This window comes from Nicotiana tabacum, chromosome 18 (assembly GCF_000715075.1).
Source record: "Nicotiana tabacum cultivar K326 chromosome 18, ASM71507v2, whole genome shotgun sequence".
Lineage (NCBI taxonomy): Eukaryota > Viridiplantae > Streptophyta > Magnoliopsida > Solanales > Solanaceae > Nicotiana > Nicotiana tabacum.
The window spans coordinates 8,838,721-8,899,668 of NC_134097.1; the positions used below are offsets into that span (position 1 = coordinate 8,838,721).

The window sequence follows — 60,948 nt, forward strand, 5'->3', positions numbered from 1 at the left end:
CACCCGAAGAAGAAGAAGGAGAAGGAGAAAGAGGACTGAAGTTGTTTAAAAAGTGGGTATAAATTAAAACTTTTTTAAAAAGTGGGTATAGATTAAATGGAGGTGATCAAATAGGGCGCCCCGGGAAATTTTTACAGTTTGTCGAAGGCCATAAGATAAAACTTTTTCATTGAATTTGGTACCAATTAAGAATTCCTAGGAGAAGTTTTGAGTTGGAGGATGTTGACTAAAAACTTGTTGGCTATAATTTGTTGAGATTAAAGAAAAAATAACTTTAAGAATTTATTTTTTATCTTGTAATTTACTAGTCACAAGGAATTAATTTACTAGCATGCCGTGTGCATGACGAAAAAAATATGTAAATCACGGAGATTATAAATTTGCCACTTTAGTAAATCAAGGAGATTGTAATTTTTTTCTTTAAATTCCATTATCCTACTTCAAAAAGGCATATAATCGTTATTAATTTCTCATTTAAGGAAGATATAAAGGTAATTAAGTCAAATATTACTTTTATTAATGCTGGAGTATTAATTTTTTTAATAGGTGCACCAAAACCTTAAACGATAGATAAAAAGGATCGGACATAGTAACTTACCACGTTAGAATTGTTATACAAATAGCCGGTCGAATTCAGTATTTACTTTTTTAGCCGGTATACATAAATTATACATTGGGCGGCTATTTTTAGTTTAAAAAATTAAATGAATAGCTATTTGAATTAATTCTTCAAAGAGAGCAGTTTGAGAAGTTGATTGTTAACCGTGAGATGATGTTTGAACTATTTTTTGCCACCAAAACTTTCTAAGTTTGATTGTTATAACCACTAACTGAAAAATGTGTTATGTCAAGAAAGAGCCAAACCCAATAATATCACTAATTGAAAAAAAAAGTGATAAAATTAAGATAGAGTTAAATTTTATTTATTGACGGAATAAAAAGTATTTACACAATTAGGTGACACTTAAAATACTCATAATTACAGATAAAGCGTTGTGATAGACACTAATTGGTAAGTTGACCGTAACTAACATTTATTATAATAGATTAAACTATATTAACATTATTTAAAAAAATTATATTGTTAAATAAATTAATAATATAAATTTATTTATATTGTTAGTGTATCGAAGTTAAACTCGGGATTTGTTTTTTCCTGGCTAGCTTTTCTAACTTTTCTCTCTTGTATCTCGTAATTTCTTTCCTTTTTACTTCCGTAGTTCTAAAAAATGGGTAACTTCTTTTTAAAGGATCTATAATTTCAACATGTTATGCAGCTTTTACGAAAGTGATAGAAAATTAAAATACAACGCACAAAATTCCAGTAATTGCACCACACACATAAAAAAAAAAAGAAGCAAAGACGAACAGGAATAAACGTTGAATCAAGTACAACAACAACAACAACAACAGCCCAGTGAAATCTCATTAGTGGGGTGTGGGAAGGATAGTGTGTACGCAGACCTTACTCCTACCCCGAAGAGATAGAGAGGCTGTTTCCGAAAGACCCTCGGCTCAAGAGGACAAAAAAACAAAATAAGACAATATCATTATCACCATAGAAATCATAGGAAAAATAGGAACAACATGAAATCCAGAAGAAGATGCAAAGCAAAAACGAAAAAAGCAAAAACAAAAATGATAGCTAGTAAATAGGTCCGACACTGAAACGTAAAATAGTAAGACACGACATTGCCACTAGCTAGCTTAGACAAAAACTCTACCAGACTAGTCTCACAACGGTACGAAATAAGGCAAGACTCAACTACCTCCTAACCTACAACCCTAATACTCGACCTCTATATCTTCCTATCAAGTGCCATGTCCTCGAAAATCTGAAACCTCGTCATATCCTGCCTGATCACCTCTCCCCAATACTTCTTCGGCCGCCCTCTACCTCTTCTCGTGCCCTCCACAACCAGTCGCTCACACCTCCTTACCGGGGCATCTGGGCTCCTCCTCTGTACATGCCCGAACCATCTGACCCTCGCTTCCCACATCTTGTCATCAATGGGAGCCACGCGCACCTTCTCCCGAATATCAACATTCCTGATCTTATCCATCCTACTGTGCCCGCACATCCACCTCAACATCCTCATTTATGCTACTCTCATCTTCTGAATATGTGAGTTCTTAACAGCCCAACACTCAGCCCCGTACATCATGGCCGGTCTAACCACCGCTTTATAGAACTTACCTTTGAGTATCGGTGGTACTTTTTTGTCACACAGGACTCCAGATGCTAACCTCCACTTTATCCATCCTACCCTAATACGGTGTATGACATCCTCGTCGATCTCCCTCCCCTCTGGATAACCGACCCAAGGTACTTGAAGCTGCCTCTACTTGGGATGACCTGTGAGTCAAGCCTCACATCCACGCCTATTTTCTCCGGCTCAGCGCTGAACTTACACTCCATGTATTTCGTCTTCGTCCTGCTCATCTTGAAACCCTTATACTCAAGAGCCTGTCTCCAAACCTCCAATCTCTCGTTAACACTGGCTCGCATTTCATCAATCAAAACTATGTCATCGGCGAATAGCATGCACCATGGCACTTCCCCTTGAATATGGTGTGTTAACGCGTCCAACACAAGGGCGAATAGGAACGGACTGAGTGCAGAGCCTTGATGTAGCCCCATAATAACCGAAAAATGCTCAGAGTCGCCTCCTACTGTCCTTACCCATGTATTAGTCTCATCATACATGCCCTGAATCGCCATAATATAAGGAACACTCACACCTTTTTCCTCCAAGCATCTCCAGAGAACTTCTCTAGGAACCTTGTCATATGCTTTCTCTAGGTCAATAAAAACTATGTGCAGGTCCTTCTTCCTATCTCTGTACTGTTCCACCAACCGTATAACAAGGTGTATAGCTTCTGTAGTAGAACGACCCGGCATGAACCCGAACTGATTGTCAAAAACAGACACCGACATCCTCACCCCCGCTTCAATCACCCTATCCCACACTTTTATGGTATGACTTAGTAATTTGATACCACTATAATTGTTATAACTCTGGATATCACCTTTGTTCTTATACAATGGAACCACCGTACTCCACCTCCACTCATCCGGCATCCTCTTCGCCTTAAATATAACATTGAACAACCCAGTCACCCACTTCAAACCTCCTCTCCCCACACACTTCTAAAATTCCACCGGAATCTCATCAGGCCCTATCGCTCTGCCCCTACTCATCCTACTCATAGCTCCCACGACCTCCTCCACCTTGATGTGCATGAAGTACTCAAAGTCACGGTGACTCTTGGAATGCTCCAATTCACCTAGCACGATATCCCGATCCCCTTCTTCATTCAGAAATTTATGAAAGTAAGTCTGCCATCTCTTCTTAATCTGGGAATCTTCCATCAATACTCTACCATCATCGTACTTGATGCATCTCACTTGGTCCAAATCCCGAGCCTTCCTCTCTCTCAACTTGGCCAGTCGGAATAGCTTCTTCTCCCCACCTTTTTCCCCCAGTTCCTCGTACATACGACCATAAGCTGTAATCTTAGCCTTCGTGACCGCCAGCTTAGCTTCTTTCCTAGCTACCTTATACCTCTCCATGCACACACGCCTCTCATCATCACATATGCAACCCACTAACTTCAGGTACGCCGCTTTCTTCGCTTTTACTTTACCCTGGACCACTTCATTCCACCACCAGTCTCATTTGTGCCCACCAGAGACGCCCGTCGAGACCCCTAGCACCTCTCTCGCAGCCTCCCTAATACAGTCTGCTGTCGCTGACCACATAGTGCTCGCGTCACCATTGCTCCTCCAAGCTCCCATAGCCGACAACCGCCCCTCCAACTCTTGGGCTTTATCCTTAGTTAAGGCTCCCCACCTGATTCTCGGTCTTCCTCGAGCAGACCTTTTCCTCCTCTTCAACATAATACCAACGTCTATTACCAAGAGCACATGCTGCGTCGCGAGTATCTCACCTGGAATCACCTTGCAATCCTTGCACAACCCTCTGTCACACCTCCTGAGGAGGAGATAGTCAATCTGAGTCTTCGCCACCACATTTTGAAAAGTAACCAAATGCTCCTACCTCTTCGGAAAGGTAGAGTTCGCAAGCACCAACCCAAAAGCCTTAGCGAATTCTAACAACGAGGTACCTCCTCCGTTTCTCTCCCCAAAACAACTGAACAAGATTTACATTTATTTAGAAAGGGGAAAAAAAGGCAAACTCAAATATGCTAATTATTCTATGGACGAATTTAACTACGAAACATTTTCTTTCCAGGATATAGACTCTGGGGGGGGGGATAGAAGAGCAAAATGAAAAAAAAAAAAATCGAATCATATGAAAGGAGGGAGAAAACAAAAACTTTAAATCATATGAATGGGTAATGATTAACTTTTCTAAATTTATATTCTTCTCTTTCTTAAAATTGTTACTAATTATTTGTTGAATTTTTTTTAAATTGTTAACATCCTTAATTGAGTGTCGAGTAACCTTTTATTGCTACTTTTAACTAGTACAAGTATCGAGTAATTATGCCGATCAAAATTTAGGGATATAGAGAAGTAAAAGGGCAGCCCAATATAAGGCACTCAGCGTCCGGGGAAGAGCCGCACCCCAAGGGGTATGATGTACACAGCCTATGTTAGTCAATCTGTACTACTATAATAAATAACGAAACAGTAATCTGTTTGAAACAGAAAATAGAAAGTTAGCAGCAACAGAATGTCGAAATAATATCTGAAAAAATAATTTCGAAATAAATCGAGCCCACTGAATGCACAGTATGTCCTTTAGAAAATTATTTTTCTCAAGTACCCGAGGTGCTGGAATATTATCCTCCCAGGATAGAACGATTTAACTCACCGGTGTATTGGTACCAAAAATCACGGTGTCAACGAACCACTTAATGATAGTAAATCACACTGGAATAGATTTGTGCAGAAGAAGAAGAAGTCTTGAAGTTCAGAAAATTCGTAAGGAAAAATCTAAGGAATCAAATGAATTTATAGCCAATGGAAGTACTGTTTCTGAAAGTTCATAACCCTTAAGAACAGTCACTTAAAAACGGGAGGGAAATTTAAATAATAATTCGGGAAGAAATTCATGAATTGGGTCGCGCAGGGATCCGGTTCGAGTTGGGTATTTGGCTAATTTAATTAATATTTTATTAAATAATTAAAGAAATTATGTACAAAAAGATTAATCAATCAATCTTTGACCGAAATCGAGTGAGCGACGACAGTGACAGTGTGAGGCTTGCCTTCTTCTTAACTCTTTAAGAGCTAGAAGAAGAGCAATTGTATATATACACATCAAAAGTCTTTTCTTCCTCCAATATGTCCCTTTGTCAAGGAGGGAATTCAAATATTTTATTTTTCCTCTATTTCTCATTCACTCTTTATTTTGAGCTAACCAGCTTAAACCCAAAAATCCACCACATGAATGGGTAATAGCTATAAGACAAAGGAATGCACGGATAAGTGTGTGATTTACATGCAAGAATTAATTGCATCTGGATAAGTAGGTTTCTCTTTGAACTTTTCGTAGTGAGCTTATATCGGATATACTCGATCAATTGGTAGATTTGATATCTTTGAACCATCGAGTTTTGTTGTATACCTAGACAACATAAGTCACACAATCAACCCTTAACCATCTATGGTTCTCACGGTTGTGTTCGTTTCAGTCATGAACACCGCCTGGTTTTATGAGTGCTTAGAGAATAGGCCTTTACTTTCATTCCCCATAAAGCGGCTTACGCTTCACACTCACATAGGTGATTTCTAAACGTGTAATCCTATAGACACACTATCTGGTTATATCCATCCAGATTTCGCAAATCATTAAAAAGCTTTAAGCTTTATTGATTCATCAAAAAGCCATAATGCTTTACCTCGATTTCTAAACATTGTCTTCATCACGAGAATATGTTGAGTTATTTGACAATATTCAACCATCATTCATAACTTTGTTTGACCTCTTTGAGCCTAGCTCTTGGGATCTCCAGTCTGCTAGATAGAGTTACCGTCATGATGACTTGTCCTAGGCCTTAACCCCATTCCATTTGATGATCTTTCAACTGCCTCTCTAGATAGGCCTTTTGTAAGTGGATCCGATACATTATTTCTTGACTTTACATAGTCAATAAAGATAACACCACTAGAGAGTAGTTGTCTAACAGTATGTGTCTCTATCGTATGTGACGATATTTTCTATTATACATAACGCTCCCTGCCCTGCCTATTGCCGCTTGACTATCACAATGTATACATATAGGTGCCAAAGGTTTGGGCCAAAATGGAATATCTTCCAAGAAATTCTGAAGCCATTCAACTTCTTCACCGGCCTTATCTAAAGCTATGAATTCAGATTCCATTGTAGAATGGGCGATGCACGTTTGTTTGGATGATTTCCAAGACACTGCTCCATCCCTAATTGTGAAAACATATCTACTCGTGTATTTAACTTTAGATGATCCGCTGATCCAATTTGCAACACTATATCCCTCGATCACGGAAGGATATTTGTTATAATGCAGAGCATAATCTTGGGTATGTTTCAGATACCCCAAAACTCGTTTTATTGCCATCCAATGTATTTGATTGGGATTACTTGTAAACCGACTCAGTTTGCTAATAGCACAAGCTATATCTAGTCGCGTACAATTCATGATATACATCAAACTTCCCAATACTCTTGCATAGTCCAGTTGTGAGTCACTTTCACCTTCATTCTTTTGAAGTGCATAACTAACATCAATTGAAGTCTTGGAAATCTTGAAATCCAAATACTTGAACTTGTCAAGTACTTTTTCAATGTAGTGAGAGTGTGATAATGCTAGACCTTATGGAGTCTTGTGAATTCTGATTCCTAATATCACATCAGCAACTCCTGAATCTTTCATGTCGAATTTGCTAGCCAACATGTGCTTAGTAACATTTATATCTGCCATATTTTTTCTCATTATCAACATGTCATCAACATATAAACAAACAATGACTTCATGACCTGGAGTGTTTTTAATATAAACACATTTGTCACACTCGTTGATTTTAAACCCACTTGCCAATATTGTTTGGTCAAATTTGGCATGCCATTGTTTGGGTGCTTGTTTAAGTCCATAAAGCGACTTAACAAGTTTGCACACTTTCTTTTCTTTATCCGGAACCACAAAACCCTCAGGTTGTTCCATGTAAATTTCTTCCTCCAATTCTCCATTTAAGGACGCTGTTTTAACATCCATTTGATGGATTTCAAAACCATACACGGCCGCCAGTGCCACTAACACCCTAATAGATGTTATCCTCATTACTGGCGAGTAAGTGTCAAAGTAATCAAGGCCTTCCTTTTGGATATAACCTTTGACAATAAGACTTGCCTTATATTTGTCAATAGTGCCATCAGCTTTCATTTTCTATTTAACTATCCATTTCGAACCTAAATGCTTATTTCCTGGAGGAAGATCAACCAATTCCCATGTATAGTTATCCAAAATTGATTGAATCTCACTATTGACTGCCTCTTTTCAAAATGCTGAATCAGAAGATGACATAGCTGCTTTGAAAGCTTAAGGCTCATTTCAAGCCAGAATGTCACAAAATATGGTCCAAAGGAAGTAGATGTTCTTTGACGTTTACTACGCCTTGGATCTTGTTTACTTGGAGTATCTTCCTTTGTTTCTTCTCGTGGTCGTTTAGGTATTTCACTTAACGACTCGCATTCAGTTTTATGCGGATAGATGCTTTCAAAGAATTCAGCATTATCTCATTCAATTACCGTATTAACATGAATTTCAGGATTATCAGATTTATGAACCAAAAACCGGCATGCTTAACTGTTTGTAGCATATCCAATGAAAACGCAATCCACAATTTTTGGTCTGATTTTTACCCTTTTGGGTAAAGGTGCTTGTACCTTTGCTAAACACCCCCACACTTTAAAATATTTCAAGTTGGGTTTTCTTCCTTTCCACTTTTCATATGGAATAGATTGCGTTTTGTTGTGGGGGTACTCTATTGAGTATTTGGTTAGCTGTAAGGATAGCTTCCCCCCACAACTCTGCGGTAACCCGAAACTTATTAATAAAGAATTCATCATTTCCTTTAATGTTCAATTTTTCCTTTTCACAATTCCATTTGATTGAGGTGTGTATGGGGCAGTAGTTTGATGGATAATTCCATATTACAAACATATTTATGCAAACGGAGATTCATATTCTCCACCCTTATCACTTCTAATCATTTTGATCATTTTATTCAATTGATTATCCACTTCATTCTTGTATTGCTTAAATATTTCAATTGCTTCATCCTTACTATTAAGCAAATAAACATAATAATATCGAGTGCAATCGTCAATGAAAGTTATAAAATACTTTTTCCCACCTCGAGATGGTGTCGGCTTCATATCACAAATGTCAGTATAAATTAAGTCTAAAGGATTTGAATTCCTTTTAACAGACTTATAAGGATGTTTTACAAACATCGATTCAACACATATTTGGTATTTTAATTTATTACACTCAAATTTAGGCAATACTTCTAAATTAATTAACTTCTGCAAGGTTTTATAATTAACATGTCCTAAACGGATATGTCATAAATCATTTGACTCCAATAAATAAGAAGAAGCTGAAATTTTATTCATACTGTCAACAACCATTACATTGAGTTTGAAAAGGCCCTCTGTGAGGTAGCCCTTTCCAACATACATTTTATTCTTTCTTACAATAACTTTGTCAGATACAAATACACATTTGAATCCATTCTTAACAAGTAAAGAAGTAGAAACTAGATTCTTCCTAATAGTAGGAACATGAAGAACGTTGTTGAGCGTTAACACTGTGCCGAAAGTCATCTTCAGGAATATCTTCCCATAACCTTCAATCTTGGTTGTTGCAGTATTTTTCATGGAAAGATATTCTTCGGGTCCAGCAGTAGAGTAAGTCGCAAATGCTTCTTTGACAACACAAACATGTCGAGTAGCTCCAGAGTCAATGCACCACTCCTTCGAATTTTCATCTAAGTTGCATTCCGAAAGCATGGCACACAAATCATCAATGTCATCATTCTTCTCCACTATATTGGCATGTCCCTTCTTCTTATCCTTTTTCTAGAGACGACAATCAGGGGCTTTGTGACAAGCTATTCCGCAATTGTAGCAGTTGCCCTTGAATTGCTTTTTGTTCTACTCCTTAGTCTGTCCAGAAGATCTCTTCCTCTTATTACTTTTTGGAGCATTCTCTTTAACGATATTAGATCCCATAATCGTTGAATTTCCACGAGACTTCTTCTCGACTGTTTTGTTGTCTTCCTCAATATTGAGACGAATCACAAGATCTTCCAACTTCATTTCTTTGCGCTTGTGCTTAAGATAGTTTTCAGATAGTTTTTGAAATCTCTCCACGAATGAGATAATTTTTCAATCATTGTAGCCACTTGAAATGCTTCATTCACGACCATACCTTCAGCAATAAGGTCGTGAAAAATAAGTTGAAGTTCTTGAACTTGGGTTCCACGATTTTGTTGTCTATCATTTTATAGTCTAGAAACTTGGCAACCACAAACTTCTTCAAGCATGCATCTTCAGTCTTGTACTTCTTCTCAAGTGCGTCCCATAATTCTTTCGAAATTTTCATAGCACTGTAGACATTATACAAGTCATCTTCCAAAGCACTTAGGATATAGCCTTTGCAAAGAAAATCTGCCTGTTTCCACGCTTCAACAATCATAAACTTTTCGTTGTCCGGCATGTCCGTAGCAGGCACTGGAGGTTCTTCACTGGTGAATTTCTGCATACCAAGTATGGTAAGCCACAAGAATACCCTTTACTGCCATCCTTTAAAGTTGGCTTCAGAAAATTTTCCCGATTTTTCGGCCGGTGGAATAAGAGTTCGGCTTGTTGCCGCAACAGTCGCAGAAGGATTTCCATTATCAAATGCCATTTCTCACTGTCAACAACAGAAGAATTCAATTAATGGAAAAAAAACAGAACAGTAAACAATACTGTAATTAACGATAAACAGTACATTTAATAAATAAAAACTGAAGTTTTTATATACTATTTCACATAAAACGATAAAGTTTTTATGTTCTTCAAATTGTTTCTGAATTTTAATACTCCGATGAAGTTTTTATATCTTCAAATCAGAATAGAAAAATCTAGAATCGAGCCCACTGAATGCACAGTGTGTTCTTAAGGAAATTATTCCCCTCAAGTACCCGAGGTGGTGGAATATTGTCCTCCAAGGTTAGAATGATTTAACTCACCGGTGTACTGGTACTAAAAATCACGGTGTCAGCGAACCACTTAATGGTAGTAAATCACACTGGAATAGATTTGTGCAGAAGAAGAAGAAGAAGTTTTGAAGTTCAGAAAAATCGTAAGGAATCAAACGAATTTATAGCCAATGAAAGTATTGTTTCTGAAAGTTCACAACCCTTCAGAACAATCTCTTAAAAACGGGAGGGAAATTTAAATAAAAACTCTGGAAGAAATTCATGAATCGGACCGCACACGGATCCGGTTCGAGTTGGATATTTGGATAATTTAATTAATATTTTATTAATTAATTAAAGAAATTATGTACAAAAAGATTAATCAATCAATCTTTGATCGAAATCGAAGCAGAGCGAGCGGCGACGGCGCGAGGCTTGCCTTCTTCTTAACTCTTTAAGAGCTAGAAGAAGAGCAATTGTATATATACACATCAAAAGCTTTTTCTTCCTCCAATATGGGACAATATTCCTTTGTCAAGGAAGGAAATTCAAATATTTTATTTTTCCTATATTTCCCATTCACTCTTTATTTTAAGCTAACCAAGCTTAAACCCAGCAGCCTACCCTAATGTAAGCATTAGTAGTTATTTCCACGGCTCGAACCCATAACTTATACAGAGACAACTTTACTGTTACTCCAATGCTTCCAGTCTAAGGAGATAGATAAGTAATTTTTTCGATCTGTCATTGTCATTAAGAGCCCGTTTGGACATAAGAAATTTTTTTCTTTTTTCAAAAAAAAAAAATTACTTTTTTTCGAAATCAGCGTTTGTTTAAAATTTCCAATTTTCACTTGAAGATGCATTTTGGAAATTTTCGAAAATTTGAAAAACTCCAAAAAGGTATTTTTCAAAATTTTCACTCAAATCACTCACAAAACTTCAAAAACAACCCAAAATTATATTCATGTCCAAATACAACTCTAAATTTCAAATACCATTTTCACTTAGAAAATTTTTTCCCCCTATTTTGGAATTTTACTATGTCCAAACGCCACTTAATGCCACATCTCCAAATTTCATTGAGGTTAGCATCACTAATGTCACTTCAAAATATATTTATTTCCTAGATTAGATATGTTGTTTTTGTTGTTACTTAGTGTCATAACCTTTTTTTAATGATTCCTTTTTGATTAATTACATAAGGAGTACTACATTTGTCACCTTTTCAGAACAATGAAGAAACATAATATTCATGGTTAAGAGAATTATATATGTATTCTTTTCAGTAACCACCGACAATTTAGGACACAAATAATGTTTGTTAGTAATAAATATAAGGACAATAATATATATTGCTTTTATTGTGATTTGTGACTATAAAATTAAGAAAACAAAGAAAGACTTCTAGTCATACTCCGCAAGCTCATTTCTCAAGTTAATCCTAACTTTCACAGCGACTGCTAGTTTGTTTGTGTTGAAAAGAAAGGAACCTCTTTGCAATTCATAAAGAATAAAGATTTTAAGTCTGGTAATGATCATTGAATGAGCATTCTGAATAAGAGAGCTCGGATCGAATTGATATATTAATATCGATTCGATCCGAGCTCTTAGAATTGGAATAAATTCGATAGCGGATCGTGAAATCTTGATGATCTTGTCTATCTCGAATTAGGAGAGCGATCCTCCTGGTGAACTGGCCGTACCTCAAATTGACATAGGTAAACAAATAAAGTATAATAGGGCGATTAAGAGAACCATATCGAAGTAATTCCGCAAAATGACCTTGTAACTTTGAAAGAAGGGATGCTCTCCTACTTTTTTATTAGGCCAAAAATGAGCATAAGTGAGAAGTTAGATTATATAGAAAATACTTTTTTTTGAAAAAAAATATTTATTTGGAAAACATATTTTTGTGATTGGTTGGTGAGTAAAAATTATTTTTTTTTCTAGGTAAAATGGACACCAAAGATCAATAATAATATTAGTAGATGGAGAGTATTTTATATGAAACTTTTGGATATTAAAATACAGTCAAACCTCTCTATAACAACCTCGTTTATTTCGATTTTTTTACTTTTATAGTGAATGATTGTTATATATCGATAACATCATTTGACGTTTAATTGTTTTTTGCTGTTATAGATCAAATTTATCTAAAAATTAATTAATTTTTTTTATGTTACATATGAAAGATAAAAAATTATCCAAATTAAAATCTCAAAAGATATGCATATTTCACTAGGTAAATATTGACGAAAGCTAATACTCTCTCTGTTTCAATTTAAATGACACACTTTCCTTATTAGTTTGTTCTAAAAAGAATGACACATTCTATATTTGGAAATAATTTAACTTTAAATATTTTATTTCACTCACTTCACTGTGATGACTCAAAATGTCATCTTTAATTTAAACATATATTTTTGTGTCCTAAGACCTCAAAAAGAACTATTTATCATTCCTCGACTTGCGGGCACAGTCTGTAAATTTTTCCGAAAAGTTTTTATGTGAAAAATTGATTAAAATGTGAAATAGAGCTTCAAAACTCATTTGAGTTGACTTCGATCAACGTTTTGAGCAAACGGACCCGAATCAGTATTTTGACAGTTTCGGTAGGTCCTTATCGTGATTTGGGACTTGGGCGTATGCCCGAAATCGAATTCGGAGGTCCCACCTCGAATTTTCGCCATTTAACGGAAACTAGAAATCTAAAAGCTAAAGATTTTCAAAGTTTAACCGTGAATTTGACTTTATCGATATCGGACTCGCGTTAAGATTTCGAGAGTTGACCGAATTCATTTAATACATTTCGGCACGGGTTTTGTAATGTGAAAAGTTTGAAACTCATAAGTCCAACTAGGAGTGTTTCGACGTTATTTGAGACTCTGAGTAAGTTTGTATGATATTTTAAGACTTGTTGGTATATTTGGTTGAGGTCCAAAGGGCCTCAGGTGGATTTTAGCTGGTTGACGGAACTTAATTTGGATATTCTAGAATGTTTCGACGTCGTTTCTTCAAGAATAATTGGTATCATATCAAGAAAATGAGCTCCAAATTCAGTTTTGATTGAAGCATTAGATCCGTATTGAAATTTCAGAGCCATAGCAAAAAGAATCGTTAAATTCGGACATCGTATGAGAGAGTTAGGTCCATATCCGTATCGGAAAATAGTTTCCGTCGTCGTCAGCGTCCAGGGTAGCGTGGGGCGCTATCCCAGACGCTGGGACTTCTGGAGGTATTGGAAACGGTGCCACAGGCAGCGCCCCACGCCACCTGTGGCACTACAAACATAAAAACCCTATAAAACGGGGAGTTTTGCCATTTTTACTCATTTTTGAGTTTTGAGTCTCGGATTTAGGCGAGTTTTGGGCGATTTTCACTCGAAAATATTGGGGTAAGTGTTCCTTATCCTATATTGATTATATTTCATGATTCCATACTCATTTATATCATGAATCCTTTAATTTATGAAAGAAAAATTAGATTTTTATAAAATCTTCCAAAAATAAAAAAATGAAGATTTGAAGGTCAATCCGATGTCGAAATTCGATAATTGTTTCTCTCATATTCCATGATCAATATTATGTCTTGAATCCATGCTATACTTATTATATGCTTATTTAATTTATGTGACTTAATTGCTACTTGACATTTAGCATACTAATTATTAAATTGCTTATTTCCTCCTTAATTTCCACAATTTATTTCTACTTGTCATCACTTATTTCTATAATTATCATAATTAATGTATGCTTGTTGTCTTATAATTTTATATTAATTGTTTCATTTATTGGAATAATTTCTTTTATAAGAATTGGTAAATTATATTATTAGAGGAGCGGGTTGCACGCCGCAACAAAATTGATTGAAATGAATATATTGGAGGAGCGGGTTGCACGCCGCAATAGAATTTATTGAAATGAATATATTGGAGGAGCGGGTTGCACGCCGCAACATAATTTATTAAAATGAATATATTGGAGGAGCGGATTGCACGCCGTAACGGAATTAAATAAAAATGAATATATTGTGGGATCGGGTTGCACGCCGCAATTGAATGTGAATATATTGTGGGATCGGGTTGCACGCCGCAACGGAGACTGATGGAAATAATAATTGGTTATGAGTGAGGAGTTGGCTTCAACTATTGAAATGAGATACCTGTTTATTTCTATTATTGTTATTATTATTATTATTATTATTATTATTATTATTGCGTACAGGTTAATGTAAGTGACCTGCCTTAGCCTCGTCACTATTTCGTCGATGTTAGGCTCGGCACTTACTGGGTACATGAGGTCGGTTGTACTCATACTACACTCTGCCCTTCTTGTGCAGATACCAGAGTTGGTTCCATCGGCGTATAGTAGATTTGCTCGGATTCAACTATTCGCAGGAGACTTGAGGTATAACTGCATAAAGCGTTTGCAGTTCTAAAGTCCCCTTCTACTTTATTTTTAGCTGTGTGCTTTCTTTTAGACAACTTTATTTATATTCAGATCCTTGTTTGTATTATTCTAGAAGCTTGTGCACTACTGACTCTAGTTCTGGGATGGTATTTAGGCATCGCTATTATTATGGATTACTCACTTTATTTCAGACTTTGTTTTCCGTATTTGTCCCTTTGTTATTAATTAATTTAAATTTATTTTAAAATGGCTAATATTATTCTAACGTTGGCTTGTCTAGCAAGTAAAATGTTAGGCGTCATCATGGTCCCGAAGGTGAAAATTTTGAAATCATTCTGGATTCATTTAATACGTTTCAGCACGGGTTTTGTAATGTGAAAATTTGAAACTCATAAGTCTGAATTGAGGAGTGAATTGTAATTTTGATATTATTTGACGTGATTTGAGACCCTGAGTAAGTTTATATGATGTTTTAGGACTTGTTGGTATATTTGGTTTAGGTCCCGAGGGCCTCGGGTGGATTTCAGACATCGTATGAGAGAGTTATGCCCATTTCCGTGTCGAAAAATATTTCCCGTCGTCGTCAGCGTCCAGGGTAGCGTGGGGAGCTATCCTTGGAACTGGGACTACTGGAAACGGCGCCACAGGCAGCGCCCCACGCCACCTGTGGCACTACAGACATAAAAATCCCATAAAACGGGGAGTTTTGCTATTTTTATTCAGTTTTGAGTTTTGAGTCTCGGATTTAGGCGATATTTGGGCGATTTTTACGGGAAAACATTGGGGGTAAGTGTTCCTTATCCTATATTGATTATATTTCATGATTCTATACTCATTTACATCATGAATCCGTGAATTTATGGAAGAAAAATATATTTTTATAAAATCTTTCAAAAATGAAAAATGAAGATTTGAAGGTCAATTTGATGTCGAAATTCGATAATTTTTATATGGTTGAATTCGTATCGGAACGGGTGTTCGGATTTCGTAAATTTTTTCGGGATTTGAGACGTGGGTCCCACTGTCAATTTTTAAAATAAATTTTGGATTTTAATCCGGAAAATTAGTAAATTCATATGGAATTGATTCCTAGGATTCGTGTTGAGTATATTGAATTGATTGTGACTAGATTTGAAGCTTTTGGACACGAATTAGCGAGGCAAAGGTTTATTGAAAATCTCAAAATTGGTTGCGAAATGAGGTAAGTGTCGTGGTTAACCTTGACTTGAGAAAATAGAATACTTGAATTATTTGTTATGTGAAATTCATGTGAACGACATATAGGTTAGGTGACGAGTGTCTATACGTCGTCAAATTAATTATTTGCCTAATTATTTAAAAATCATAAATTATTTTAAATTATGAATTAATTATTATATTAATTATTTCTCTCATATTCCATGCTCAATATTATGCCTTATTATATGCTTATTTGATTTATGTGACTTAATTGCTACTTGACATTTAGCATACTAATTATTTAATTGCCTATTTCCTCCTTAATTTTCACAATTAATTGCTACTTGTCATCACTTATTTCTAAATAAATCATAATTATTGTATGCTTGTTCTCTTATAATTTTATATTAATTGTTGCATTTATTGGAGTAATTTTTTATATAAGAATTGGTAAATTATATTATTGGAGGAGCGGGTTGCACGGCGCAACAAAATTGATTGAAATGAATATATTGGAGGAGCGGGTTGCACGCCGCAACAGAATTTATTGAAAAATATATTGGAGGGAGGATTGCACGCCGTAACAGAATTGATTGAAATGAATATATTGGAGGAGCGGGTTGCAAGCCACAACAGAATTTATTAAAATGAATATATTGGAGGATCGGGTTGCACGCCGCAATGGGATTAAATGAAAATGAATATATTATAGGATCGGGTTACACGCCGCAACGGAATTGAATGTGAATATATTGTGGGATCGGGTTACACGCATCAACGAAAACTGATTCAAATAATAATTGGTTATGATTGTCGAGTTGGCTTCAACTGTTGAAATGAGATACCTGTTTATTTCTATTATTGTTATTATTATTATTGCGTACAGGTTAATGTAAGTGACCTGTCTTAGCCTCGTCACTACTTCGTCGAGGTTAGGCTTGGCACTTACTGGGTATATGGGGTCGGTTGTACTCATACTACACTCTTTCACTTCTTGTGCAGTTACTGGAGTTTGTCCCATCGGTGTATAGTAGATTTGCTCGGATTCAGCTATTCGCAGGAGACTTGAGGTATAACTGCATGGCGTTTGCAGTTCTAAAGTCCCCTTCTACTTTATTTTTAGATGTGTGCTTTCTTTCATACAACTTTATTTTTATTCAAACCCTTGTTTGTATTATTCTAGAAATTAGTGTACTTGTGACTCCAGTTCTTGGATGGTATTTAGACATCGCTATTATTATTATGGATTATTCACTTTATTTCAGACTTTGTTTTTCGCATTTGTCCCTTTGTTATTAATTAATTTAAAATTATTTTAAAATGGCTAATATTATTCTAACGTTGGCTTGCCTAGCAAGTGAAATGTTAGGCGCCATCACAGTCCCGAAGGTGGGAATTTCGGGTCGTGACATTTACCCTTAATGAGAAGCTTTTATAGTCGTACAAATGTCGGAGCCCCACAAAGCTTTTGCCCCTTAAACTTTTAGGCCCACCTATTTCAAAAGTCTTCTTTTTTCTTCTTAAACTTTGTGCCAAATCAAACTACATCATCTAGATTGAAACGGATGGGGTATAATATTAATAAATTTATAACTAAATGTAGAAAGATTTAAACTCTAAATGCACACATTTTAAAGCTAGTGGGGAAATAAAATCTTTCAAGATTGATAGAAGAATTTTATAATTGTAGTTGTTTCGTAGATTTCATTATCTTACTACCGATATAACGCTTGAATTTGTAAAGATTCATGTCTAAATTTCCAGCAAAAAGGTATCCAATGGAAAATATGTCATGTGCAAATATTAAAATCTTATGTGTTATGCGAGATAGAAACTTTGTTCAATAAAAAAGATTATGTGCATATTTTTAGAATTAGTATTAGTAATCTTAAAGATTCTATATGGCTATTATAGATGAGTAATTTTACAAAGAGCGTTCTGTTATAAATATGGATATTGGTGTTATAGGTAAAACGTTATTATAAAAAGATAAAATATAACTTAAAAAATCGATTATGGTAAAAACTTGGCATTTATAGTAAATGACTGTTATATATGAATGTTGTTATAGAGAAGTTTGACTGTATTCAGTAATAATAATATCTAAGTGTAAGATCAAATAAAATGAAATGTAAAAGTAAGATAGCGCTGCCTCTGCCTCTACCTCGGCCTCTAGCGTGACCTCGGCCTCGGCCTCTGCCCCTAGTCGTAGCTGTCACTGGGGGCTCTGGCTCCTGTTCGGCTTTAGACGCAGTACGTATTCTCGCCATCTACGAGAGGGTGAGAATAGAAGAGTTCAATCGTCAATGATAGAATAAAATCGCACGACATAGTAGAATAGAAGTGAAATTGTTCTTAAACTCCATAGCCTCTGGAAGATAAGTACAGACGACTCCGTACCGATCCTTCAGCCTCTACTAAGCTTGCTCGTGATTCGTGAGACCTATGTAACCTAGTGCTCTGATACCAACTTGTCACGTCCCAAAATTTTTACCTTCGGGACTGTGATGGCGCCTAACATTTCACTTGCTAGGCAAGCCAACGTTAGAATAATATTAGCCATTTTAAAATAATTTTAAATTAATAAATAACAAAGGGACAAATGCGAAAAACAAAGTCTGAAATAAAGTGAATAATCCATAATAATAATAGCGATGTCTAAATACCATCCAAGAACTGGAGTCACAAGTGCACTAATTTCTAGAATAATACAAACAAGGGTTTGAATAAAAATAAAGTTGTATGAAAGAAAGCACACATCTAAAAATAAAGTAGAAGGGGACTTTAGAACTGCAAACGCCATGCAGTTATACCTCAAGTCTCCTGCGAATAGCTGAATCCGAGCAAATCTACTATACGCCGATGGGACAAACTCCAGTAACTGCACAAGAAGTGCAAAGTGTAGTATGAGTACAACCGACCCCATATACCCAGTAAGTGCCGAGCCTAACCTCGACGAAGTAGTGACGAGGCTAAGACAGGTCACTTACATTAACCTGTACGCAATAATAATAACAACAATAATAGAAATAAACAGGTATCTCATTTCAACAGTTGAAGCCAACTCGACAATCATAACCAATTATTATTTGAATCAATTTTTGTTGATGCGTGTAACCCGATCCCACAATATATTCACATTCAATTCCGTTGCGGCGTGCAACCCGATCCTATAATATATTCATTTTCATTTAATCCTATTGCGGCGTGCAACCCGATCCTCCAATATATTCATTTTAATAAATTCTGTTGTGGCTTGCAACCCGCTCCTCCAATATATTCATTTCAATCAATTCTGTTGCGGCGTGCAACCCTCCCTCCAATATATTTTTTAATAAATTCTGTTGCGGCATGCAACCCGCTCCTCCAATATATTCATTTCAATCAATTTTGTTGCGCCGTGCAACCCGCTCCTCCAATAATATAATTTACCAATTCTTATATAAAAAATTACTCCAATAAATGCAACAATTAATATAAAATTATAAGAGAACAAGCATACAATAATTATGATTTATTTAGAAATAAGTGATGACAAGTAGCAATTAATTGTGAAAATTAAGGAGAAAATAGGCAATTAAATAATTAGTATGCTAAATGTCAAGTAGCAATTAAGTCACATAAATCAAATAAGCATATAATAAGGCATAATATTGAGCATGGAATATGAGAGAAATAATTAATATAATAATTAATTCATGATTTAAAATAATTTATGATTTTCAAATAATTAGGCAAACAATTAATTTGACGACGTATAGACACTCGTCACCTAACCTATACGTCGTTCACATGAATTTCACATAACAAATAATTCAAGTATTCTATTTCCTCAAGTCAAGGTTAACCACGACACTTACCTCGTTTCGCAACCAATTTCGAGATTTTCAATAAACCTTTGCCTCGCTAATTCGTGTCCAAAAGCTTCAAATCTAGTCACAATCAATTCAATATACTCAACACGAATCCTAGGAATCAATTCCATATGAATTTACTAATTTTCCGGATTAAAATCCGAAATTTATTTTAAAAATTGACAGTGGGACCCACGTCTCAAATCCCGAAAAAATTTACGAAATCCGAACACCCTTTCCGATACGAGTTCAACCATATAAAAATTATCGAATTTCGACATCAGATTGACCTTCAAATCTTCATTTTTTATTTTTGGAAGATTTTATAAAAATCTATTTTTCTTCCATAAATTCACGGATTCATGATGTAAATGAGTATAGAATCATGAAATATAATCAATATAGGATAAGGAATACTTACCCCCAATGTTTTCCCGTGAAAATTGCCTAAATCCGAGACTCAAAACTCAAAAATGAGTAAAAATAGCAAAACTCCCCGTTTTATGGGATTTTTATGTCTGTAGTGCAACAGGTGGCGTGGGGCGCTGCCTGTGGCGCCGTTTCCAGTAGTCCCAGTTCCAAGGATAGCGCCCCACGCTACCCTGGACGCTGACGACGACAAGAAATATTTTTCGACACGGAAATGGGCATAACTCTCTCATACGATGTCTGAATTCAACGATTCTTTTTGCTATGGCTCCGAAATTTCAATACGGATCTAATGCTTCAATCAAAACTGAATTTGGAGCTCATTTTATTGATGTGATATCACTTATTCTTGAAGAAACGACGTTGAAACATTCTACAATATCCAAATTAGGTTCCGTCAACCATCTGAAATCCACCCGAGGTCCTCGGGACCTAAACCAAATATACCAACAAGTCCTAAAACATCATATAAACTTACTCAGGGTCTCAAATCACGTCAAATAATATCAAAATTACAATTCACTCTTCGATTCGGACTTATGAGTTTCAAACTTTCACATTACAAAACCCGTGCTAAAACGTATTAAATGAATCCAGAATGATTTCAAATTTGGCGCACAAGTCATAAATGACATAACAGAGCTATTCCAACTCTCGAAATCTCAACCCGAGTCTGATATCGATAAAGTAAAATTCACGGTCAAACTTTAAAAATCTTTAGCCTTTAGATTTCTAGTTTTCGTTAAATGGCGATAATTCGAGGTAGAGACCTCTGAATTCGATTTCGGGTATACGCCCAAGTCTCAAATCACGATACGGACCTACAGAAACTGTTAAAATACTGATCGAGTTCCGTTTTCTCAAAACGTTGACCGAAGTCAATTCAAATGAGTTTTGAAGCTCTATTTCATATTTTAATCAATTTTTCACGTAAAAACTTTTCGAAAAAATTTACAGACTGCGCCGGCAATTCTAGGAATGATAAATAGTGCTTTTCGAGATCTTAGGACACAGAAATGAATGTTTAAATTAAAGATGACATTTTGGGTCATCACATTCTCTACCTTTAAAACAAACGTTTGTCCTCGAACGGAATTAGAAAAGTACCTGAGCTCTCCGACTCAGACTCCCAGGTAGCTACCTCAATCGGCTGACCTCTCCATTGCACCCGAACTGAAGGATAACTCTTAGATCTCAACTATCAAACCTGCCAGGCTAGAATAGCTACCGGCTCCTCTTCATAAGTCAAATCTTTGTCCAATTGGACTGAGCTGAAATCTAACACATGGGATGGATCACCATGATATTTCCGGAGCATAGACACATGGAACACCGGATGAACTGCTGATAAACTAGGTGGTAGTGTAAGCCTGTAGGCTACTTCACCTACTCTTTCAAGAATTTCAAAGGATCCGATATACCTAGGGCTCAACTTGCCCTTCTTTCCGAATCTCATTACACCTTTCATAGGTGAAACCCGGAGCAATACTCTTTCTCTTGTCATGAATGCAACGTCACGAACTTTACGGTCGGCATAAATCTTCTGCCTAGACTGAACTATTCGAAGTTGATCCTGAATAATCTTGACCTTATCCAAGGCATCCTATACCAAATCGGTACCCAACAACCGAACCTCTCCCGGTTCAAACCATCCAATTGCCGAACGACATCGCCTCCCGTATAAGGCTTCATATGGAGCCATCTGAATGCTCGATTGGTAACTGTTATTATAGGCAAACTCCGCAAGTGGCAAAAATTGATCCCAAGAACCTCCAAAGTCTATAACACAAGCTTGAAGCATATCTTCCAATATCTGAATAGTGCGCTCTAAATGTCCGTCTGTCTGTGGATGAAATGATATACTCAACTCAACCCACGTGCCTAACTCATGTTGTACAGTCGAGGTGAACTGCGTACCTCGATCTGAAATAATTGACACGGGCACACCGTGAAGGCAGACAATCTCGCGGATGTAAATCTCCGCTAACCACTCTGAAGAATAGGTATCTGCTACTGGAATGAAATGTGCTGGCTTGGTCAACCTATCCACAATGACCCATACTGCGTCAAAATTTCTCTGAGTTCGTGGGAGTCCAACAACAAAATCTATAGTGATACGCTCCCACTTCCACTCAGGAATTTCTAACTTCTGAAGCAAATCACCAGCTCTCTGATACTCGTACTTGACTTGCTGACAATTTAGACACCGAGCTACAAATACAACTATATCTTTCTTCATTCTCCTCCACCAATAATGTTGCCGCAAATCTTGATACATTTTGGCGGCATCCGGATGAATAGAATACCGGGAACTGTGGGCCTCTTCAAGAATTAATTCACAAATCACATCCACATTAGGAACACATATACGACCCTGCATCCGCAAAACTCCATCATCTCCCACAACAACCTGCTTGGCACCACCGTGCCGTACCGTGTCCTTAAGGACAAGCAAATGGGGATCATCATATTGTCGCTCTCTGATACGTTCATACAAGAAAGACTCAGCGACTGTGCAAGCTAGAATCTGACTGGACTCTGAAACATCTAACCTCACGAACTGATTAGCCAAAGTCTGAACATATGCGGCTAACGGCCTTTCACTAACAAGAATATACGCAAGGCTGCCCATACTCACAACTTTTCTACTCAAAGCATCGGCCACCACATTAGCCTTTTCGGGGTGATACAAAATGGTAATATCATAGTCTTTCAATAGTTCAAACCATCTTCTCTGCCTCAAATTGAGATCTTTTTGTTTGAATAGATACTGTAGACTACGATGATCTGTGAATACTTCACATGACATGCCGTAAAGGTAGTGTCTCCAAATCTTCAGCGCATGAACAATGGCTGCCAATTCTAAGTCATGAACAAGGTAATTTTTCTCATGAACTTTTAACTGCCGCGACGCATATGCAATCACTCTGTCATCTTGTATTAATACTGCACCAAGCCCAATGCGAGATGCATTACAATACACCATATAAAATACTGAACATGTGAGCAATACCAACACTGGCGCCGTAGTCAAAGCAGTCTTGAGCTTCTGAAAGCTCAACTCACGCTCATCTGACCATCTTAATGGGGTACCCTTCTAGGTCAATTTGGTCATTGGGGATGCTATGGATGAAAATCCCTCCACGAACCGGCGGTAGTAACCTGCTAACCCCAGGAAACTCCGGATCTCTGTAACCGAAGTAGGTCTAGGCCAATCCTAAACTGCCTCAATCTTCTTAGGATCCACTTTTATGCCTTCAGCTGATACTACATGCCCCAAAAAGGCATCCGAGTCTAACCAAAATTCATATTTTGAAAATTTGGCATATAACTGATTATTCTTCAAAGTATGAAGCACAATCCGAAGATGCTGCTCATGCTCCTCTCGACAGCTGGAGTAAATCAAGATATCATCAATGAATACAACCATAAAATAATCCAAATAGGGCTTGAATACCCGGTTCATCAAATCCATAAATGTTACTGGGCATTTGTCAGCCCAAATGACATCACTAGGAACTCCTAATGCCCATACCGAGTCCGAAAAGCTGTCTTAGGGACATCAGATGCCCTAATATTCAACTGATGGTAACCAGACCTCAAATCAATCTTTGAAAACACCTTGGCACGCTGAAGCTGATCGAATAAGTCATCAATTCTTGGCAATGGATACTTGTTATTGATAGTAGCCTTGTTCAACTGCCGATAATCTATACACATCCGCATTGAACCATCTTTCTTCATCACAAAGAGCACCGGTGCATCCCAGGACGAGACGCTAGGTCTAATGAATCCCTGGTCAAGAAAGTCTTGTAACTGCTCCTTTAATTCCTTTAGTTCCGGCGGGGCCATAAGGTATGGTGGAATAGAAATGGGCTAGGTGCCGGTAAGAAAAATGACTTCCGCATGTAAATAAAATAAAGCCACTTTTTGTATTTTAATTTAATGGATTGAAAAATATTTTCTACCAATCAAATACAAGAACTTTTTTTCTAGAAAAATAACTTCCATTATACTAAATGCATCCAAAGAGAATAACGTTTCATTCTAATTCTAACATATTAGTAGATTTGAAGGTTGTCTCAACTCGAGTACATGACCTATCAATAATGTTATTGAATTGGTTGTCATGTTTTATTTTTTAGATCCTCTCAAAGGCTACGATTATTTCTTTCCATTTTGTCAAGCTTTTCACTTGGTCCTACGAGGTGATTCAAGAAATAAAAAAAATAAACATGCAACAAAATTAAAGGGAATCTAATATATATATATATATAAAAAAAAATTAATTTTATATATACCGTATTATTTTCGGCAAAAGGGATTCGACAACTCTCTTCATAGTTTTGCCCCTGGGTCCTACCATGGCTGCAACTTCCAAGTATTACACTCTACCTTATAGTAACTTTTTTCTTTAAATTAAAGAGCCTGAATTAAATTTACTGTTTTTAAACTCAAAAAAGAAAAAAGAAAAAAGAAAGTCCTTATGGAACATTATTAGTGCTAAAAAGATAAAAGTGAGACTGAATGATTTCCCAAGTGGGATTTGGACCACACTGGCTATAACAAATAGTTTCACTTTCAATGCAAATGAATTTAAAACAAAAATTACTCTTGGTCTAATTAAATTTTGTGGAGGAAAACTAGACAGCTGTTTCTTGTTATTTCATATTTCAAGATTTCTATTGGAAACATATGACAAATAAATGAAGTAATAATTTTTTGTCAGAGTTAAGGTTCAAGGGAAACAATTTTTTCTTAGAGTAGAATATGTTCTTTGAGGGGAAAAAATCTGTTTCAAATAGACCACTAGGGTTAATTTGTTGATCATCTAAGTTATCTATGTAACATGAAAGCTTAATTCATATCAATTCAGAAGCAAATTCAGGATCAAAATTAGCAGTTTATTATCTTATTATATAAATATAATATATATATATATATATATATATATATATATATATATATATATATATATATATATATATATATATTTTCACATTCACTTTCAGGAAAGACTTCCTAGGAGACACGACCCATACATAGACCATTTGCTTCCTTTCTTTACTTATATATATAGGACCCTAATAAGGGACCCCTAATATCTTCTCTCTCATATTAATAATAGGTTAGAAGTAGTTCTTGGTTTTCCTTTGCTTTTACTTCTTCTTGAAGCTAACCCAGATTATACAATCAATAATCAAGTTGAATAACATGAATTTATACCGTATATGGAAGGGAACCTTGGCGTAATTAGTAAAGTTGTTGTCATATGATCAGGAGGTCACGAGTTCGAGTCGTGGAAACAACATCTTGCAGAAATGTAGGGTAAGACTCCGTACAATAGACCCGTGTGGTCCGGCTTCCCCGGACCCCACGCATAGCGGGAGCTTAGTGCACCAAACTGCCCTTTATGGATTGTCGACTACAAACCATTAGGGGTCATTTGGTTTGAAGACAAGATATGCTGGGATTAATTATATTGCGATTAGTTGTGTTGGGGTTATTGTCCTGGTATTATTTCTTATTGATTGTTTGATATGTTATATTAATCATGGGATTGTCAATTTTACTACTTTCTCCTGGAATAACTTATCTTGGGATTACTATTCCAGGTATAAGTTATCCTGGTATTATTTTTAATCCTAAGATAACTTATCTCAGGATTAGTAACCTAACAAGGATGAAGTACTATTAAATTTTTGTCCTAGAATTATTTTTGCATATCCATCATAATAAAAGACCCTGTAAGGGTGGAATAGTACTCACATAATAAGTTATCCAAGTATAACCAATCTCAGCATAAGTTGTTTTCAAACCAAACAACCCCTTGGGTCTCGAAATTTAAGATGGTAAAATTTACCTAACTTGTTAGATGGTAATACCTAACTTGTTCCTCACAAAAACGCCTTAGTTATTGGTACACCTCAATATTTTTTGGCAAGTAATTGAAATTTTAGCAGATTTAAGAAAGACATTATTTCGATGAATCATTCAACAATTATAAATTTAGTTAGAAAGAGGTAAGAAGAGTAGATAGTATAGTAAATAGCATACCTATATTTTAGAAAATTAATTTTTCAAAATTGACATTTAGAATTTTAATTTAAAAAATCTAATAGTGGTTGCGATGGCTCTCTTGGTATCACACCTCGACATGGTCGGACATAGGGTCACGGACATAAGTCGCCTCCCCGCCGGCTATTTGATTTTCTTGGTCGAAAACTTTAGAATGCAAAAGTTGCAATGAATTAGTAGGTCACTCGACTTTGGGAGAAAAGACGAGAAAAATAAAAGGGTACCGACTTAAAGCTTGAGTTATTTCACAAAAGAAAATAAGAAGGTCCAGAGAAAAAAAATAAAATCTGCCTAACTCTTTTTTATTTTTTTTTACTAACTATTTCCATATTTCATGCTTGCACAATTTAAAGCAATAATTGGTCAATCTCTTGATAAAAAATAAAAAAGTCAGTCAACATATAGTTTGTTTCTGTTCAATTAGCTAAAAAAGGGACCAAACTTTATCTTGGATTTCTATTTTTTTTTTCCCTTTCGAATTATTAAGATATATTTTAGAAAAGTGATATGTTTTTTAAATACAAATTAATCAAAACCATGTGACCTTGAGACATTGTGACAAAACAACATTTTGTTTCCCTTTTTCTTCAAAAAATAATTCCTCTGTCCATGCTATACCACATATTTATAATTTATTTTAACTAAAAACTAAAAATAAAAAATTACTTTGTTAACATTATTGACTTCCCTGTTTCTTGGTGAATCAAAGAATCAGAAACATCCACCAACTTTTCCTGCTTTGATATGACATTAATAAAATATAAATATTATAAGAAACCATTCTGCTTTTATCATTGGATCTTGGAGGTGACGTCATGATTAAAAAGGCAAAGAAAAAGTGCTACAAAATAATCGAAATAATATCATCCAATAATTCATAATAATAAACTTAAAACATATTTGGGGATCCCACACTTTTGTTTTTAGATTCCAATTATTAAGCTCATCATCACACGTATATAAAATAATTATAATTGGCATACATATGGTACACTACGCTGTACATAAACGTGCAATGCTATCTAGAATCCTTTCCTAATCTTAATTACTCAATAATACTATTTTTTGAATTTATACTTTCAGTATGTAATACTTTAGAAAAGTTTAATCGACAAAATACATGAGAAATGGTGGTGGCGTGTTTAAAAGTCGATAATTTCATTAGTGGACTAGATTATTATATTGATGTGTTAAATATGATATCGAAATATGTTGAGTCCCTAAATTAAGAACGGAAGAGATGTGCACATAGAAAACAACTATTGGACCATAATGATCTACTTTAGGTTAATTCTAATTTGTGCACATATATATATCTTGCTATAACTGTTGATACCCAATTTTTCCCTCATATTTTTTAAATATATATATATATATATATATATATATATATATATATATATATATATATATATTAAGTTATTTATTTTTAGATAAATTAAAAAGTAAAAAAATATTACACAAATTGAGACATAAGGAGTAATTGTAATGGTCCAAAAACTATCGTTTAATATATCAATGGCAATAAAATTCGAATTCAGTGTGCTTATCATCGTGTCTTATTATTTTGTATGAACTATTCACAGTTCAAGATTATTGTATTCCGGTTTGGCCCAACAAAATTTACTAATTTGACCATTGGGTTTAGCGATTACAAAATTAAAAGATGCGCATATTATGTGAATTTTAGTAATATATTATAAAATATTATTGAGATATATTACACTATTTATAGCTTTAGCAGTTGTACTATTCAGGTAGCTTTGTTAGTTGAGTTGGTTATGTTTCCATTAGTTAGTTAGTCGGTTTGTTCTGGTTTCCTTTTGATTGTGTAGTTGTATATATACAACATTACAGAGTCAATATAATTGAGACTTTCACTTCTAAGTTCTCTTCTTCTCTACTCTCGCATATGCCCCTAATTTGGGGCTTCTTCTCCAAGTCTCCATTTCCACCATTGGAACACACCTCGAGCTCAATTGCTTCATTACGTCACTGATTTTAATATGGTATCAGAGTAGCGGATGATCCGATCCAGTAGTCTTACACATACGAAGCTCGTGTAGATCATCGATTTCTTGATCTACGCATGTAAGTGGAGGTAATTCCTTCTCTCCGCAAAATTAGGGTTCATCATAAGTCGTCTCTGTTTCTCTACTTTACTTTCCTTCAAACACTGTTGGTTAAATAATTCTCATGGCTATTGATGACGAAATCGAGCATATTGATGTGGACTCAAACAAAGAGTCCACCATTGACTCGAGCAGTCCCTTGTACATGCATCCATCTGACAATCCTGGTACGATGTTAGTACCAGTTCCTTTCAATAGAATTGGATGCAGGTCCTGGAGACGAAGTGTATTGCGTGTGTTGTCTGTTAAAAATAAATTAGGGTTTATTAATGGAGACTGTAAGAAACCATATCTGGAGTTTCCAAAGTATAGACTATGGGAGAGATGTGATGATATGGTCACCTCATGGATTTTAAATTTTTTGGGGAAGGAAATTACTAATAGTGTGGAGTATGTCAATGATTTTGTTAAGCTGTGGAAAGAGTTGGAGGATCGTTATGATCAGACAAATGGTGCAAAACTATATCAAATTCAAAAGGAGATAAATGATTTGTCACAAGGAGCACTAGATATTACTGGTTACTACACCAAAATGAAGAAATTATGGGAAGAGTTCAACGCCTTAAGTGCAAAAACTTAGTGTAGTTGTTAGTGCACATGTGGAGCCAAAGAGAATATGCATAAAGCTGAACAAGACAGACGATTGATTCAGTTTCTCATGAGAATGAATGAGGTGTATATTGTAGTAAGAAGAAGCATCCTCATGATGAATGCCTTACCATCCTTGGCCCAAGCCTTTTCCTTACTGATTCAAGAAGAAAAGCAAAGAAAAATCAAACCTAACAATCAACTGATGTTTGAGTCTACCTCATTGAATGTTTACACCTCCAAACAGCCTAGTTTCAGAACCAACTACAACCCATGAAACAACTACACTTCCAATAGTAGATCTCGTCTAGTATGTAAGTATTGAAAAAAGCCAGGGCACACTAAAGAGAAATGCTATAAAATCCATAATTATCCTCAAAACTTCCAAAGTTCTAGCCAGTCCTTTCAAAACCACAACCAGAAAGTTCAAGGAACTAATCAAAATTTCCAAAGTCCCAATCAAGGTTTCAAATTCAACAAAGGAAAAAGAACATTGGCAAATGTTCATGATCCTTCGACTGAAATGGTAACTAGTAATGGAGATGGAGGTGAATATCATGATGAGAATCAGGGAATGAGTTTTACCAAGGAACAATATGGTAAACTCATGAGCTTGCTGCAACACTTCCAAACCAAAAATGGAGGAGAGAATTCTAACAACATGAACCTGAACTCTAGAGCTGCAAACTTTGTAGGTATTGTAGTTTGTACCTCTTCAATTGACTTTGGTAAACTATCATATAGGTGCTTTAAATCTAAAACTAATATATGGATATTAGATTCAGGAGCTTCAAATCGCATGACCTTCAATAGATCCTCAATGTGTGATATCACTATTCTGTCTTACCCTCTATTAGTCATATTTCCAAATAGTTATAAAGTTAGAGTAACAGAAGTTGAAAGTGTGAGACTTGCACCTAGGATTGTGTTGCACAAAGTTCTCTCTGTCCCTTCTTTCAAATATAACCTCATTTCTATTCATTTGTTGACTTTAAATCTCAGAGGAATTGCATTCTTCACCGATGGTGCTTGTATGTTGCAGGCTCCTTCACTGAAGAGGCCTCTGGAGATTGGTAGACTCAAGGGTGGACTTTACCTCATATGCTCTCAATGTTTGAAACAAAAGGATACAAGTTCTTCTTCTGTCACAATTAGTTATATTCCCTGTTTGTCTGCTCATCCATGTGATATGCAAGATGTGTACTCTCCATCTATATTTAATTCACCTCTGATTAAAACTGCATCTATGAATGCCCATTCTTCTAGTAACAGTACTACTATAAATGTTTCTCCATCTGTGAATAAGATAAAAAAATTATGTTCCTTTGAATTTTTGTACATCTTATGAGAATGATATTATGTGAAACAATAGACTTGGGCATGTGCCCTTTGTGAAAATGAAGGGAATAGCTGTCACGACCCAAAATCCTACCACAGGTGTCGTGATGGCACCTAATCTCTAAGACTAGGTAAGCCGATTTCTATTACATTTTGAAGCTATTTTTTTAAAAAATATAACAGCGGAAATAATTATAATACACAACCTCCCAAGACTAGTAGTACTGAGTTACAAACTCTAACTGAATACATGGAATGATCACGAGGACCGAATATATAATACTGTTTGATTACAAATTAACAGTAATATGAAATGAAAAGACTCCAAGGGACTGCGATGGCCAAGCATCTCTACCTTGAATCCTTATAATCGCGCCTTAACTCTGCTCAAGTCCGATATCTTCAATACCTGGCTCTGCACAAAAATGTGCAGAAGTGTAGAGTGAGCATACCACAACGATGCCCAGTAAGTATCAAGACTAACCTCAATGGAGTAGAGACGAGGTACAGTCAAGACAACTCACTAGTCTAATAACATGTGCAATATAATATACAAAATAATAGGAAACAAATAATAATAAAGGCAGGATAAAACAACCAGTGATATGCACAACAGACAACAAGAATACCATTAATATCACTCAACAATTAATAAACACAATTACACCCAATCAAATCAAGCCCTTCAAATAAATATCTTTCACATAGTTCTTCCATATAACTCTTTTTCAAATATAATTCTCTCAAATAATTATTTTTCAAATATAATTCTTTCAATAAATCTTTTCAATTACAATTTTCTCAAATAAATATCTTTCAAAATACAATTTTTATATGATACTTTCTAAGTAAAAATCCTTTCAAATAAATATTTTGAATATAATTCTTTCAATTAAAAAGTCACCATGTGACACCTCATTTCAAAATCATCAAAATACGGGTCTCAGCCCATTTTTATATTTTTTCGGCACCTCGTGCCCATAATTAAATCATCATATTTGCCCGGCACCTCGTGCCCTCATTTCATATTACAACTGCACAGACAATTTACGTGCCAAATATCATTATCATTTCATCACAGCATCTCGTGCCCGCATTTTATATCACAACTGCACGGACAATTCATGTGCTAATATCCCCATTTTATATTACAATTCACGGCACCTCGTGCCCACATTTCATTTTATAAACAGCCTGGCAATAGCCACAGGCTCCCAATTTCAACAAAATCAGATTATTATCAATTTACTAACAACAAGACAAGTTGCACAAGGTATAAAAATAAATACAAGAAAATCACAACATCACATGAAAATTTTCAACACCACAACCCCACATCATCACATATCGTCGCTGACAATAGCCACCCTTATCGCTCATATTGCCACCCTTATCGCTTCTATAGCCATCCTTATCGCTCCGCCCAGACAATATCAATAGACACCCTTATCGCTCCTATTGCCACCCTTATCGCTCCTATAGCCACCCTTATCGCTCCGCCCAGACAATATCAATAGCCAACAAACACAACAATGAAATGCCACCCTTATAACCACATAATATCAACGGTGAAATACCACCCTTATCTCCCCAAAATAACAACTCACACAACACAATAATTTACACGGGAAATTATCACAACAACATAACAAAAATCAATTCATATCACAATTTTTCCAATGGCCACAACCAAATTTCAAAGCTACAACCAAGTCAATTAATTTCACATCAAATAGCCAAATGCTCCACACAATATGTACAACACCCAAAAACAATCAATAGAGATAGAAATTACTCAACATAAAGCAAAGTCTTCATAAAAGATCAAATTTTCAATAATTATATAAACACCTCTTCTTAAGATCATTTAATTAATTATTTGCAGAGGAAAAAATCCAAAATGAAATTAAATTCCAATAATTATCAAGCCACCAAATTCACGGAATTTCTCAAATAATCAAATAATAATCACATCATATTGTCATATAACAACAGAGTCAACAACAAGGGTTTATGCACGACAAGTAGATGATAAAATATATGCCAATAATTATCTAATTTACTACACAATATGCTCAAGACTTTAACTCAATAAAATTTGCACATATAAACCAAGTATGTACTCGTCACCTCGCGGACATGGTTTTCAATTACCCAAGTTGCACATAAGACTCAATGCCTAAGGGGAATTTTCCTCACTCGAGGTTAAGCAAGACACTTACCTCTTTGAAGTTATGCCGAAGTTTCAAAATCACCTTCTTGCTTGAATTGACCCCCTGACAGCTCAAATCTATCCAAAATAATTGTATAACTTCATTAAAATTCATCGGAAATAATTCCGGATAATAATACGTCGACTTAAAAATTTATTCCAAAAAGTCAACAAAAGTCAACGCGGGAACCGCCTCTCGGAACCCGACATAATTTTCATGAAATCCGAACACCCATTCCGATACGAGTTCAACCATACCAATTTTATCGAATTTCAATAACAACTCGACTTCCAAATCTTAAATTTTCGTTTTTGGAAGATTTTACAAAAATCTTGATTTTTCCTCCATTAAATCCGAATTAAACGATGAATTCAAATACATAATCATGAAAATTAATCAAAACTGGATAAGAATCACTTCAAACACACACGCAAGAATCTCTCCAAAAATCGCCTTCTACCGAGCTCCAACTTTGATTTTGAGTTATGAACTCAAACCCCCATTTTTGGGACTTTTAATTCTGCCCAGATAGGCCTTCTTCGCGTTCGCGACCATTGCCTCGCGTTCGCGAAGGCCAAAACCCAACTGCCTCAAATCCTTCATCGCGTTCGCGACCTTCTCGTCGCGTTCGCAAAGGCCAATTGTTTATGCCCCATCATTTCCTCTTCGCGTTCGCGAACCCCTTGCCGCCTTTGCGATGACCAGCTGACCAACTCCTTCGCGTTCGAGAAGGCCAAACGACCCCAGGCCCCTATCTTCCTTTCTTCTTCACATTCGCGTTGCCTGGGCCGCATTCGCGAAGGCTTGCCCTGCTCCTTCTTCGCGTTCGTGTCCATAAATCATCACCCTCAAATTCCTCTTCGCGTTCGCGAAGAAGGAAACCAGACTTCAGCAATAGCAGTCCAAACAGCTCCAATTTGGTCTTAAACCACCCCGAAATACACCCGAGCCCCTCGGGACCCCGTCCAATCATACCAACCAGTCCCATAACATATCACAGACTCGCTCGAGGTTTCAAATCACATCAAATTACGCCGAAAATACAAATCGCACCACAAATCAAACTTATGAACTTCAAAAACTTCCAACTTCTAAAACTCGTACCGAAACCTATCAAACCAACCCAGAAATGACATTAAATTTTGCAAGCAAGTCCCAAATAACATAACGGAGCTGTTCCAACTCTTGGAATAGAATTTCGACCCCGATATCAAAAAGTCAACTTCCGGTCCAATTCTCCAAAAATTCGACTTTCGCCATTTCAAGCCTAAATTGGTTACAGACCTCAGATTCACAGTACGGATACTCTCCTAAGTCCAAAATTACCCAACGGAGCTAACGGAACCATCGGAACTCCATTCCGGAGTCGTCTTCATACAGTTCCAACTACGGTTAAAATCCTAAGACTTAAGCTTCCGTCTTAGGGACTAAGTGTCCCAAATCACTCCGAATCATCCGTAAATCAAACTTGACCACACACGCGAATCATAATACATATTGTGAGGCTGCTCGAAACCTTAAGTCACTGAATGGGGCATAAATTCTTAAAACGACAAGTTGGGTCGTTACAATAGCATCTATACATGTCACCTTTTCTTCCAAACAACCTTTTGTATGCTCCATTTTTCCTACGGCCAGACAAAATATATTTCCCTTTCCCCATAGAACCAGCACATATAGTATCATATTTGAATTACTACATATTGACTTTTAGGGTCCTTATCACACTACTACTCATGATAAGTATAAGTACTTCATCATTATGGTTGATAATTTCAGTAGAACCACATGGACACACCTTTTAACCTGCAAGAGAAATGCAATTCAAATCATCAAAGCTTTTGTTTCCATGATAGAAAACCAGTTCAAAACTACCATAAAGACCATAAGAACAGACAATGGTCTGGAGTTCACCAACACAGAAGTTAACTCATTTTTCCACTCAAAAGGCATCATTCACCAAATATTCCTGTCCCTATACACCACAATAGAACATCGTGGTAGAAAGAAAACACAAGTACTTACTTGAAACAGCCAGGGCACTCCTATTTCAGTCAAAGTTGCCTTTGAAATACTGGGGAGAGTGTGTGTTGACAACAACCTACATTATAAATAGACTGCCCACTACATATCTTAAGAACATGTGTCCATTTGAACTCCTATACAAAAAGAAACCACTATATTCCCAAATGAGAAATTTGGGATGCTTGTGCTACCTAATAGTACCCAAAGTACACGTAGATAAATTTGAGCCTAGAGCTACCCCACATATTTTCATAGGCTACCCTTTTGGAACCAAAGGGTACAAGGTCCCGAGTCTTGCTACCAAGAAAATACAAGTCTCAAGAGATGTATCTTTCCATGAGAATATTTTTTTCCTTTTGCAATTGTTCCAGATGTTTCTTCTTTTCCTTTTGTACTAAAATGTGTTCCTTTTGTTGGTTTTATGGATGATGTTAATGAAAGTATCTAAGTCAATGTAAAAAACAATCCAAATGGTGCAAGTCCCATGGATAATGAACTGTCACCTATCAATATCTCACATATATAACCTAACAACAGTCCAGTTACAAATTCTGATAGTCACTCTGTCACACCTCCTTTTTTCGAACGGGGATAGGGGAGTTTTTCCAATTAAAGTGACAATATTCGAAATGGGATTATTTATTAAATCAGAGTCGCCACTTGGGATAATTTATGGTGTCCCAAGTCACCGGTTTATTTTAAATCCCAAATCGAGGAAATTTGACTCTATTAATGGTCCGCGAATACAGAAGATCGGGTAAGGAATTCTGTTAACCCGGGAGAAGGTGTGAGGCACTCCCGAATTTCGTAGTTTTAGCACGGTCGCTCAACTATCAATAATCGGCCTAATTATCTGATTAATACATATTTATAACCTATTGTGCATTTTAGCTTTTTAACCGCTTTTAATTATTTCTGGAACAAGTCACGATGTCGTACACTTGTCATTCTGGCATACATCACAAATCGCGCCACATGAAATGCACCCGCGATTTACGACATACTTATTTTTATTATTGTTTGAAGTTATGGTCGGGTCACATAAAATGTACACCCGAATTGGGGATTACGTATCATGACTATGCCACGGGAACCGTACCCATAGTCACTACAATTTATTTAATCGCACCTAAAGAAAACTACGATGTTCAAGATTGATTACCTACATTGTGAGATTAATGTATGATAATTGTAAATTAATAACTACTTTATGGACATCGTAATTTGATTTCAGTTCTGGTTCATAAACAAACAAGTGGGCTAAAAAAACATTGGGCCTAGAAGGTCGATTATTTCCTAACTTCCCTTTCAATTCATGATACGAACAATGTAACTCAATCGAAATTACAAACGGCCTTCCTAATTGTGTTCGCCAGATGCTAGTTAGCCGAAATCCAGATTTTCGAGCTAAAGTGGCATTCAATTGGAAATCTCGCATTATACAAACAGCTAACCCAACTTAACATTAGTCAGGTTCATGAATATGTTTTAACATGTAGAAGAACAACATAAGCTATCAACGAAATTTAAAGGAGCATAAATTAAAACAACAGAATCTTCTCTTTTCAACATTCGTGGCCCCAAGCAAAATAGAAATAAATCGCCATGAAGTTAAACAAGTTTAAATCTTCTAATAGACAAACTACTCAGAAAAGGATTCAATCATGCAATGGCGACAATGAGTCGAAGTTTCATGGAGAGAACAGAGGAATTAATTCCTGTTTACCAATACAGAGACAGGTTCTCAAATGAATACCTGATTGCACAAACCAATTCTAAAAAAAAATAAATGAAAGCGAGATAAGAGAACGTTAAAGCTCAGTAAAACAGCAATAGCAACGACAACAGTCCATGGCTCCAAAAAAAACAGCTCTAATAGCTCAATCGACTTAGAGGTTTCCGGGATTATATAAAAAAAAAACATGGAGTATGGGAAACAGTACAATTTTAAAACAATTTCAACTTCATTCAACTAAACAATGATAAGATAAGAACCTACCTAGACTGGAAAGAAGAATACTCAACAGAAATCCACTAAGTAAAGGTTTGGATTGGAGAAGGCAACATTTCTTCACAATTTGTTCTAAACAATTCAAAGTTCTATTCCACATAACAGTGAATCTATTGTTTTAACCCCAAGATATGCAGCTTAATTCGAAAGATAGAGCTGAGCCGACAAAGAAACAATTTCAAAGAAATTTCAGCACTCATTTCACAATGAAGCTAACAAGAATCCACAAAAAATACTCATGAAGACCATAAGGCGTAAATCACTAATTAGATACTCCCTCAACATCCATACCACTAATCTGGTTTGTTCAAACATACCAAAACTAACAAAAGAAAATCAGTAGGATTCACAAGAAAATTGCATTATAAAATAATCACACCTAAACCAACTTGCAGACATTCTTCATTTTTTGACAAAATCTCAACTAGCAACACATTACGAACAATACCATAACACGATAGGAAAGAGCAAAGAGATGAACCTGGACGCGTGTAAAGATTTCAATCAATGCTGAAAGTGAATACAATGAGGTGCGACAACAAAGATTGAGCAAAACGACAGCTATGACTCGAACAAAAACCCGGACTGAAATTTGCTCGGCGCGAATGGAGCCGCAAATGGACCTCAAATAGCAAGCAATGAACAGCTCGAACAACCTCGACTCAGCTTCCGGCCTCAGATAATCTTCATTTTTTTAAAATCAGAAAACCAAAAGAAAAGCTGAAATACTAAGAAAACTAAACTGATGATTTTTTTTTGTTTTCTGGAATTCGAGAAGGAAATTGACAACTAAACTAAATTTTTTAGTATTCTTGTTTAGAAACTCCAAGAACAGAAGTCCTAGCGAAGAAACTTAAGCCGAAGAAAAAGTTTTACTCTCCAAAACCCTAGAACTTTTCTTCTCTCCCGTTTTGGACTGAAAGATTGTCCTAGAATATTTACCCGGAAATTTTGTCTCTGATCCTTTTTTTCTCTTCCTCCCTTTCTTCCCTAAGACCTTAGATATATATAGCCCTGCCCTCCTTCCAAATCCAAAACCCCCAAACTCTTTGTGTGGACGATATTTCGGGACAAATGGAGGGCATGGATTGATTGTCAATCGATCCATGGCTCCCATTAATCTAAAAATCGCCCCAAAGAGAATCTAGACGCGAAATATCCGGAAGGAATAATCTTGTTGTCAGAGTTAGTTAGGCTATGTGGCATGAGGAGAGAGGAGGGAGCACGTGAGGTGCGCGGGTTTGATTTTTCCGGTGGGTTTCGGGTATAGCAGCAGCGAGAGAAGGTGGAGGGGGCGCCGTTTGGTTAGGATAGAGATAGGGTTAGGGTTTCTTGATATTAGGCTTATATATTTAGGTGAGGGTGAATAATAACCATCGGATGAGTTAGGAGTGAAGGGCCGAGATTGAATGGGGAAATAGGGGCGGGTCGGCCGGTTTGGGACGGGTCATGGGTTCAGACGTTGAGGCATTGGGCTGGGCGAGCTGGATAATTCGGGGGAATTGTTTGGGCCAGAAATTGTTTTTGGCCCAAATTCAGAACCAAACAGATTTTTTCTTTCTTTTCTTTTCTTTTTTCTTGATTTTAAATCCTAATAAAAATTAATTAATTAAAAACCTAAATTAAGTGCTAAATCAATCTAATTTGTAGAAATAAACCTAGTTATCTATTTTACCATTATTAATGAATTTAGACTAATAAAAGAAGAATTACTAATTTGCAATTTAAAGCTAAAAGTGTAAAAATGACTCATATTTTTTGTGATTTTCGTTTAATAATGCAATTAAATCATGCAATTAAATCCTAAATGCAACTAGACCTAAAATGTTATGCACGAAATACTTTAGATATTTTGGTATTTTTCTTTTGATTTTAGCATGTTAAATATGCAACTAAATGCAAGCAACTTTTAACCAAAATTCCTACAAATTCTATAAAACTAAAAACAATTAAGAAAAGTCTATTTGTGAATTTCTATAGGAATATTTTAGTCGGGCAAAAATCACATGCTCACAGCTGCCCCTCTTTGCTTGGAAACAGGAAGAGTTTTCGGGCAAAGATACATTGAGCAAATACGAGCGATTTTTGACCGTTTGTATACTCCATGGAAGCATTTTGAAAACGTTTGACCGAACCGTGCTTCAGAGGTTGCCTACATATCCTTGGCTTTAAAGGAATCAGGTCAGTGTAGTTCTGGAAATTTTGGTAGCTGGAACTACCGAGAAGCTGTGATTTCACTGTTGTTGCTGCTGCTGCTGCTCTTTCTTGCTGAGCTCCTTATTACACCAAAGTCAAAAATAAAAAAGAAACTAACTAAGCCTATCAGCTACGAGTTATAAGATTCCTATCTATGAGTCTTCTGAAGCTTGATTTTGAGTCTTGAATGGTTCTTCATGCGGACTTTTGATTTGAACCTTGATGTTTGCTAGCTGCAGGTGACTTCCCTCGTTCTTCAGGTGGGCGCCTGATGACTTTAAACTGAAATGAATTCCCTCGTTCTCCAGGTGGGCGCCTGATGACCTAAAAACTTGAAATATATTCCCTCATTCTCCAGGTGGGCGCCTGATGAAAAAACTTTGAAATAAATTCCCTCATTCTCCAGGTGGGCGCCTGATGACTTAAAAACTTGAAATAAATTCCCTCATTCTCCAGGTGGGCGCCTGATGACTTAAAAACTTAAAATAAATTCCCTCATTCTCCAGGTGGGCGCCTGATGACTTAAAAACTTGAAATAAATTCCCTCATTCTCCAGGTGGGCGCCTGATGACTTAAAAACTTGAAATAAATTCCCTCATTCTCCAGGTGGGCGCCTGATGACTTAAAAACTTAAAATAAATTCCCTCATTCTCCAGGTGGGCGCCTGATGACTTAAAAACTTGAAATAAATTCCCTCATTCTCCAGGTGGGCGCCTGATGACTTAAAAACTTGAAATAAATTCCCTCATTCTCCAGGTGGGCACCTGATGACTTAAAAACTTAAAATAAATTCCCTCATTCTCCAGGTGGGCGCCTGATGACTTAAAAACTTGAAATAAATTCCCTTATTCTCCAGGTGGGCGCCTGATGACTTAAAAACTTGAAATAAATTCCCTCATTTTCCAGGTGGGCGCCTGATGACTTAAAAACTTGAAATAAATTCCCTCATTCTCCAGGTGGGCGCCTGATGACTTAAAAACTTGAAATAAATTCCCTCATTCTCCAGGTGGGCACCTGATGACTTAAAAACTTAAAATAAATTCCCTCATTCTCCAGGTGGGCGCCTGATGACTTAAAAACTTGAAATAAATTCCCTCATTCTCCAGGTGGGCGCCTGATGACTTAAAAACTCGAAATAAATTCCCTCATTCTCCAGGTGGGCGCCTGATGACTTAAAAACTTAAAATAAATTCCCTCATTCTCCAGGTGGGCGCCTGATGACTTAAAAACTCGAAATAAATTCCCTCATTCTCCAGGTAGGCGCCTGATGACTTAAAAACTTGAAATGAATTCCCTCGTTCTCCAGGTGGGCGCCTGATGACTTAAAACCAAAATAAATTCCCTCGTTTTCCAGGTGGGCGCCTGTGCTGACTTAAAACAGAAATGAATTCCCTTGTTTTTCAGGTGGGCGCCTGCAATCATGTCAACACAGACAAAACAGAGAAAAGTTTTTGCCCCAGTTTGTACCAGGAACATTCGTTGATTGTTAGTTGCATCCCATTATCCAGGAGGGTCCTGAAAACTTAAAACTAGATCCCATTATCTAGGAGGGTCCTGAAAATTTGAAATTAAATCCCATTATCCAGGAGGGTCCTGAAAAGTTGAATTTAACTCCCATTATCCAGGAGGGTCCCGGAAACTTAAAACTGAACTTATCTGGAACATGCTTTCTCATGGAGTATTCTTGGCAAAGCAAACAAGATTTCTTGCCCCTGCTTGAAACAAAGAAAATTTTGTCAGTTTGAAACTGTGGCGGTTAGTTTGTGGCATCCTTGCTGAAGGTGTCTGCTTCTGTCACTATCTCGCTTCATTCTGATTAGCTGCTTCGGGCTACAAAGAATTGTTTGACCTTTCAATCGGACCTTGAACACAAAACCTCTGAATGACTTGAATCCCTTACACTCAACTCGTCGTATGGCACTTTCATTCTAACAACTGTTGAACCTTTGCATTCGCGAATCACTTGACCGCATGAACTTCAGTTATCACCGCATTGCTTATTCTAAATCATGTCCCTTGTGATGTGCCTGGCCGAATTTCGCTTGGTGCAAATAAAAAGCTGGTAATGAGCTTTGAAATCCTTTCTTGCTTGCTTAACAAAAGACTAATTTGATAGAGACTTAGAAAAATAGACCCAAAAGAAACGAAGCGAAGTGACTTCGAGAATTAAAAAAAAACTGAGATGACTATTTGAAGGAAAATGGAAAAGAGACTTATCTGAATGAATCAGCTGGCTCTAATGATCATGACATGCATCTCAGATTGATCAGCCTAATCCATCCAACTAATCACATTTCTGTTCATGTCATGTCTTCATACTTCAAAAAAAATGGGCTTTCAACGATCCAACTTTTCTGTAAAGTCACCAACCTCTTTCGACTTGTAGTGCCCCGAAGGGTTTTCACCGACAAGCCTCTCTCATTTGTTCATCTCTCAACTCACCGACGCCTTACGGTGCCCGTGAGGGTTTTCACCAATAAGACTCTCTCATTTTAAATTTTTCCTCAGCTCACCATCGCCTTACGGTGCCCGTGAAGGTTTTCACCAATAAGACTCTCTCATTTTATTTATTTTCCTTGTACCCAATGAACAAAGTGTTACCCATGATGGAAATCATACCTCCATCTCACTTGACTTGGCATCCTCAAAGATTGATCGGAAGGTCTTTCTTTGGATCGTAGTGTAGGCTTTTGGAAAGGGTTAGAAAGAAAAGGTGGTATAAGGCTCAACATGACTTAAGATGAAAGGGTTCAAAATTACAACTTTTGGAATCAGACCTATTGCAAAACTAAAACTTCTGCCCCAATTCTTTTTTGAATCTGGGAAATTTTGAATTTTATTTGATGGGACTGAACCTCAGAGTAAGCCTGCCTACGTATCCTTAAAAGGAATCAAGACTAACGTAGTTCCAAAATAAGAGTTTTGTTTTTGTTACTTTGCTTTTCTTTTTCTCCTTTCTTTTCTTTTTCTTTCTTTGCTTTTCTCTTTTCCTTCTTTTTTTTTCTTCTTTTTTTTTGTTCTTTTCTCTCTTTTTTTTCTTTTATATTTCTAACACTGCTTCTGATTCCAAAAGAGGGGTATGAAAGAAAATAAATAAGGCTAAAAAAAAAGGTAACAAATGCTAAAAGTGTTTGGGATAGCAGAATAAAATACCTTCGTCATTCCAACTTTGAACGTGTCTAGTACAAAATGCGATTGAAGATAAGCAAAGAAATCATACATAATATCTCTTGACTGCATCAGAATTGATAGCCATATCCACATATTTACCTTCTATGTCTGTTAAATACAAAGCACCATTGGGCAACACCTTTGTCACAATGAACGGCCCCTTCCAGTTTGGGGCGAACTTGCCTTTAGCTTCAGTCTGATGTGGGAGGATGCGTTTCAATACCAGTTGACCCACCTCAAATTTTCGGGGACGCACCTTCTTGTTGTATGCTCTTGCCATTCTTCTCTGATACAGTTGACCATGGCATACTGCTGCCAATCTTTTTTCATCAATCAAACTCAATTGCTCTAGCCGGGTTTTGACCCACTCATCATTATCAATTTCAGTTTCAACAATGACCCGCAGGGATGGAATCTCAACTTCCGCAGGTATCACTGCCTCGGTTCCATATACCAGCAAATAGGGGGTTGCACCTATTGAAGTGCGGACAGTAGTGCGATAACCTAGCAAAGCAAACGGTAACTTTTCATGCCATTGCCTCGAACCTTGCACCATTTTACGAAGTATCTTCTTTATGTTCTTGTTAGCAGCCTCAACAGCTCCGTTTGCCTTAGGACGATATGGAGTGGAGTTTCGATGCGTAATCTTGAATTGTTGGCATACCTCTTTCATCAAATGACTGTTGAGGTTAGCAGCATTATCTGTGATGATTACCTTGGGAATTCCGAACCGGCAAATGATGTTTGAATGAACAAAAACTACCACTGCCTTCTTGGTCACGGACTTGAAAGTTACAGCTTCGACCCACTTGGTAAAGTAATCAATGGCCACCAGAATAAACCTATGCCCGTTTGACGCTGCCGGCTCAATTGGTCCAATGACATCCATGCCCCAAGCAACAAAGGGCCAAGGTGCCGACATTGTGTGCAGCTCAGATGGCGGGGAATGAATCAAATCACCGTGCACCTGGCATTGATGACATTTGCGAACAAAGCTGATGCAATCACGTTCCATGGTGAGCCAATAATAACCTGCTCGAAGAATCTTCTTCGCCAAGACGTACCCACTCATATGTGGCCCGCAAACCCCGGAATGCACTTCGGCCATGATAGTCGAGGCTTGTTTAGCATCTATACACCTTAGTAATCCTAGATCTGGAGTTCTCTTGTACAATATTCCCCCACTTAAGAAAAATCCACTAGCCAGACGTCGAATGGTTCTCTTTTGATCGCCTGTGGCATGTGCCGGATATACCCCTGATTTGATGTATTCCTTGACATCATGGAACCAAGGCTCACCATCAAGTTCCTCCTCAACCACATTGCAATAGGCATGCTGATCACGGATTTGGATTTGCAGAGGGTCGACATAAATCTCATCCGGATGGTGTAACATTGATGCCAGAGTAGCCAAGGCGTCGGCAATCTCATTATGAATCCTGGGAATATGCCTGAACTCTACTGACCTGAATCGTTGACAAAGATCATGCAGACATTGTCGATACGGTATGAGCTTCAAATCATAGGTTTCCCATTCTCCCTGAATCTGGTGAACCAGCAAATCTGAGTCTCCCAAAACCAATATTTCTTGAACTCCCATATCTATAGCTAGCCTCAAACCCAAAATGCATGCCTCATATTCAGCCATGTTGTTAGTGCAATAAAATCGAAGTCGAGCTGTTACAGGGTAGTGATGCCTTGTTTCAGAAATGAGTACAGCCCCTATTCCGACACCTTTCAGGTTAGCAGCTCCATCAAAGAAGAGTTTCCAACCTGGCTTTTCATCATGATCAGCCCCGTCAACATACATCACTTCTTCATCAGGAAAATAAGTCTTCAGTGGCTCATATACTTCATCCACCGGATTCTCGGCCAAGTGATCGGCTAGGGCTTGGGCTTTCATCGCGGTTCGAGTCACATAGATGATGTCAAATTCTGTGAGTAAAATCTGCCACTTTGCCAACCTCCCTGTGGGCATAGGCTTCTGAAAGATATACCTTAGAGGATCCATGCGAGAAATGAGGTAAGTAGTGCAGGATGACAGATAATGCTTCAACTTTTGCGCCACCCAAGTCAGGGCGCAACATGTCCTTTCAAGAAGAGTATACTTAACCTCATAAGGAGTGAACTTCTTGCTGAGGTAATAAATGGCTTGCTCTTTCTTGCCCGTGATGTCGTGTTGACCCAACACACAACCAAAAGAATTATCCGTGACTGTCAAATAGAGGATTAAAGGTCTCCCAGGTTCTGGCGGGACCAACACAGGGGGGTTCAGCAGGTAATTCTTGATCTTATCAAATGCTTCCTGACACTCATCGGTCCACTTAACCGCAGCATTTTTCTTTAGTAACTTAAATATGGGCTCACAAGTCATCGTGAGTTGAGCAATAAACCTGCTGATGTAGTTTAACCTCCCGAGCAGGCTCATCACCTCAGTTTTATTCTTTGGTGGTGGTAGTTCTTGGATGGCCTTAATCTTTGACGGATCCAACTCGATGCTGCGTCGACTGACTATGAATCCCAACAGTTTCCCCGACGGAACACCAAATGCACATTTCGCCGGATTGAGCTTGAGGTTGTACCTGCGGAGCCTTTGGAAAAACTTTCTCAAATCCCCAACATGGTCGGACTGCTTCTTTGACTTTATGATCACATCATCTACATAAACCTCAATTTCCTTGTGTATCATGTCATGAAATATAGTAGTCATTGCCCTCATGTAAGTTGCCCCAGCATTCTTTAAATCGAATGGCATTACCCGGTAGCAATACATCCCCCATGGCGTGATAAATGCTGTCTTTTCTGCGTCTTCCTCGTCCATCAGGATCTGATGATATCCCGCATAACAATCCACGAAAGACCCGATCTCGTGCTTGGCACAATTATCAATTAGAATGTGGATATTCGGCAATGGAAAGTTATCTTTTGGACTTGCCTTGTTGAGATCACGATAATCAACACACACCCTCGTCTTACCATCCTTCTTTGGTACTGGTACCACATTAGCTAACCAAGTGGGATACTGAGTGACCCGAATGACCTTTGCCTCCAGTTGCTTTGTGATTTCTTCTTTAATCTTCACACTCATATCAGTCTTGAACTTTCTTAACTTTTGCTTGACAGGAGGGAATGTAGGGTCGGTTGGCAATTTATGAGCTACCAAATCAGTACTCAAGCCCGGCATGTCGTCATACGACCATGCAAAGACATCTTTGTATGCAAATAGTGTTTTGATTATTTCTTCCTTGATTTGCGGTTCCAGATGCACACTTATCTTGGTTTCTCTATCATTATTTTGATCCCCTAAATTGATTGCTTCGGTTTCATTCAAATTAGGCTTGGGTTTTTCTTCGAAGTGTTTTAGTTCTCTACTGACTTCCTCAAATGCCGCCTCTTCATCGTATTCTGTTTCATCGTCACCCTCTACTTCTTGGATCGTTGTTTTAGAATTAGATTGGCTTTTAAGATTTGGCTGAAAATTCCTCATGCATGTCATGTCATTGAAACCAGCATAAAAGGAACTGTACAGAAAGAAAAGCAAAAACAAAAAATGAAACGCTATCAGGATCAATGGAAAAACTGGAAATTGTAAAAAATAAAAGGATAGAAGGGTTTGTACATTGAAACAAACAAAAACTAAGAAAAATCTGGGTTACAACCCTGGAATAACCCAGATGACAGAAAGGAAAACAAAGCAAACTACCAAAACTCCTTCTGGATGGGGAGAGGAGTAGCTTCCCAATTGCTAAGCTTCATGTTTGGTCCGACAAACTGCACATCGGCATTACTGGAACCTTCCCCAATTTCGACCATATTGACCTCATCAAACAGACTCTGGAACCTCTTGATCAAATCTTCATCAAAGTCGACCACAGGTTTTGGGACCACTGACATTGGGCGTTTGGCGACCTCTGACTTGACGAAAGACTTGGAGATATGCGGAACAGGTTTAGGGAGTGACCATGCCTTTCCTTTCAAACTTTTAGCCCTTTTCACGTCTTTCCCTGTGAGTGTGAATCCCAAACCAAATGTACCAAAACTTTCACGTAGGCACAACGGGTGCACAATACCTTGCAGAGATGAACCCAGACCTTTGCCCGGCAGAAAACCATTCTTCAACATTTCATTTGCTACCATGACGGACGCGGATGGTATCTTCAGACCTGGAGTGCATTCCCCTTCGGGAAATTTCTCGACAGACACTGTTTCGAACATTTGGTAAACCCAAGGCCCTTTGTCATCTTCAACTTCAATAAATGGAATGATTGTGTCGTTGTAAGCAGATAAGTTCTCATCACCGTGCACAACTATTTCCTGCCTGTCCCATTCGAACTTTACCATTTGATGCAGAGAAGACGGGATTGCCTTGGCAGCATGGATCCAGGGCCTGCCCAACAACAAGTTATAAGAGACAGCCACATCTAGCACTTGGAACTCCATAGTGAACTCAACTGGCCCTATTGACAAATTGAGCATTATATCACCGACAGAATCTTTCCCTCCTCCATCGAAGCCTCGAACGCATACATTATTAATGTGGATCCTTTCAGTGCCAATCTTCAACTTTTGCAAAGTGGACAGAGGGCAAATATTTGCACTAGAACCATTATCCACCAGTACCCTTGAGACAGCAGAATCCTCGCACTTCACTGTGAGATAAAGAGCTCGATTGTGTTCTGTACCCTCTATAGGGAGTTCATCATCCGAGAAAGTGATCCTGTTTGCTTCGAAAATCTTGTTAGCAATCTTTTCCAAGTGGTTCACCGTGATCTTGTCAGGAACATGAGCCTCGTTCAAAATCTTCATCAGGGCTTTGCGGTGTTCATCGGAATGTATCAGCAACGACAGAAGAGAGATCTGAGCTGGTATTTTCCTCAACTGTTCTACAATGGAATAGTCTTGCATTTTCATCTTTTTCAGGAATTCCTCAGCCTCTTCTTCAGTGATCGGCTTTTTTACTGGGATGTGGCCGTCCTTGGATGGCTTGGTTTTCCTCAGTTCTTCTGGGGTAAAACATCTCCCGGAACGAGTCAGCCCTCCGGTTCCATTGACTTCTTCCTCTACTTCTTTCCCTTTATACGTTACTATCACCTGTTTGTAATTCCACGGGACGGCCTTTGTGTCAACCATTGGCAACTGGGTCACTGGCTTAATAATAACGGGGGTAACACGAGCCCCTTCCACGATTATGACCGGCTTGCCCGGGACCCCTGGCACGATCACTTTTTGCCTTTCCTGGTTCGCTTCGACATCAACCGGAGGCCCTTTCACAACCAATACAGAAGGCTTCACATTGAGCGTGCTTGGCTTCTCCAACACCCCTTTAATCGTCAAGGATATTGCTTTTGCAGAATCTAGCGCTTTGATTGGATTATTCTCGCTAGCCCGGATCATCATGACAGACTTGGAAGAGTTTTTGGGCTCCCCATCCTTATGAACTATCTCGATCATGTGTGTCTCTGCATGGGCCGGCAAAGGATTTTGGTTGATGTTTGGCGCCTCCGGGCTCTGGACCACAATTTGATTTGTATCAATGAGCTCTTGGATCGCCCTCTTCAAATGCCAGCACTTCTCTATGTCGTGCCCCGGGGCATCGGAACAATATGCACATCTGAGGGAATAGTCAAGGTTCCTTGGAGGCGGATTTGGTATCTTGGGCTCAATCGGCCTCAAAACGTCCAACTGCCTCAAACTCTGAAACAAACTGGTATAGGACTCTCCAAGAGGGATGAAGGTTTCTTTTCGTTGTTGCCTTTCTTTTCTGTAATCTGGCTTCGGTCGAAAACTTGGACCAGTAGGGTTTTGGTATGGTTGTGGGGGAGTATAAAGATTTTGTGGAGTTGGAGCACGCCATTGTGGGTAAGGAGGGGGTTGAGCATATGACTGTGCGTGGTGAACATGGTATTGGGGTAGCTCGACAGAATATCGAGGGTCTTGTGGCGGGAGATAGTGCTGAGATGGATTATATGGAACTTGGGTGTAGGCTTGAGGTTGGGGTCGAGTTTGGGTGTACTGGTGAGGCGGACCCCTTGGGCCACGCCATGATCCAGAGACAAACATAGCGACATCTTCTTTCTTCTTTTTGCCTAACAGGCTTCCGGTGCCACTTTGAATTGCCTGTGTGGTCGCTTTTATGGCAGAGTAGCTCATGATCTTGCTTGACTTGAGTCCCTCTTCCACCATTCCTCCCATCTTTACCACATCGTTGAAGGACTTACCTATGGCTGAGATCAAATGGCCAAAGTAAGTGGGCTCTAGCGCTTGAAGAAAGTACTCGACCATCTCATCTTCCTCCATTAGAGGGTAGACTCGTGCAGCTTGTTCTCTCCATTTGAAACCATATTCCCTAAAGCTTTCATTGGGCCTCTTCTCTACCTTGGTCAAAGATAAGCGATCCGGGACAATGTCTATATTGTACTGAAAGTGCCGAGCAAAGGCCTGAGCCAAGTCATCCCATGTGTACCACCTGCTAGTGTCTTGGCGGGTGTACTATTCTAAAGCTGCCCCACTCAGACTCTGACTGAAATATGCCATTAATAATTCATCTTTCCCACCGGCGCCTCTCATATTGCTGCAGAAGCCTCTCAAATGGGCCACGGGATCTCCGTGTCCATCGTACGGGTCAAACTTGGGCATCTTGAACCCAGCGGGCAATTGAACATCCGGAAATAAGCATAAATCCTTGTAAGCCACACTTACTTGGCTTCCTATCCCTTGCATGTTCTTCAAAGATTGCTCTAGGCTCTTCACTTTCCTGAACATCTCGTCCTGCTCCACATTCCGGGATGGTTTCTCAGTTTCAACAAGAGGTTCAAAGCGAGGGGCACGGGAATAAGGATCCGCGACTTTGAAAGTTGGTTCCGGACCATAATATTGGGTATTTGGAGCTTGGAACGCGGGTTCACTAGAAGATCTGTGGAGGGTAGCTCGCGGAGGGGCTACGAAAACAGGAGCGGATGTCGGAGCAGGGTATGCAGTTGTTTTGGCTGGTGGAGCATGAAAGGTTTGGGACGAGGTGCCAGGGTAGTGGTGATAAGGGGTAAAGCCTGGTGCGTGCTGAGGGGAAAGGTCAATGGTAATGGGATCTTGGGCTTGTGATAGTGGTGGAATGAAAGCGGGATTTTCCGAGTAGTTAGCGGGGAATGAAGGTGGGGGATGCCCCCTGACCCAGGCTTGATACATTTCTGCCATTTGATGCTTCAATCTGTAGACCTCTTCTTTCAATTCAGACTCCGATTCTACAACCTCCCTTGGCGGGTCGATAACACCCGTGTCTAATTCTTTGCTAGTCATGACTGCCTTGCACTTTGATCTGGTGTTATAAGGGTGACTTGCCAGGATGCCAACAAACTAACCACCTAAAACAAAACCTGTCTCTGGACGCACACAAAAACTTGGTCAGTTTTAAAAGCAATTTACAGATAGGTAATCGCACATTGGATATGCAATGCACCTGAGCAGTTAACGTTCCTAAATGCTTTGCGACGGTTCGTATGTTTCATCCCGGCTTTTCCAAATTCTCCAAATCCTGACTTTTCCCTCTCTTATTCTTTCCTCTTTTTTTTTTTTAGTTTGGCCCCTCTTTTCTTTTAAGAATATGATCGAATCCTATGGGGATTGCCTACGTATCATGACGCTGCATGAATCAGATCATTACGTAGTTCAGAGCAATAGACGCGAAATAATTTATTTCATTAATAAAAGACAATCTTTTTGGATTTTCTATTACAAGGACTAAAGTAGAGATGACTGCGAAAAAGGAAAATCTACAGACTCGGCATAAAGTAATAGACAACTTTGACAAAGGCGAACAAAACTCAAAGAAAGTAAAACACAGACTACTAAAGGAAATCAAAAATACATAAGAGCATCCACTGGTACTCCGGAGGCTTGCGGGACATCAGCCGGTCTCCGCATAGGCCTGCAGGCAATATCTTCTTGGAGGCGGTCTAGGTCAACCATCACTTGTCGGACGAATGTCATTACAGAAGCAAAAAACATAGACTTGGTCATGTCTTCACATTCATGGCATTTCATTACAACATAATCAGCTATCTCTTTAATCCTCATTCTGATGACACCCTTTTCTTGCAGCAAACGTCCAATCTGCTGGGCCCGAGCCTCTAATACTTGTGTATCTGTGTTGCTTTGGTCTTGTAACTGCTTCAGGCTTTCTTGTAGTTGGTAAATCAGTGCATAGCAATGCTCTCTTTCTGTCCTAAAATCCTTTGTTTGCTTAATCATTTCATTTTCCAGAGCAACCAACTTTTCCTGCGAAATCGCTACTTCTTTGTCATATTTCTGCTTCAACTGGTGGGCTAATCTAGCGTGTTCTTCCGCACCTTTGGCCAGCTTTGCTTGAGCATTGAACAAATCCCCCTCGACCTTTGTCAAGTCAAAACCGTAATCATGTACTTTCCGCCTCAGGTTGGTTATAATTTTCTCATCTCTCTCACTTCTTGCTGGTGTCTCGGCGGCTATCTTCATTCTCTGAATTTGGGCTCGAAGGGCTTCATTTTCCTTGGCCAACCTCTTCTTTTCCCCTGCATCTTCAGCTGCCTGCAAACTACCATCAAATTTGATTTTTTCAATTTGCCCTTCGAGCTTGCTTATGGTGGTCCGGTACTCCCTTTCTTTGGCTAACCAAGCCCACTGCTCCTGCGATGCGTCAACAAATTCTTGGATATGAGGTCTTTTAGTTGGTCGTTCGGGTTTACCACTCGTCGCGACTCTCTTTCCATACCAGGCAACATAACTAGGTAAGACCTCACCTTTAGACAAATCACGTACTCGGGTATTTGCCCCCAAATACTGGCATTCGCTCCAAATTTGACGAACCGCTTCTTCGGGAAATTGGGCATCAGGACGGATTTCGACCACATAAGTGCTAAGATCTTCATCTCTAGGAACTGTCTGGCATCTTCCAAGCTGTCTCAAAACCTGGTACGGAGCATAGGGTTGGATGCTTCGGAGACCCATTAGCAAGAAGTAGGGACCAGTGGCGGGCATATAAACAATCTCATCAACGGGAAGCCAACCCAATATCCATTCTACCTGATCTGCGGTCGTAGATTGAAGGCGGGTAATCCAATCTTTGACCCCTTTCGACATCTCGAATCCTGTTACTCGTGCATTAAACTCTTCAATGCAGTTTTTTCCCGTAGACCCATAGTTCATGTATCGAGGACGATGACAGAGGTGTTCGATCATCCATAGTTGCAACAACAGGTTGCATCCCTCGAAAAAATTGGCTCCGGCCTTACAGAACGTGAGGGCTCGGAATATATCTGATACGATCATGGGTGCGAGAGTACTCTTGGCCTGAGTAGTCAGAACGTGGACAACCCCGGCTATTCGCAAATCAATGTGCCCGTCCTCCCTTGGAAACACCAAAAGTCCTAAAAATGCCACCATGAAGGCAAAACATCTATGGGTCTCCCATTTTGATCGGTTTCCTTTACTGCAGAGTCCATTTTCAGGGTCTTCGAATCCCCCTAGATGCCCGTATCGCTGATATAGAAAATGAAAGGTGGAAATTCCCCGTGCTAGACTTCCCGTCTTGATTTGTCTGCTTATCTTTAATAAGTCCAGAAACTTGTGGGGAGTAACAGTCCTTGGAGATACCAGGTACTTGTGTCTCAGTCCTTCCGTGCTCCCAGTATAACCCGCTATTTCTTCCAAAGTGGGCGTAAGCTCAAAATCTGAGAAGTGTAAAACATTATGAGCGGGGTCCCAGAATGCCACTAATGCCTCTATCAGGTCCCTTCTAGGTTGAATTTTCAATAGTCCAGTGAGCGCCCCTAGGTATTGGTTGACCATATCTCGTCCTTGTTTTCCCAAATCCTCCCACCACATGTGGAGTGCCAGTGGAATCTGATCCATAACCTTCACAGGTAAGTTCTGAACGGTGCTCATTCTGCACATTTTAAATTAGGGTGACTAGATTAAAATTTTGTACAAAACTGACCATGAAAAGATTACTATCATTATAATTTTTGAAAAATATAACCGAAAAGAAATCACGGCCACTTTTGCAAATACGGCCTTTCAACGCTTCGGAGGAGAAGATTTTAGGGTTGTGTTTGCGAAGTGGTCAATTTTTATTTTATTATTGTTTTTTTTTAAAAGAAAATATTTTTGGAATTTGATTATTCTGTTTTTTTTTTTTTTGAAAAAGCAAGACTTCTAAAGAAAAAAGAAAATATTTCTTTTTTTTTTGAATTTTGATTTTATAATTATTTTTTCGGAATTTCGAAAGAAAAAACTTCTAAAAAAAAGGAAAAGGGAAATATTTTTGGATTTTAATTTCATTTGTCTTCTTTTTCTAATGAAAGACTCCTACAGATAAAATATATACTTGTTTTGGTTTAAAATTATTTTTTTTTAATCTTTTATTTGTTTGGGATTTTCTTTTTAAAAAAAGACTCCTAAAAGAAGGAATTAAAGGAAATATTTTTGAATTTTTTAAAAATGGGGTCTCAAAGAAAGACTTTCTAAATAAGGAAATAAAGGAAAATATTTTTAGATTTTTGAAAATTGGGGGCCGGAACCGATTAGGTTTGCCTACGTATCTCACATCCGGTGAGAATCAGACCCGCGTAGTTCGGTCATTTTGACGCGCAGAAAAATATGATTTGTTATGAAATGATTCTCTCTTTGTTTTTGAAATTTCGACAGAGTAACGAGATTTTTGAATACTGGAATTATCAAAACCAGGTGTTTTTCTGTCTTACCTCACTCTTGGTTTTTCTCTTGTTTTTTTTTTTTTTTTTTTTTTTTTTTTTTTTTACTCACGAAGCCGGTCAACATACAAGCCAAACAAATTAATGCACAAGTAGCACGTAAAGAATGCATCAGGATGGTCTTTTAATTTTGGGTACACCTGTCCTAGACGGACCCAACCCCTGTGTTGAGTCCCCTAAGTCAAATGCACGTGATGCAAGCAAACGTACCTACTAGGGATCCGGCATGAGGCTGTGTTATTCTAAGTTTAAATCCTGGGTGTATTGTTCTAGACCTGGCTTACCCGAGCGGACAACTCGAGCCGAGGGGGGCAACGTACCGGTAACCAAAAGGCCATCCGGCTTTGTAACTGATCCGATCCTCGTTCTAAATTAGGGTATGACACTAACAGAAAAGAAGTCACGCCAGCGTGCACTTCCTAGAAGATTTAGAAGACTCAGAGAGAAGAAGGATTTCGTGACAGTTTATATACAGTCCACGGCAATATCAAAGCGGTAAAGAGCGACAATTAGCACATTAGACTCAAACAATAAATATCAGACAATCATGAAAGCCAAGAATAACAGTTATCTAAGCTCGAATTCTGATCCCTGAACCAGAGATTCTGGGTTCGATCCCCAGCAGAGTCGCCAGAGCTGTCACACCTCCTTTTTCCGAACGGGGATAGGGGAGTTTTTCCAATTAAAGTGACAATATTCGAAATGGGATTATTTATTAAATCAGAGTCGCCACTTGGGATAATTTATGGTGTCCCAAGTCACCGGTTTATTTTAAATCCCAAATCGAGGAAATTTGACTCTATTAATGGTCCGCGAACACAGAAGATCGGGTAAGGAATTCTGTTAACCCGGGAGAAGGTGTGAGGCACTCCCGAATTCCGTAGTTTTAGCACGGTCGCTCAACTATCAATAATCGGCCTAATTATCTGATTAATACATGTTTATAACCTATTGTGCATTTTAGCTTTTTAACCGCTTTTAATTATTTATGGAATTATTTCTGGAACAAGTCACGATGTCGTACACTTGTCATTCTGGCATACATCGCAAATCGCGCCACATGAAATACACCCGCGATTTACGACATACTTATTTTTATTATTGTTTGAAGTTATGGTCGGGTCACATGAAATGCACACCCGAATTGGGGATTACGTATCATGACTATGCCACGGGAACCGTACCCATAGTCACTACAATTTATTTAATCGCACCTAAAGAAAACTACGATGTTCAAGATTGATTACCTACATTGTGAGATTAATGTATGATAATTGTAAATTAATAACTACTTTATGGACATCGTAATTTGATTTCAGTTCTGGTTCATAAACAAACAAGTGGGCTAAAAAAATATTGGGCCTAGAAGGTCGATTATTTCCTAACTTCCCTTTCAATTCATGATACGAACAATGTAACTCAATCGAAATTACAAACGGCCTTCCTAATTGTGTTCGCCAGATGCTAGTTAGCCGAAATCCAGATTTCTGAGCTAAAGTGGCATTCAATTGGAAATCTCGCATTATACAAACAGCTAACCCAACTTAACATTAGTCAGGTTCATGAATATGTTTTAACATGTAGAAGAACAACATAAGCTATCAACGAAATTTAAAGGAGCATAAATTAAAACAACAGAATCTTCTCTTTTCAACATTCGTGGCCCCAAGCAAAATAGAAATAAATCACCATGAAGTTAAACAAGTTTAAATCTTCTAATAGACAAACTACTCAGAAAAGGATTCAATCATGCAAAGGCGACAATGAGTCAAAGTTTCATGGAGAGAACAGAGGAATTAATTCCTGTTTACCAATACAGAGACAGGTTCTCAAATGAATACCTGATTGCACAAACCAATTCTAAAAAAAAACAAATGAAAGCGAGATAAGAGAACGTTAAAGCTCAGTAAAACAGCAATAGCAACGACAGCAGTCCATGGCTCCAAAAAAATAGCTCTAATAGCTCAATCGACTTAGAGGTTTTCGGGATTATGAAAAAAAAAACATGGAGTATGGGAAACAGTACAATTTTAAAACAATTTCAACTTCATTCAACTAAACAATGATAAGATAAGAACCTACCTAGACTGGAAAGAAGAATACTCAACAGAAATCCACTAAGTAAAGGTTTGGATTGGAGAAGGCAACATTTCTTCACAATTTGTTCTAAACAATTCAAAGTTCTATTCCACATAACAGTGAATCTATTGTTTTAACCCCAAGATATGCAGCTTAATTCGAAAGATAGAGCTGAGCTGACAAAGAAACAATTTCAAAGAAATTTCAGCACTCATTTCACAATGAAGCTAACAAGAATCGACAAAAAATACTCATGAAGACCATAAGGCGTAAATCACTAATTAGATACTCCCTCAACATCCATACCACTAATCTGGTTTGTTCAAACATACCAAAACTAACAAAAGAAAATCAGTAGGATTCACAAGAAAATTGCATTATAAAATAATCACACCTAAACCAACTTGCAGACATTCTTCATTTTTTGACAAAATCTCAACTAGCAACACATTACGAACAATACCATAACACGATAGGAAAGAGCAAAGAGATGAACCTGGACGCGTGTAAAGATTTCAATCAATGCTGAAAGTGAATACAATGAGGTGCGACAACAAAGATTGAGCAAAACGACAGCTATGACTCGAACAAAAACCCGGACTGAAATTTGCTCGGCGCGAATGGAGCCGCAAATGGACCTCAAATAGCAAGCAATGAACAGCTCGAACAACCTTGACTCAGCTTCCGGCCACAGATAATCTTTATTTTTTTAAAATCAGAAAACCAAAAGAAAAGCTGAAATACTAAAAAAACTAAACTGATGATTTTTTTTTGTTTTCTGGAATTCGAGAAGGAAATTGACAACTAAACTAAATTTTTTAGTATTCTTGTTTAGAAACTCCAAGAACAGAAGTCCTAGCGAAGAAACTTAAGCCGAAGAAAAAGTTTTACTCTCCAAAACCCTAGAACTTTTCTTCTCTCCCATTTTGGACTGAAAGATTGTCCTAGAATATTTACCCGAAAATTTTGTCTCTGATCCTTTTTTTCTCTTCCTCCCTTTCTTCCCTAAGACCTTAGATATATATAGCCCTGCCCTCCTTCCAAATCCAAAACCCCCAAACTCTTTGTGTGGACGATATTTCGGGACAAATGGAGGGCATGGATTGATTGTCAATCGATCCATGGCTCCCATTAATCTAAAAATCGCCCCAAAGAGAATCTAGACGCGAAATATCCGGAAGGAATAATCTTGTTGTCAGAGTTAGTTAGGCTATGTGGCATGAGGAGAGAGGAGGGAGCACGTGAGGTGCGCGGGTTTGATTTTTCCGGTGGGTTTCGGGTATAGCAGCAGCGAGAGAAGGTGGAGGGGGCGCCGTTTGGTTAGGATAGAGATAGGGTTAGGGTTTCTTGATATTAGGCTTATATATTTAGGTGAGGGTAAATAATAACCATCGGATGAGTTAGAAGTGAAGGGCCGAGATTGAATGGGGAAATAAGGGCTGGTCGGCTGGTTTGGGACGGGTCATGGGTTCAGACGTTGAGGCATTGGGCTGGGCGAGCTGGATAATTCGGGGGAATTGTTTGGGCCAGAAATTGTTTTTGGCCCAAATTCAGAACCAAACAGATTTTTTCTTTCTTTTCTTTTCTTTTTTCTTGATTTTAAATCCTAATAAAAATTAATTAATTAAAAACCTAAATTAAGTGCTAAATCAATCTAATTTGTAGAAATAAACCTAGTTATCTATTTTACCATAATTAATAAATTTAGACTAATAAAAGAAGAATTACTAATTTGCAATTTAAAGCTAAAAGTGTAAAAATGACTCATATTTTTTGTGATTTTCGTTTAATAATGCAATTAAATCCTAAATGCAACTAGACCTAAAATGTTATGCACGAAATACTTTAGATATTTTGGTATTTTTCTTATAATTTTAGCATGTTAAATATGCAACTAAATGCAAGCAACTTTTAACCAAAATTCCTACAAATTCTATAAAACTAAAAACAAGTAAGAAAAGTCTATTTGTGAATTTCTATAGGAATATTTTAGTCGGGCAAAAATCACATGCTCACACACTCACCTTTAGAGTCACCTTCAACATCCAGTTTTAATAACCACTCACCACCAGTTTTGAATGATCATTCACCTCAAATTGATAATCAGAACACTCGTGTACTTAGAAGAACACAAAGAGAAATCAAAACACCCGCATACTTAAATGATTGCATTCGTACTATGCCTAAACTACATTCCAATAGTTGTATACCATCTCTTAATGCATTACTTTCAAACCATCAATTTGTCTCTCCGGAAGCTTTAATCTATGGTAGCCAGTCTTTGATGCAAAGTGTCTGTCATGGTAATGAACCTTCTTCATATGAAGAGGCTGCTATTAATCCTGCTTGGCAAGTAGCCATGACATAAGAATTTGAGGCATTACATGTCAATCACACATGGGACTTGGTCCCATTGCCAGCAGGAAAGAAAGTTATAGGTTGTAGGTGGGTGTATAAAGTAAAGCATAAAGCCGATGGAAGTATTGAGAGGTTTAAAGATCGTTTGGTGGTAAAAGGAAACACACAACAAGAAGGAATAGATTACACAAAAATATTCTCACCAGTGGTAAAGATGACCACTATAGGAGGACTTATAGCAGTAGCTGTGAAAAGAGGGTGGGACATATTTTAACTAGATGTGAATAATGCCTTCCTTCATGGAGATTTGAATGAGAAAGTATTTATGGAGATCCCACCTGGGTTAATGGTGCATGAATCAGGGCTGGTTTGTAAGCTAAACAAATATTTATATGGCCTGAAACAAGCCAACAGGCAATGGTATGCCAAATTAACAGAAGCACTTTGCACCAGAGGTTATGAGCATTCTATGCATGATTACTCATTGTTCTACAGAAAGAATGGAACATCTTTGGTATATGTAGCAGTGTATGTTGATGATGTGATACTCACTAGAACGGATCCAGAAGAAATAGAGCTTTTGAAGAAGTTCTTACATGATAGTTTCAAGATTAAGGATCTGGGAAGACTACACTATTTCCTTGGACTGAAAATTCTCTACAAGAATGATTGAGTCATTATTTCCCAAAGAAAGTTTGTCATTGATCTCCTAAAAGAATATGACTGTCTCATTTGCATCCCCTTATCATCACCTCTTAATCCAAGTGTGAAACTCAAAGCAAAGGAAGGAGCTCCCCTGTCAGATCCTAGCTGCTACAAAAAATTGGTTGGGAAACTGAATTTCTTAACCAACACAAGATTGAATATAGATTTCAGTGTTCAACATCTAAGCCAGTTCATGCAAGATCCAAGAGAACCACATCTAAAGGCAGCCTATCACCTGTTGAGCTACTTGAAGACTGATCCTAGCCTAGGAATTTTCTTTTCCAAAGATAATGACTACATGTTGAAAGCATACTGTGACTCTGACTGGGCATCCTGCCCAAATTCTAGAAAATCAGTCACTGGTTACATTTTCCTGCTGGGAAATAGCCCTATCAGCTGTAAATCAAAGAAGTAGGAAATCATTTCCTTATCATCAGCAAAAGCAGAATATAGGTCCACCAGGAAAGTAGTTGGTGAGTTAGTGTGGTTGCAAAGGTTACTTGAGGAGCTCACAGTCCCATTCTCCAGTCTCATTGTAGTGTTTTACGATAGTCAGTCAGCACTTCACATAGCAAGGAACCCAGTATTCACGAACGAGCAAAGCACATTGAAATCGACTTTCATTTTGTTCGAAACAAACTCCAAGAGGGCCTCATTTCTCTACATCACATTGGGACTAGCCATCAGCTTGTAGACATTCTCACTAAGGCCCTCACAGGGATTAAACATTCCATCATTCTTAGCAAGTTGGCAGTGATACCCTCACTTCCAACTTAGGGGGGGAGGGGGGATATTGAGATGTATTACACTATTTATAGCTTTAGCAGTTGTACTATTCAGTTAGCTTTGTTAGTTGAGTCGGTTATATTTCCATTAGTTAGTTAGTCGGTTAGTTCTGGTTTTCTTTTGATTGTGTAGCTGTATATATACAACATTACAGAGTCAATACAATTGAGACTTTCACTTCTAAGTTCTCTTCTTCTCTACTCTCGCACATGCCCCTAATTTGGGACTTCTTCTCCAAGTCTCCATTTCCACCATTGGAGCACACCTCGAGCTCAATTGCTTCATTACGTCACTGATTTTAATAAATATTTTATTTATCCTCCTTTTAGCAGCACTGATTTTAATAAATATTTTATTTATCCTCCTTTTAGCAGCGAAATTTATCTTAAATGTAATCTTTTTCTTCGAAAATTTGCTAGTTTTAGATCCTATTAGCAGGGGCAAAGCTAGGTGGGCTGAAGGGGTTTCAGCCGAACTCCATTCGCCTAAAATTATACTGTAATATATAACGTTAATTTATTTTTATATGTATATATATTAGATGTTGAATCTCTTTAGTTTCTTCGCATATTTATTTTTTTTATTTTTTGAATTTCTTTAATGAAAATTTTGCTTCCACCCCTGCTTAGCTACTAGTGATTTATCTTGACCCGCTCCCATTGGTCCGAACCTTCCACGAGAGAGACGTCACACATCATCTAATAAATTAAAATGTTAGAGTCCTAAATTTTTATGATATCTCACAGATAGGCTCTTCATCTCGTCATAATCATGTCTCTCTACTGTGTTGTCGTTCTTGAGGCAATGGTTTGGAAAATGGACCCTAATAATTAACGAGTTAACCATATTCTTTTTTGGTTTTTAGCCTTCGAACTGATAGGTTTAATGAATCTGTTCAATTTGTTTGTATTCTTTTGTGACAAGTGACAACAAGTGCATCCTATATTCCTCTGCTTTGCGGTGTTCACGTGAAATTAGGCTGTGAATGATTGATATGGGGATTTATACATTTTGACATTTGGTAGTATATATTACAAATATTCCCAAACAAAATTAAAAATAGTTAAGAGGTGTACAATATATGTATAATTCATATATATATATATATATATATATATATATATATATATATATATTTGTGTGTGTGTGTGTGTGTGTGTGTGTGTGTGTGTGTGTGTGTGTTTAATATAAAATTTATGAAATTTTAGTGAAATTTTACATATATATTATGCTCCGCACTTGTCGAAATAGTAAGTTCGGATGAACCCCGTTGCCGAGTTGAACACGAGCTGTGATGAAGTCACATAGCTCCGGTGTCAACTGACATCCTTTTGTCAGGAAATTACATTGTTTAGATATGTAAGAATTATTTTTGTGTATATATTATGTATTGCATCTCCTTAATTTTTTCGTGTATTTACTTCTTTTTATTTTGACACATTTTAATGAATATCTTGGTTCCGCTAAGAATAAGGCATAACAAATGAAGGATCCGCGACGCATAGTTAAGTAATGCATAATTTTTAATTTTAATTTTTTCGCATTTAATTTTCATGCATGGCTTAGCTACTGGGGAAGAATTGAATTTGGGGGGGGGTTGAACTTATCATTAGATCAAGTTGTAGAAATTTCATTGTGCATATTGTCCTGGCAACTCAAGAATTTCCATGCCCATGTGAAGATGTAGTAGTTTCACTGGCTTCTTTTTGTCATCTTTCTTTCAAATAATTGAAACCTTGGAGTTACTTGGCTACGTATCACAATTTAGTGGCAAAGATTCCTCCAATAAGGGTGTATCTATGTTGCTCGGATACTTTAAAAATGTTGGGTGTATGTCGGATTCTCCAAAAATAGTATATTTTTGGAGGATCTAACACGTATATATATATATATATATATATATATATATATATATATATATATATATATATATATATATATATATATATATATATATATATATATATATATATATATATATATATATATATATATATATATATATATATATATATATATATATATATATATATATATATATATATATATATATATATATATATATATATATATATATATATATATATATATATATATATATATATATATATATATATATATATATATATATATATATATATATATATATATATATATATATATATATATATATGAGTATTCTTCAATTTAACTCTTTTCATTGTGCTTTATATTTGGCTTTAAACAAAATAATGATTCCATTAATGATTAACCTATATACATTAAGAAAAAAAATGTTACTAGGATCTTTTGCCGCGCCAACATATATTACGACACAAGAGTCGGAGTCAGGATTTAAAGTTTATGGGTTCAGAATTATATTCATTTTAAGTTGCTGGGCTGATAAGGTGGGTTGCTCTGATGGTAAGCACCCTCCACTTCCAACCAAGAGGTAAGGTCGGGAGTTCTTGGAGGTAAG

General features: G+C 37.5%; 1 protein-coding gene across 1 annotated transcript; it reads right to left on the minus strand.

Annotated features, from left to right (window-relative positions):
* Nucleotides 1-41,863: 41,863 nt before the first annotated feature.
* Nucleotides 41,864-47,970, minus strand: LOC142172408 (uncharacterized). The gene is made up of 7 exons (XM_075236014.1): nucleotides 46,503-47,970; nucleotides 45,524-46,313; nucleotides 45,197-45,341; nucleotides 43,555-45,064; nucleotides 42,857-43,497; nucleotides 42,382-42,751; nucleotides 41,864-42,294 (listed from the first exon to the last, which is right to left on the minus strand). The coding sequence occupies exons 1-7, from the start codon at nucleotides 47,968-47,970 to the stop codon at nucleotides 41,864-41,866; spliced, it is 5,355 nt and encodes a 1,784-aa protein (XP_075092115.1).
* Nucleotides 47,971-60,948: the final 12,978 nt, after the last annotated feature.

Excerpts from the sequence above, each read along its gene's own strand:
- LOC142172408 (XM_075236014.1), bottom strand. The coding sequence starts at position 47,970 with ATGAGCTACTCTGCCATAAAAGCGACCACACAGGCAATTCAAAGTGGC. Across the intron at positions 45,342-45,523 it reads CCCATCCAGAAGGAGTTTTG|TTCCTTTTATGCTGGTTTCA; the intron begins GTAGTTTGCTTT and ends CTTTCTGTACAG. Across the intron at positions 43,498-43,554 it reads TGGAGCTGCTAACCTGAAAG|CTCGACTTCGATTTTATTGC; the intron begins GTGTCGGAATAG and ends ACCCTGTAACAG.